This window comes from Chanos chanos, chromosome 7, assembly GCF_902362185.1.
Source record: "Chanos chanos chromosome 7, fChaCha1.1, whole genome shotgun sequence".
Classification (NCBI taxonomy): domain Eukaryota; kingdom Metazoa; phylum Chordata; class Actinopteri; order Gonorynchiformes; family Chanidae; genus Chanos; species Chanos chanos.
The window spans coordinates 13,514,691-13,578,324 of record NC_044501.1 but is presented as its reverse complement, the minus strand read 5'-3'; the positions used below and the strand labels follow the sequence as shown (position 1 = coordinate 13,578,324).

Here is a 63,634-nt window from a genome sequence, read left to right as displayed (position 1 = left end):
TATTATGTATATATGCACAATACATTTCTCCACAGTCCCCCAGCAAGGCCTTGGATTCAACTGAGCAGATCCTGTGTACTTTCTCCATAATGAGATACAGACATGTAACAAATGAACACACACGCACACACGTGCACGCGCACACACACACACACACACACACACACACAAAGTCTAAACCAAATGTCAAAAGATGTGAACCTTAACGTCTGTCCAAGGACTTGTACTGAACTGACTGATGGGAAAGCGTGAGAGAGGGAGAAAAAGAAAAAAAAAAAAAGGAGAGAGAGAGATTAAGACAAAGGACCTGGACACAGAGCGCTAACATTGTTTTCCTTTGGATTTTTTTTTTTTGGTCAGTATAAACTAATCAGCATTCCTACTTTTTTTTTTTTTTTTTACCATAACTTACACTTTATCATTTTTTTTTTACCACTTTTTATTTATTTCTTTTTTTATAGCAAATATGCATCACATCACTACATTCAATAATAAAGCACAACCTTTAACATATAAAAAAAAAACATTTTAGTATAATATATTACGAGCTGTATTTATAGAATGACTATAGTAATTACAAAAAAAAAAAAAAATCAATTCCAAAATTAATACAACATTTCAGTAACATCTTAGGTCCTTGGTGAAGTCTAAAAACAAAACGAAACGAAACAAAACAAAAGTTTCTTTTAAGGCAACACAGAGTTACCCCGAAGTGAAAACCACATGCAAGCGGATAGACCTCAGCACGGACCTTGTAAGAGTCATCCACTCATTTGCAGATATAAAAAGGCATTTGCTTTGGCAAGTCATAACAAAAGAAACAATCAAACTGGAGAATACCCTTAAAAAGTAGTACTAGTAGTAATAGTAGTAGTAGTAGTAGTAGTAATAATCGTAGTAGTACTAGAAATAGCAGTAGTTGCAACTGTTAATTGCTATAATGCTGTCTGAAATCACAAAAAAAAAAAAGTTCATTAAAGCTCTGCTAGAACCCCCTTGTTTTCCTCAAACTGTGCAGCAGTTTTGCATCGAGAAAGCTCTATAATATGAAATGCTGCTGAGGTATTTCTACAAAAATATTTGTTGTTGATATAAAGTACGAGGATACGCCAAAAGAGAACCAAGCATCTTGTCTAATCACATCTAGGATTTGACTTGAATGACACACAGGACTAAAGAAGACTTGACACTGGTCAGTCTGTTTTGTCCTCCCCAGCCAACGACCACGGTTAGAAACAGTGAGTGTGTTCACACAAACGACACTTTCTCTCTCTCTCACTCAAACACACACACACACACACATCACTGACACTGCCAAAAACAAACAGACTCCAGTAGTTAGGAAAAAAGAAAAATAAAAGGAAAAGAAAAGAAGAGTGGCCATACTTTAGTTGGCTGGTGAACCGAAATCTCTCATAATGACTTAGCATCTACAGAATGGGGGGGGGGGGGGGGGGGGGGGGGGGGGCGTACGATATGTTACACAAATGTCCTAACTTAAATGAGCAAAATTCCCAAATATCTCTACAATGGGCATCGGGTCTTTGGAATGAGATCAGCGGTCTTTGGAATGGCCAATTACACATTGCTTCATTTGCTTCTTCGACTCCTCAGGGAAACATTAAGATCTATCCCATTCTGAGCCACAGCCATGACATACAATAGCAGAAGGTGCCGGGTACGTCTTCATCAAAGCTTTCGAAACACCTATCGACCCTGCGGCGGTCGACGGCGAGAACGACGGCGCTTTGCATTTAAGCGTTACTTGTTTTTTTTTTTTTGGTTTTAGACAAAGAGTGCGGCTTGTCAAATCAAGTCGTGATTGCAAACAAACCCTTTCTATAAAAAAAAGAAAAAAAAAAAAAGAAGAAACTCCCTGTAAGCAGCATTGTTCTGTTCTGCTCTCTCACCGCAGCAGTTACCGTGAGCTCCACATTCACTGGGACAGCTCCCTCTTCTCACTGACCACGGCCGCGCGAGACAACGCTGACCAATCCAGCAGTGCCCGGTCACAACGGAGGAGTCTCGCATTGGATGTTAATCCTGTTATCAAACCTATTATTGATTTTGTCGCTCATGGTTCAAAGTTCAACTGTTTTAGGTTCAGCGGGTACCAGCAGGACCGGCCGGTACCCGTGCCAATCCTATCTCGCGTATTCCAAACGCAAATATCCCCAGCCCCAGCGCTGACCCGGTCACTGCAGAATTGTCACGCTGTTAACTTGAAATATTTTTTATCATACTCAGACCGGTGAGGCTTAACTAGCTGTGATAATTGTGTCTTCTAGTTTTGATATGCAAATTCATTAAAGCTTAACTGTCATTCCTACTCAGACAGTGTAGTCTGTGGTCGTCTTTAAGTCAATAAATTACTGCGCCGAGGAGAGGGAAAACAAAAACATAAAACAGTATTCCAGACAAGGTTAGACAGACCAAAAGACCACTTGCATCGTTCACGGAGAGACACTGCTTTGAACCAGAGTCTCAGGTCATTTATTACTAGATTTAAAGCCTTCTAACCGTAGTAATAAAGTGATAGGAGTTAGAGCAATAACGTTTAAAAGAGTCTGCAAAGTCATCTGCCAGGAAACAACAAAACGAGAAAAATATACATTTTTGCTTCGCATTAAAATCTTTTTAAATGAAAGCACAAATATTTTTTTTTTTTTTTGAAATGATTTCAGATATAAATTTTATATATTCAGATAGTTTTGATATAATCTGCTAAGGCCTGTTCAACAGTTCCTCACAAAAAAAACAAAAAACAAATTGAAACCCCTCATACAAACTGAAATAAAGATTTTTTTTGTGTGTGTGTGTGTGTGTGTGTAATATCTAAAGAGTCCCATTCACCATTACTATTTCTGTGTTATTTAAAAAAAGGTCAGAGGTGAGAAAAACAGTGACCCCTGGCTCAAGGATAAATAAGAGTAGAAGAATGTTTTTTCTTTCATTTTTTTCAGGTGATAGCAGAAGGATTAGATGATGACAAGGGAGAAAAAGACTTGTTACCATGGACTCACTGCACTTTTGAGGCCACAGCGATTGGCTTTGTGGGCAGGGATGCGGTGGCAACAGTGCTCTGGTTGGTGTCAGAGGTCATCTGCAGGTTGAGGGCCCCGCCGGTTGTCCCCCCTGCTGTCACCAGACTGACAGGGTTGCTGGTGAACAGAGACAGGTTTTGAGGGTTGAGGAAAAGGGGCGTGGTTACGAGGCTAGGGGCGGAGCCTCCCCCGCTGGCGTTGGCGAACAGAATGTTCCCGTTTCCCTCCAGGGACGTGATGGGCAATGTTCCAGTTGATGCAAGAGCTGAAGAGGAAACGGATGGAAAAAAAACCCCAAAAACAAACAAAGTACAGACAATTAACAAATCATTGACAAATTTTCACATTCAACTGTCAGCCAATTACTGATAGAGTCTTTTCTTGCAAGTGGTATTTAAAGAAAATTTCTGGCTTGTTTAAAATTTATTTGTCAGACAATTAATGATTTGCAGTAGAATTACTGTAGTGTGCCTGTGCACAAACACACCTTGAATGGTGGCAAGTGTGGTGGTGTTCATTAATGCAGGATTCAGCGTGTTGCCCAGGCCTCCAGGAGTCAGACTGAACAGAGCCCCCCTGCAGAGAGAGACATACGGCATGGCTGACGTCAAAACCCCCTCACACGTCACACACATCACACACACACACACACACACACACACACACACACACACACACACACACACACACACCCCCCCCCAGGGCAGAGCCTCAGAACTCATGCTTACATCAGCTCATTCATCTTCACGTGTTTTAATCTGATAATAACAGTCAAATAAAGCAGACGGAGAGTCTTGATGAAAAAACAGTTTCACTCGTAACATTCACAAGCTGACACATACAGCCTTGTATAGTAATATAACCACTACAGTTACGCCAAGAATAATTTTCTCTCTCATTGACACACAGACACACACACAGACACAGACGGACACAGACACAGACGGACACAGACACAGACGGACACAGACACAGACGGACACAGACACAGACGGACACAGACACAGACAGACACAGACACAGACAGACACAGACACAGACAGACACAGACACAGACACAGACAGACACAGACACACTGTTAGAGGCCTTACCCCTGAGTGAACTGTGAGGGTGCTATGATGCCAGGGTTGATGCCTGCCGCGGCAGCCACGGCCGCCAGGTTGGCACCGGTGGGCATCTGAGTAGTGCCCAGGCCTGCTCCACTCACCACGACCTGCCCTGTGCCTGCTGTCAGCCCTGTGACGGAGGTGGCCTGTGCGTCTGCAGTGCCGTTAGACTGCGTCGCTGCCGTGGCCGAGGGACTGAGCGATGGAGAGGTCACGGTGGGGGCGGGTGTGGCGAGGGCGGGCGCCATGGAGATGACCGATGCCGTGTTAGATGTGACTGCACCCTGAGTCGTGCCTACAGTTCAAATAAACAACACGGAGCACAAATGCAGTTCTCAGTAACTGCCGGGTTAACGGTATCAGAAACTGCCTCTCTGAGAGAAAGACAGACACACACACACAGACACACCCTATTCCAAAAACCAGGGCCTGAGGGCTGCTATCAACAGAAAGGGATCAATCTTCAAACTATTCACAACTATGCTTTACGGAGTAGAACTGGTGAAAAGGGTCCACATTAAGAAACTAAAAACTAAAGAGATAAAGAAAAGCAGCTCTTTAATCCCAAATTAAGTCTGACTTTGACTGATGTGTTTATCTCTCGCTCCAACCCAAAGCATAAAAATCCTCTCCACCGCCCATCACTTACTGGTCAAAGTGAGACTGGGAACTGTGGTGCTGCTGAGAGGCAGGACAGGGTTTACCGTCAGGGTGGTGGGGTTGCTATTGGTCACTAGACTCTGTGTGCTGGACACCTAAAAAGGCAAAGGACAACAAGGGGAAAGTGCCATTAAGACAGGGGAGGAGAATGGAAAGAATACATTAAGGAAGATCCCACAGTGGAGCGTGAAAACTGCACTGCATTTTAAAGGGACAGAATTACTTTAACATACTGGGAGACTACACAAGAAAACGAGAATACATAATGAATGGAGAGAATAGAGTAAAAATAACACAATTAATATTAGAACAGGCTAGCTGACAGCACGGAGCGGGGACGGTACCATTGTCGCAGGGGGGTTAAAAATGGCTTTGATGGGGTTGGTGATGGAGCTGCTGGGTGGGTTGATTCTTTTCTCCTTCTGACGACGGTTGCAGAACCAGACACGCACCACTTCCTTTTCCATGTTGAGCTGATCAGCGATCAGTGTGATCTCCTCTGAAGTGGGCTTCTGGCTCTTCTTAAAACAAGCATAAACAGAGAACTCTCCCCATGAGCACACACACACCACTCCACAGAACCTAAAGTCTCAATCAGATGAACCAGCACTGCTAGGTATGTGGTCACCAGTTACCACAGAGCCAATCATGGTCCACTAAATTCAGACTCTAAAAAAGTGAGACTGCATAGTCCTCTTAAGAGAAACCGGGCAAGATGGGTTATAAATAACAAGCGAGACCAAAGTCTTTAAACAAGAAATGATCAGTTTTGGGGAAAAGCTGACAGAGCCCACAAATTATTACGCTGTGACAGTTTCCCACTATTTCCTTATGAACACTTAATGTGATGACTCATGTCAAACCTCCATTTAACGGTAAAACATATGTGCCCCATGGCTGTGTGTGTGTGTGTGTGTGTGGACATCACAGACCTCGAGGAAACTCTTCTCTAAGGCCACGCGGATGTTAGTCTCGATGCTGGTCCTCTTCTTCCGACGCCGACTCTCACTACACAGGCCAGGGGAAGACAAGCCGCCGGGACTCGACACGGCTGAGTCTGACGTCATATTCTCTACACACACACACACACACACACACACACGTATCTGAGCATATAAATGAGTAAACACACACTCTGTGCACTCTGAAGACTTTGTTTTAGCTTGCTGGGAATCAGAATTTGTCAACAACAGGCCAAATCAAGAGGACACTCTAAATCTTGGAGTGTCTTGGAGGATAAAACCTGTTTGAGAGAACTCATGGAGGAGAAGAGAGGGACTCTGCACTGGCCATGAAACTTAAGGGGACTTTGTCCAAATGAGCTTAGGTCAGTTCTGACAGTACAGTTCTCCTGTGTTAGTCTGAAGCCACGTGTCATTTGCGTATACTCGTGAAGGCAGGGTGGAAGCTCAGGGAACAACTTGTTCTGTGGTATTACAGAGACCTGACATGCCCTGACTGACCTGTAAACGGGCACAACTGACAATTACGCCCCGGTCACAAGAGCACAAGGGACCACAATCATTCAACAAGAAAGGAGCCAAATTTGTGGTAAATGTGAATCATACAATGTTTCCAATTGCATCCTGTGTTTTTCCCAGAGGTTTCCTGTTAACTGCTGTTCTATGATGTTGTTATAACCTACAGTAATGGGCACTTAAAGGAATCAAAGCACTGCATGACTAAGCGTACATGGAATACGTTGTTTGAGAATTACATGCAAAATTAAAATCATGGCAAGTGTATTCAAAAGGTTGCTGAGAAAATGACTGTCAGCAGGAATACAAACATGAAGTGCCACAGTCATTCACACTATGAAACAGCAATTTCTGTTTGAAAAGCTCCAGGAATAGCAAAACAACCCCCCCCCCCCCCTCCACAAATCACGAGCCCCTGCTCACTTATTGTAATTCTCATGAATCAATCTAGCCTTGAATTTTTTTCAGAAGTTCGAATGAGTTCAGACAAATTTGTAACAATCTCACTGGCCGCAGGCCGCAGCGTCCGCAGCTTTTCACAAAAGGCTGACGAAAATGAAAACACGGTCACACGCCGGGCACCAGGAGCCGGCCTGAATGTGCCGTGACTAATGTGACTGCAATCACGGTAGGATTCTTAAATAGTTTGCAGTAACTAGTCATAAGGCAGAAGCGTAGGGTGAGAACAGACCGGCATCGTTGAGCCATTTCTCCAGCAGGGGTTTGAGCTTGCACATGTTCTTGAAGCTCAGGTTCAAGGCCTCGAAGCGTGAGATGGTGGTCTGGCTGAAGTCGTTGCCGTAGAGTTTGCCCATTGCCATGCCAACGTCACCCTGGAAAACACGACGGGGGCAGAGACGCGTGAGGTCGGCCCGAGATGTGGCGGGAAACGCGCTATAAAATGTCTGACAAAGTTAAGTCTCCACTTTTGGTCTAAAAAAAAAAACCAACAACATTAGACTTTGGCACAAGTCAAACATTGCCATGGTCTTGCAAAACACGCTGTTGAACAGTTGTCCTGGCACATCATTCCTCTGGATCAGTCCTCTCTCTTCCTTACTTTTTCCCCTCCGTTAGTGTTATTCCCACACCCCCACTTCCACGCAGGTCTGTGACAGTATCCCAGCAAAGTCAAGTTTGGTCATCGGCTTGCTCAAGTGCGTGTGTGTGTGTGTGTACCTGAGTAAACCCAAATCGGACACACATCTGTGTGTGTCTAACTGAGGGCAGGTCTAGCCCTAAATTTGTGTGTGTAAAGTCTGATCCTTCTCTGCCTGAGAGCGTGTGTGAGTTTTGTGTACGTGTGTGTGTGTGTGTGTGTGTGTGTGTGTGTGCGCACCTGAGTAAAGCCCAGCTTGATTCTCCTCTGTTTAAAGGTCTTGGCGAACTGCTCCAGCTCCTCCAGGTCGCTGGGCTCCTCCACACAGGGGGGCTCGATGCGCTTTGGTGTGGTCTGGTTCAGAGGGAGCGCCTGCACGGGCACAGCTGACAACGCCCGTGTTGGCGTCGCCGCCTGAGAGAGAAATCGAGAGGGGAGAGGCGAGAGCCCGTAAATGACAGCGTCACTCACTGACACCTGTGTCTTACCGGTGAAGAAAAAGATCGCGTTTACTGATGAGACAAACTACCGAAGGTATGTGAAGTGTGATGCTGGGCAGCGGGTGAGCTGCGGTCCCCTGTACTGACCTGTGTGGAGAGGGTGCTGCTGGGTGCAGTCTGTAGGAGGTTGGCTTGGCTTTGAGGTAGCTGTGTCAGAAGATTCTGGGCTTGCAGGAAGCCTGCTGGATAGGTGGGGGTGGGGAAGGGGGGGGGGCGGCAAAGAGTCGGGAGGATTTTGAGTTTTTCTTTGCTCAGAGTGAGCATTGCTCTATAAGATGACACAGAGAGGAGCAGCACGTACCGCCCTGGCCTTGTGGGGTGGGGGAGAGGATGAACTGCGTCGGCTGCAGCTGCGTCGTGATGGGGTGGCCTGGTTGCAACAGCACAAACTGCTGCAGGTTCAAATTCTGTGGTTGCAGCTGCTGGATGTAACCCCACAGACACACAGAGAGAAAAACAGACACGACAAATATTACTGCATACAAACGTAGGTACGTAGCTGCACCCAGACCTATGCTGTGTTTGCTCTATAAAACAGGTATCTATATGGGTTAGAGCATGAATACGGACTAACACAGCACACAGTGGTGTGTCGTGTTAAGATAAATGCAAAGAGCTGACAGGGTGAGAGGAGTGCAGGAATGGACTCTTACAGGTGCGATCTGGATTGGCTGGGGCAGGGGGATCTGCGTGATGGGCGTGGCCGCGGAGGCGGAGATGGCGGCTCCAGTGGTGCCGTTCTGTGGAGCGGCTGACTGCTGCACGGCTGCGGCCAGGAGTTGAGCCTGGGCCTGGGCCTGCTGCAACAATAACTGCTGCTGCGCTGGAGTCAGAGTCAACTACACGCGCGCGCACACACACGCACACACACACACACACACATGCACGCACGCAAAGAGAGAGAGAGAGAGAGAAATGTAATTAGAAAGCAAGAAGGCTAAAAGAGGTAAAGCAGAACTGAGGGGGGGGGGGGGGGGGTGTTGTGAAAGAGAGAGAAGGAGAGAGAGAAAAGGAAGAAAAAACAAGCGGAACAGAACAGCAGTAAAAGACAAATACAAGTACAGTGGCAAAATGAAGGAGCACAGGAGAGAGTTAGAGTAACGCACTGAAGTTATGTTAAGGGTGGGGAAAAAAAAAGAAAAGAGAGTTAAATAAAAAGAAGAGAGTTAGAGTAACGCACTGAAGTAATGTTAAGGGTGGGGGAAAAAAAAGAAAAGAGAGTTAAATAAAAAGAAGAGAGTTAGAGTAACGCACTGAAGTAATGTTAAGGGTGGGGGAAAAAAAAGAAAAGAGAGTTAAATAAAAAGAAGAGAGTTAGAGTAACGCACTGAAGTTAAGGGTGGGGAAAAAAATGAAAAGAGAGTTAAATAAAAAGAAGAGAGTTAGAGTAATGCACTGAAGTTATGTTAAGGGTGGGGAAAAAAATGAAAAGAGAGTTAAATAAAAAGAAGAGAGTTAGAGTAACGCACTGAAGTTATGTTAAGGGTGGGGAAAAAAATGAAAAGAGAGTTAAATAAATGATGGTGGAGGTGTAAAGACAGAGAAGTGCCACTGAAAAAAAAAAAACAACTTTTCCACCCAAGAAAAAAAAAAAAAAAAAAAAAAAAAGATCTAGAAAAAAAATATACATATTCATGTAAAAAAAACAAACAAAAACATATTGCTTGCTAATGAAATCCTGATCAGATTTACTCCAAGCGAAAAACAGAGATGCGTATTTCCTGCTGTAAACTGAAGGAATTCTGTACATGAAGGGGAGAGGACGAGCCCCTTGTTAGGTAAAAGCTGATTACGCAGTTTGAATAAATTCTGCATAAATCTGCATATTTTCCACCACCTGTTTCCAAGCACTGCTGAGCGCTTTAATTAACATACCACACTGATTGCCCGTGCTTGTTTCCAGGCGATAACGAGTGCCAAAGCATTTTTTTTTTCTCCAATAAAACCGCTTTGCCTTGGCTCCAGGGTGAAGGAATCTTCACCATGGTAACACAGGACAAACTGGTCAAACCAGAGTTTAGTTTCCTTGTTCTCAAAAAAAAAAAAAAAAGGGCGCTAATTTCTTGGGGGAGGATTGTCAAAGTGAGTTGGAGGGGACTGTCTTTTTCCACGGCAACACTAAGCATGAGTGAATGTAAACGTTGGGTAAATGAGGGAACGAGTGGATGGTTTACCTGTTGGAGCAAAGCTTGTGTCTGGAGATTGGTGACTGGATTTGTAGCCTGCCCATTCTGTTTCTGTAAGTCCAGTCCGTTTGTCTGGGCGCCTACTGGGAGAAGAGGCGCTCAGTGCACCGATGATCCAAAAAAAAAAAACCAGTAGCCTTACGCTGAATATTTGTATTTCTTCACACTGAGGAAGATGAATGGACTTACCCTTGACACCGTGCGTTCCATTCTCCATGGTACTTTTATTAGATTCTGCTGGCTTGTTCACAGAATCTGTAAGAGAGTGTGGGGGCATAGCAGAATGTTCTCTGTCATAACCGAATGTTCCCAGTATTGAGATAACGGTGAAGACATATGCATATGTTCACACACCCCTTGCATAATGGTATGCTTACGTGTACCTTTTAAACATATGTACCATGTATGGAAGTCTCATCAGAATGTACATTTCTCTATCTTGTGCATTATTCCATGTAAGGCATAATGACCCCACTCTCAGATATGGGTTAAAGGTGTTTGTTATCCATGGCAGACAAGGTCAAAGGCCTTTGTGGAGCATGGGTATATCTTTGCACGAGAAATTGTTTTCTTTAGTCAGTAACATCATGACTCAGTCTGGGTGACATCGTGTGCACAGCGTGCAGGAGAGTCTCCTCTCTGCTCCTGTTTCAGCTGTATCATCACTGAACTCCAATAAAGAAGACTACTACTGAAAACCATCCCTATGCCCGTTTACTATTCTTAACATTAAAATGTCAATGCCCAACAAGAATAAAGACATATTAAAAATCATAATACTAATGGCACAGGTAAGATCAGTGGCAAGAAACCTGAATATTCTCCCTGCCCATTTAAAAACACACTGTACTGTTTTTCTCACTTAACTCAACTCTGTCTGTGACTACTTGTAGTATTGCTCGACTGTGGTATAAATGGTTATTGGTCTTAAATTTGACCCAGCATTCAGGCCACTGAGGGTGTATTTTTATCAATCCACTTCCTCTCTACTTTGTACTGAGCTGCATGTCCTAGTTTTGACCTTTTGCTCATACAACACCAACTTTTCTCTGGAGGTTTCTGACAGCTTGTTTGTACAGGAAATAGGTATTTTATATTTAACCCTCCTGGGATCCAGATCCACAAATGTTTTCTGCTAAACTCTGGTATAATTAGCTGCATCAGCCTATCGTTAAGCCAGACATTTACCATTCAAACAAGGCAAAACAGCAAAGCTGTTAAACATCCAGGGAAGAAAAGCATCTTCCCAGTTTACATGAACCCTGCTGACTCCAGCTGGGCAGCTGGCACTCTTGAGATGGCTACGATGCTTTTCGCACATGGGCTGTAATGCAGCCTAAAGAAATGACAAAACATAGGCTATGCATATGCGTACGATTCCTTATGATTATGCTAAACAGATGTAAATTGGAGTGCTAGGAGACTTTTTGTACGAGAGATCAAGATGAGTTTTGTGAATCAAACAATAGGTTTCCAGATAATACATCTGCACTTATGGGACAAGGTACACAGTGAAACAAAACAATCCTACAAATCAAAAATGATTTCAACAATCTTACACATGAGCTCTAAATATACCAAATGTGATTGTATGAATAAGAGCATGTTCTGATGTCAAGCAGATCCATCGCAACTGATCTTTAGTGCAAAAGAAAACAAGTTCACAAACACACAGGCGCTGTGTCTAAAGACAGAGTGCAGATGAAACAGTGCTCACCTGATACAGGAGAGTCCATGACCTTCTAACGTAGCCCATAGGCTGCCAGGGAAAACTCTTCCCCAGAAACACCTACGATCTCCCAAATCAACCTCCAGGAAATGAGAGGTACCATATACTAGAGCAGGCTTTAATCCCGTGTGACACACTCAGGATAACGATACTCTGAAGTCAAATAAAGCTCAGTCGTCAACTGCCGCCTTACACGGTGAAGGTGACAGTAACCGTGACTGGTAGGAAGAAAAGTTACTTCCCTTTGCCAGCCAAAAAAATACAAAGAAAAGACTGCAGCTGAAAGTGTAGCATCTATAATGAAACGTAATCAGTATTCAGCTGATTAAAACCGTATGCAAATCTTGCATCCCCGTTGCTCGTTAGCAGAGCATGGCTTTGAAGTTCTGCGAGCAATTCATTTCACACAGACCTCTGAAAGCTCTCTGCATAATTCAAAAATTTCATAAATATTTATCAGCTCATTAGCATATTAATTGGATAGCTTTTAGTGTGTGTGTGTGCGCACGTGTGTGTGTGTCTGTGTGTGTGTGTGTGTGTGGGGGGGTGCATATTGCAGGCACAACAGCAAGGGAAAAGTGAAACAAGTCCAATTACCAGCCGTGTGTGACTGTCTTAATTAGGCAGTGAGGGGGAAAAACCTTACCAGCATGGTCTCTCAACCTCTGACAGTGATGGTGAAATGTGTTAACTAGCACCAAACGCGGCAAAGCCAGTGCTAACTGGGTTAAGCTTCATAATGACAACCATACAATTCACCTTCAATTAACTTCCAGTCAAATTCGCAAGAGGAAAGCAAACACACAAGTTCCTAAGACGACCTAGAAGCCTTCAAACATGCAGCCAGGCAAATAAGGACCAGACTATAATCCTACGAAAACTTAGATATCTGAACGCCATCACTCAGATGTGTGTGTGTGTATTGGCATTCGTAGCCCAATTTCAAGTCCAAAAATACATTATAGTAAATTACGGCTATTCATCTTCACAGACTTACGAAAACATTGCAAAACTGACCAAAAACAAAACAATACGCGGGAAGGCATTTGTGAAATGTTTACATAGCGCAATTTACCCGCAATTACATGACAGACGACTAGAACATCCAGGACAGAGGTTTTGACTCCTCAGAAGGTGCACACAGGGGTAGGAGTATGGTACGAGCTATTCAATTTTACCTAGCTGTTCTCGCACATTGAACAAACCTCCATGTGTGAAAACACAAGAAGCAACAAGTCCAGCGGAGCACGCTGTACATGTCTGTTACCACCCTACCATTAACGGGACGGTTTACAGATCAAGATAACATGTACAGCACCTCCCCTCTGACACTACATTAGAGTGAAAACCTCTGCTCAAAAGACAGATTGACTGTTTTGACTGGTTTGTTAGTCATGGTTTAACTGCCTGAGGCGGTAACAGTTAGAAGACAGGAAAATCCCCAGACAGTAGTCATGACGACTAAAGGAGGAGGTAGACTGCACTTAACATACGACAGGCGATACAATACTTTTTAAATGGTCGTTGAATTATGATTCAAAATGAAAACTACTTGAACTGGAGATCTACTGGTCAGTCTTAAAATGGGTTAGACTTGCTTAGAATTCTACATGGATCTTCAGGACTGAATATTTTAAAACTGTCTTTGACACGCAACTTATGTTGTAATAAAAATATAAATCAAATACTTTGAGGAAACTCAGTCACAACACACTTCCTGGAACAGACGTTACATTGGGTGTAAGTGTGTGCATGTGCATACATACCAACATACACTCACACACAAACACACACTAAGTTCAAAGGCTTGAGATGGATAAAAGGGCTACATTTACCCAGCAGGGAAGTGCTTTTTTAACTACACAAGCCCATAATGCCAAAACCGGGCCTCAAGCATGACTCACTTGACTGGTCTAAAATCAGACTGAAATAAAGGTCTAACCAGGATCTGCAGTGGTGCATGGCATAAGACAGAGAGGGAGTTGTAGTAAGACTGGCACAGAAGAGTGATCAAAGTGGTAGTAATAGTCATAATAATAATAAAAACCCTCTGCAACCAACTCTAATGTCTTTCCCTAAAACAGTTGCTATGACTACAGTTCTTCAGAGGGAGGGAAAAGTTTGAGCCAAGAGAGCTTTGTAGTTGAAAGAGGAGAAAACGGAGGTGAGGAAAACATATTTACATTTTGCTGCTGCAAGGGCTCATGAAACCTAACTGACACACAATGCATTATGCAAATGTTTTAATTAATAGAATTTTAAATTAGCAATTAATTAGTCTTTCATGCTATTGAAAGCCTGGCTGCATAATTTAAAGCAGATAAGTGAGAGACAGGGGCATTGCACATGAGGAACATGGTTGGGGGAAAAAAAAAAATTAGTATTCAAATAACAGAGATGTTAAAACTCATATATGCAAAACATTCTACACTTTGGTTTAGAAGAGCAAGAAGCCTGAAAAGCAGTTAGACTCTTTTCTAAACTGATATTTGGTTTAGATAAATTTTCATTAAACCTAGGGAGGTGGTCTTATCAAAACACATTTGACATCTAACATTCGTCATTTTTTAATTGCCTATGGGAGAAACATTTCCACCGCATGTTTGTTTAACACTTGGCTGCTTATTAAAAATTCCAGCAGTGCTTTAAAACATGTTATTGTTCTCAAGTCAGTCTTATCACTTTCCTTCTCTGGACCCATGATAAAAGAAACTGACTTAAAGTCAGCTTAGTGAGACACTGGCACTCAGATTCACTGGCTGTACACTCATCACGGCGAGCTGGACTGTGTTCAAAATGCTGCACACGTTTTCACAATCTAGCCGAAATTCGGCCTTCCTCGGTTTTACATTCCACCCCGTATTGATCTGGCAAAGAACGGACACCCCAACAGACGAATATTACCTCAGAGTAAAGGTTGGCATAACAAAAACAGTGCTGTTCTGACTTTTTCATGCTTGGTGTGCTGTGCAGGTTTATTGAGGATAACTTCTGGAGCTTACACTGTTTCATATAAAACATGGCAATAAAAGGCTTATTTGACCTCTTGTATGCTATAAGGAATATGCTGCTCTTCACATCATATAAAAACTGGACAGACTGAAGTTGTAAAGTGTTTAACTTCTAAGAGGCCAGTCCAAGACAGGTTGACGGTGAACAGAACAATGAGTGGGGTTCAGCAGCATAATGTCCGCAGGACTAATCCTATCCCATAATAACCAGGTTGCTGGGCTCTAAGTCTGTGTGAGGAGACTGGGGTATTTCCAGATTAAAATGACTTTTCACTTCTGTCTCATTAATGTTGAGAGACACTCGTGCCAAACAAAAGGTTAGCTGGTGGTTGCCCTGACAAATAGTAGCTGAGGCCTAGTGTAACATTGGAAACCAAAGCACAACCGTGGCAGAGGAATCACAGCTAAAGGCTTTCCAAATACTTCAGCTACTTTTTTTTACAGTTTCCCCAAATACATAAACATAACCTCTCAAAGCTTGCAGACACTTTACTCTAATTAGATGAAAGTTTCAAATTCACAACACTCCCATCTAACCTAAGGTATTTATTATTCATGAGTCTTACAACTCTAATAATGAATATTCATTATGAGATTTGCATATTTGACATGATAAATAAACATTTTTGCTGTAATTCTCCTTCGGAGAAACTATTCACAAAAACAAAAGGGTCACATTTCCCTCCAACTAATATGTTCAGCCTTAGCCAATAAAAAGATTTTGAATATAATTATATTTCCTGTCATCTTAATACTGCCTTTCTTGGTGAAGCAGAGAAAACAAACTGACTCTCATTCAAAGTGTCCTTTTAGAGTCAAGGATATTAGGTTACTTGTATAGTATAAAATTGCTACAATGCTTGGCATAAGCTGTCAATCAGGAAAAAAGTGCACTTTTTTTAATCAGCTCAGGGCCAAGAAATACAAAAACATTTAAAAACAAGGCCATTATTGAGGATGGTTATTAGATGGTTCTGGTCCTGATTAAGGGAATAAGTAGTCTCTGGAAATTTATGTTGGTGCCAGTGGTACTTTTAATTTCAGCAACAGCACACACTTCTGTCCTTTACACACTATTCTCACCAAACTATGAGTTTGTGCCGTAGAACCTGAAACCATGTCCCATGCAGATATCTGAAAATATGTTTATCCACATCTCGCAGATGTTGCCAAGGGCTGGAAACTAAAGTGTCACCCACTGTTATAACTGACTTCAAATCAAGGGCTCTAATGGAGTGGAGTAGCTCTCCGACATATATTATTAAATATACGTTCAAAAGGGGTGCCACTTTAATTGATGATGAAAAATCGCTTTCATTTAACAGACTTAATATTGGCAGCTAGTGATTTATGAATGATAGTCGGGAGTAATTTCCGAAACATACTGAAGTCGAATTATTGTGCTGAATTTGAAAGAGAAAATCAGAGTAATTTTGCCCCGTCAGTCATAAAACAGAATGAATCCCAGTAGAAGCGTACTTGCAGTCGTATGCTAAGTGCCTTAACAACTCCTTCTTGTCTCACATGCTCAGTGCAAACTTGCGGCCGGTGGCATGGGCCAACAACTCCCACCGTACAAACGGTTTCATTACAATGCTGTGTTGTTGGCTAAGGTTGGTCCCGTCGTCTTACTGACATCGTTCTTTTCTCCTAAAAAGTAATTAAGTATGAGCCAACTGAACGCGCAGTCCGGCGAGACACGAACGGGCACGAAGTTTTCCAACAAGCACTGAGTACAATAATGACGAACAACTAAACTTGCTAGTTAGCTTGTCCGATGTTCACCGACAAGAATTTGCAGCAATAAGGAGACCACAAAGCTGCTCACTTAGCCACCTAGCATTGGCAGACTAGTTGTTGTTTAGCTACTTCTAAGACTGGAATATGTTCGCAAATTGACCGCTTGCCGATTTCACTATCATTTTCCTGTTTACTAATAAAATATGCTAAGTTATTTAGGATATATGAATATGTAATGTGCATATACGCCCTATTCAAGAGGGAACCGCTTTGTATATTCTTAAATACAGCCGCCCCGTTCTCGCGTTGAAGTGAGCAATGTTGTTCTTTAACGTTACTTATTGTTCTACGTTTTATTCCATGTTTTAATAATGCATTGAAACGTATTATTATTTTTTCTCCCTCCTCCATCATTTAAAAGTACTCCATTGAAAAAGTGGGTTTGAATATGAATATGTAAAATGCTGCAATGATTACCTGCTCTCTCATCTTGACTCGTTGATCCTCCATCCGCCATTTTGAATATTTAGCGACTGAAAACCCAGCCCCGATTTTTAAGAGAACTGAAAGAGAGGCCACACACCTCCCACCGTGCTCGTGAATCAGCCTTACAATATGTTCTAAGGAATGCATCTCGACTGCTGAAACAGAAACGAAGTAGCGTAATTACTTTCGCCAAAGGACAATACAGGCTGAATTTGTACTGCCAACGACATTTAATTCCTTTTTACGGTGTTAACTAATTTATGTGAGTTTTGTTTATATTTACAAGGCACGCCGTCCCTTCTAAATTTGTCTATAGTGAAGATCAACCATGAAGTGATCACTGTCATATAAATTTGATCGACCGACAAGTTCAGGAGCTATTGAGTGTTATCAACTATGCTATAAGGTGACTGTATGGCTTTTACTGAATGTAAAGAAATCTTGTTGATATGCAGCAAGTGGAGAAAAAAAGGGAATAATATGACATGTTGTGGTATTTTATGTAAGAGAGACCGATGTAAAATTGTACTGTATGAGAGGTTGTAGAATAATTACTGTAAGAGGACATTCATTTGAAAAGAATTTATTTGCTTTATGAAATTAGAGTACACTGCTGTAAACAAAGTAAGCAATGTAAGTGGTGTTTAATGACATTTTTCGAAGTTTCTGAAAGTAACAGCGAAAAACAAAACAAAACAAAACAACAAAACCCAGTCTTGCATGCCCCTGGTCATCTTATCTATCCCTAAAGCCCTTCAGTTCATATTTTCACTGAAAAGATAAACAGAGTGCACACTATATCTGTGGAAACTGTAAGTCACCCTGTTAGTGTTAAGGTTAAGTTTGTAGTGTGACTGCAGCAAATTCTAGTCAGTGGGCTGAGGTGAATTTTAAGAGTCATATCTTTTGTGTGACTTTGACTCCTCTTGCTTCCTCCATGCAGCAATGACATCATCTTCCTCAAATTCTTCCTCTACACGTGCTCTTGACTTCTGCCTTATCCGACTGATGAAAGCAGACACGTCTTCTTCGTCCTTGTTGTCTTGCCTGGTTTGGCTTCTCCCCTCCATCTCATTATCCTCATATCGGGAATACTGAGTAAACTTCCGTTTTGCAGAGTACTCCTGGTAGTTGCTTTCCTCATCTCCTTCTTCTCTACCATACGACCTTCCAGTTCTATTGCTGCTAAGTTCTGAAAAGCCATTGAAAGAGGCTTCTGCTCCCAGAGGTGAACGTCTTGATCGATATTGGGGTTCTGGGCTTGCATCCCTACTTGAGTCAGCGTCAAGGTCAGCACGGTACCTAGAGGAAAATCTCCTTGCACTGATATAATCCTCCTCTTCACTTTCCTCTGCATTCAGGGATGTTCTTCGACTGTTAAAATCATACTCAGAAGATTCTTGAGGAGGGCTGTACGTTGTCCTGGGGACTCGAGGTTCAGTTGTATCTTCATCATAAGATCCAGGCTTGCTAGAGGGTGGTCTTACATTTCTAAGCCATTCATCAATGCTGCTGTTAGTGTTACGTGCTGAAGCCGGCAGGTTGAGTCTTCCTGAAAGACCAAAATCTCTTTGGAATTTTGGGCGTTCATTAGTATTTGTGCTTGAAGAATTGATGGGGTTGTGTCCTTTTGATGCAGTTTCTGATTTCCCTAAACCGCTCTCACCCTCGTCGTCTTCTTCATCCTCCTCCTTTTTCTTCTTCTTGAAGAGGGTGCTGCGTTTGTTGTCCTCTGTAATCTTTTTCATTTTGTAAGCATCCATTTTATCCTTCATCCCTGACTTTATTTCTTTGTCAATGGAGTTGAGTTTGTCCAGGTTTACCTGATCTTCGAAGAGGCTGTACAAGGGGACACTGGTTGTCGTGATTTTGCTCTTGCGTGAGCCAAGGCCAGAGATTCCAGAGAGGTTTGACGCACGTCCTGCAGAGAGCACAGACTCAGCTCTGCCACGAGACAGAGAACTGGAGTATGATGATCCACTCAGCACTGAGACCTTATCGTCCTCCAGGTTTCGCCCAGGGCCAATGCTCGACCCACCACCAAAGCTAAACACAGAGCCTGCTTTTGATGGAGGCAAGCTCCTTGCCATCATCATCTCTTCTTGCTTCTGCATAAGAGTCTCTGAAACCACATTGGCAATCCAGTTCTGGATGTTTGCTATGTTCACCATAGGCTCTCCGTTGGGACCTTGTAGAGGAGGTACAGGTATCTCAGGGAGCTGTGGTGTACCTGGAGGCTGTGACCGCAGACTCCGGGCTTGAGACATGACAAATGACCGACCGCTCAACATGGACATGTTGTCATCACTAGCAACACTTGGTGCGGGGAAAGCTCCAGCACAGAAGGCAGAGAGCGGGATGCTACCACTGAGTGCGCTCTCTGTTTCCCAGCCACACACCGATTGGCTCTCCTCCAGAGTTTTCTTTGAGCGTTCCAGGACTTCCTCACGTCGCTGTCTCCGCCGGATCGTGGCAGAGTCTTCTCCCCGACTCAGTTCGACAATCTCATCCTTATTCTCCTCGCCACCGAATTTCTTTTGCTGTTTCAGTTTCCAGCTTTGATAGGCTGTTAAATTCACATCCTCTAAGGCTGGAGTAGGTGTCTCAGCCTCACCCTCCTTCTGCTCCCTGTTACCCTTCTCCCCCTCTGCTTCTTTCTTGTTCCAGCCAAACTGGATCCTCTTAATCTTCCATCGTTCTAAAGGGGTGAGTTTTTCTTTGTTTTTTGAGCAGAAATTGTACATGGAAGTGGAATCTGAGAGTATGCTTTCTAGCTCATCATCTATCTTCTTTGCGCTTGCCTCGCTATTTGTATCATCGTCGTTTTCCTTGCGACGGTATCGTGCAGCAGCTTGTTCTTCGATTTCTTTGAGACGCTGTTTCCACAGGTCACTATAGCTACTGCAACTCGCTGTAGACATGGAATCCGAGGGAGCACGCCGTGGGCGACGCTTCAGCCGTTCCTTTACCATCCTCACATCCTCACTAGTCACGCTCTCCAGATCCTCAGGTCGCCGTGGCTGCTTACCATCGTCTTGAAGTGATTCGTTGCCGTCTTCATCGCACATCAGCTGAGCCTCCCACCAGTCTTCATTCTGGTACTTCTCGTTGCGCTTCTGCCACTCCCGGATCATGCTATCCACATCATCTTCATCCTCATCCTCTCCTCTTTTCCCAGGCAGAGCAGGGTCTTCTGCAGTTATCCTTTGGTCAGGTCCATTTGGACCACCTATAATGCCTGCTTTCAGTGCAGCAGCTGCAGCAGAAGAGGCCACACTACTTAATACACTGGCACTGTCCTCCTCCTCCTCTACCATGATAGAATTCGCCTTAACTCCAAGCATGCTCTCCTCCTCCTCCTGGAGGAGGCGGGTGTCGATCACAGAGCACTGGCTAAGAGTCTCATCATCGTCCTCATCACGCTCCTCCATAAGGGTCTCATTGAGTTCCCTCAGCTGCTTCAGAAAGCCCTCATTGGGGTTTATGGGACGCTTCTTCCTAATTTCCATCAATGCCTCCATAATGGACATGTTATGGAAGATCATAAGGTAGGCGGCAACCAACACTGCTGAGCGACTCACACCCATCATGGAATCTACCAAAACCTTGCCTGTGTGAAGAAACACAGACATAGAGGCATCAGTTCATAATGAATGTATTCTTTTGATCTTCATTCATGGCATTACGGCATTTATCTTATTATGCTGTATGTTTAATGCTGATGTGAAAACTCATATCGTATCAATTTTATGTTGTAATCCTGCTGGAACAATGATCTAAAAGACATTGTAGAAATCATGCGCCTTATATAATAACAAAACATTACCTCATTTTGACTATAATGTTATTGGTGTCGTTTGTAGACCACCTTTACAAACCAGTTAGTAAGAATGGAATTATTCTTTTGTTTTCTTTGCCAGTGGGAGAAGCTGATCTCAGAATGTTAGTTTCTGTGCATCTGAAAGGGTTTTCCAGTCACTCGCAATGGCCTCTACATTTTCTGTGTTTGGTCTGCACATGATTCAGAGCATGAGTACCTTTGTCTTAGTCTCTGAGGTTTCACCACCACTGCATCACAAACAACCTCTCTCACTAGATGAGTCCTCAAGTACACTCGGTTGAGGGGGCAAACTGTGCTTAATTTTAGATTCACTTCAGTCGATTCAGTCGATGAGTTCAGTCAATTATGATCATCGCACTTTCTATATTCCAAATATATCTCCTCTCCTTGTGGACTTTCCCCTCACACAAATCTTCTTAAAATGTGTGTAGGTATAAGTGGCCTTTATTGAGCTGTTGTCAGCTTGCTTTCACTCATTCAGTCCATATTTAGAGCCTCACTCATGAAGGAGAGGAGATGAGGAGTGGTTGCTATTTTAGAGTTTTGAAATGGGGTATCTGTGTATTCTCATTAACTACTAAACACTCAGTGCATTTCCACCGAAACTCTTGTCTAAATGTGTCACTGACTAAATGAGTGATCATTCATCTCAAATAAAAATATAGTATATGTATTGGATGTGGTAAAACTATAATTTAGGTCATCTCAATGTAGAGTAAATTTTTGACGCTGCCTTATCTAATTGAACCATGTTTGGCAGTCCAGTGATTCTTCTTCATAAGATTTGAGTAGCATATTCATTTTAATGTCAACAAACTGTGTCTTGGGCTCTTGTGTGTTGCAGCAGAAGTACAAAATTTCCATACACAGAGAGTGAGTTTGACCAAGATGTCCTGCCCTCTTTTCCAACTCGCACTCACCCTTATGAGTCAGCAAAGCCTCATCCAAAAATTCGGCGGCTGTACGGAAGTGGGGTGAAATGTCAGCTTCGGGGAAGTCATCCACCTCTATGCCCATATATGTGATGTTCATGCCGGCGTAGAACACTTCGCCTGTGTAAACACCAGTCCCATGGGCAGCATTGAGGACGTGAGTGATACCAAGACGTTTCAGACGACCTTTGTTCACAGCCACTGACCTGCAGGACGATGGTCAAGAGATGGGATGCGTGAATTCTGCTCTTTCTTATTTTATGAGCCTTTCTAAGTTATTTTAGTATTTTATTCCTCTTTTTGTTTTGCCTGTAATCATCAGAAGATTTTGTAATTGAGTGTTGGCCCTTGGAATAAAATAGATGCCATCATGGCTAGGGGGAGCTTAAGATTTTTGAAAGATTTCAAGTTCTATTTAATATTTGACAGCTAATTAATCTTTGATCAGTTCAGCATCTGCTGAGTATCTGAGCTATCCAGAGCGTTAAATTATCTGAAGTACCTTCAGGAAGTAAAATCCTCACAATACACGTACATCAGAATCTAAGACCCCCATACAGGGATGTAATATAGTTTTACTCCAAAATAATTTACCCTAAAATAATTACCATTAAAGCTCAGGCAAACTAAAAACATGCAAATGAACACATCTTCAGAATATCTAAACTATAAGTGCTGGATTGTACTAGACATCAATATACCACATTTCTCTATTGAGCTCCAGGGCTTGTATAGATATTATTGTGACAACACCTACAGTCAGATTGAGGGACTCACTGCTCTCCAATGAAGATGTTGGGCCAAACTTCATCTACTGGGTTAAAAGGGGCCTCCAAGCGATCCTGGATCAGAGCTCTCTGGATATCCAGCACACAAGGTGTGTTGTAGGGGCTGCGGTCATCAATCATGTCCTTGACACGATTGTACAGGTCCTCAACCATGAGCTGCTCAGCAGATTCCAGCATGCTCTCTGGGGTGGGTGGTATTCTCACCTCTTTGGGCTTAAGCTCTGAGGGAAAGGAAAGAGCCGAAAAAAGACTGAGCCTGGCGACAGTTTTTACAATGGCGACAGTTTTTAAATTTATAGAGCATTTAAAATGATCTTTCTGCGTTTAGCCTGTGACAGAGGATGGTCTTCATACATTTCACTACTTTGGATTTTTATTGAAACAATAAAGGTTTACATCCCGGTCAGTTGAAAAATGCTATAAACTATCACCGCTAACCATAATATTAAAATCTTCTGTTTATGTTCACTATGCCACCATAATCTGCATACCTTTCAATATATTAAGAGTTCAAAATAGTAATTTAGATATTGTTTCAGCCCAGACTCACGATGGAAGCCTTTAAATGAGCCTTTAAAACTTTTAAATCACCTTCTCACCTTCATTGATGATCTGTTTAGCAGCAATTGCTGAAGAGAGGTGTATTGGCTCCATGAGGATGCTCTCAGCATCTGACCCTGAGATCATGGAGAACCTGTCGGAGATGGTGGAGAACCTGTCGGAGATGGTGGAGAAGCGATCCGACAGGGTGGAGTATCTGAAGTGGGAGGGTGGGGGGAGTGAAGACAAAGGATCATTGGGTAATACTGAAGGCAGTGCAGTCGATAGTGTGTGTAATGGTAAAGACAGTCTTGGGTGAGGTGACATCACAGTACATGTTTAGTGACATCGTTGTCCGTTTTAATCTGTTTTTATTTTTTAGGAAATGATGTGTAAAGGAGAGAGGTCAGCATCAAAATCTACAATATTTTACTGTGAAAGGACATTCATAGAGATGATTGGAAGTGACATGTGGATCCAGTCCTGAATGGCTGAAGATGCGCTCCTTTTGCCCCAAACTCTTAATTAGAAGCTGATTTTCACATGGGAAACAAGTGTGTTCGCTCGCCAGCTACCGACCGTAGTAGTTATTTCAAGAAAGGACTGAATTTGGGTAACCCTGATCTAAACTTCCAGGGATTTCTTACAACATGTTGACAGCAGTGTCATAAATATGTCAAAACATGCCATAATAAGTGGAGGCAAGGAGACACTTTGGAGACAAGCCAATCAAAACATTCACCTGCTGGGAGAAGGGCATCGTAGATAGTGGGACTGGATATTTTTCACAGCTGAGGCTTCATCTTCATCAGGGACCTGCTGGTCACCCTCTGTGTTGTTGTCAGTAGGGGATGCCATTGGCTAACCTGGCCTCTTAATCTAAATGTTAGAAGGATTTGTCCAAATTCATTAATAAAACAAACAAACAAACAAACAAACAAACCCCACTATTTAATGCACAGATATGGAGGCACAGACATATAATGTTTATAAAGACATACTTAACAGGGCACAAGACATTGATTTCATGTGTATCTAACTGATCCACAATAGACCTGAATCCATGGCAACAAACTATAATGTATATCTTATCTTAAATTTCAGATACACTGTAAAGCAATATGGTATTATCAGTCTGCATTGCCAACAATAACAACATGTTTTACATTGAGCTATTTAAGTATTTAAAGAATTTAAAAACACTTTTTGATATATTATGAGATTACAAAATAATCAACGTTCATGTTACACTGTGTTGCTTTAAAAATTGCAATGAAGTTGCTTTATTAATAGCTGAGAGGCCGACCAGGAGAGAAATCCAAATATCAACCTTAAATGAAGTGACTGATTTTCACAACCACAGAGCAAACATAATTAGAAAATATACTTTACTGAAGCATGTAAAGAGTATATTTGGGTGTCCTAGATAATTCAACAATCCATCAGCGTGTGAGGTGCCTCCGGGTTTGAGAAGAAACCCACACGAACATGGTGTAAACATTTGCCACCATTTTAAATCTGTCAGCATCTCCTTAAAGGAATTCATTCAACAATTTGCAATTTCTATCAGATGTAGACCTCTAAACAAATGTAAACATCCATCTCTCTGCCAGAAGACAAAATCACAAATCTGTGTCTGTGTGTGACTTTGTGTGTGTTTGAGAGTCTGCTCCCTCACACGTCTATGCGTCTATATATAGCATCAAGGACAGCTGTTAGGACCCTTCTGGAGTGGGAAAGCGACAGACCCGAGAGAAAAAGAGGTGCTATGATAGAGAAGAAAACTCCAGCTTCACATCTCAAACTCATCACTGATACTTCTATACAGCTCTATTGACTTCGATAAGTTAGAGAATATTCAAGAAAAAAAAAGTCCTCCCTTACCGTAGTCGATAGTTGTTTGTCACACAGGCCAGGACACTGGCGTTTAGAAAGAGAGAGAGAGAGAGAGACAGCAGCTGAGACAAGGTCCTAAAGTTAGAGTGTCCCAATCATGCTGATGACTGACAGATCCCCCTCAGTCCCACCTCTGACACCAGAAACCACAGTGACATCACAAGGGTGAGCAGGACCCATGGGACAGTACTTTAGCTGTCAAAAGCCTTTTTTTTTCATGCATGGTAACGAATAGAGAATCATGTCCTCAATTTGGGACTGTGCTCTAATTCCAATGTTTATTGTAATATTATTTAGATGATATTATATTATTTATGTGATATTATATTATCTATATGATATTAGTCAACTTTTTTAGCCTTGTCGTTACTTCCATTTTAAAGAAAAACTGGCTCATAGAACAAGTCATTCCGATGACCTTAATTAGTTCATGAGACAGAATGCGTGTGTAGAATGCCTATGTTTAAGTTACATGCACTGTCTTTGACCCTTTGTGTTTGTTGTTGTTGTGTGCATGTGTGTGGGGGGTGGGGGTCATTTGGTCATTAGAAATAGGTTATCTCAGCTAACAATGTGGCCTGGTTCTATTTATAGGATGGAATGTGTTCAGTCACTAGACCTGAATTACTATTCAACATGCTAAAACTCTGGTAGGAGTGTTTCTCTCTCTCTCTCTTTCTCCTTCTTTCTTTTCATCCCTATCTTCACAGACGTGTTTTTACAGTGAAACAACGGTCCAATATCCCCAATACTGATAACCTCTTATGCTAATGTTTGCTTCCCACATTAGCTGGGCACACGGAGACATTATCTCCACAAGACACTGCCCACAGTAGATTAGTTAAATGCCATGAATTCATAAACCTGACGTTTAGTACTAGCCAACTGCTTTATCAGCAGCAATAAGAAAACACAATTCCCTGCGTCTAATTAAATTTATAATGGCTTTTGTCCCTCATTTAAAACAGAGCACCAAGGGCCAATTTAATTTGTTCATTATTTAACCTGCTGGGACTAATTACGCTGAAATAATTGCAGTGTTTTTGTCTCGTTTACTGAGACTGTTCACACTGACATCCATAGAAAAGGAATTAATATGAATAAATATGAAAGAAGAACTCTGTAGAATTTTAAGCTTACCTCCATGGAGCATACGTGTGTGTGAATACACATTAAAAATCATACCTCTGGGTAGACCAACATGTAATCACGTGCTAAGTTGTATTTTTTGTGCATGGTTAAACTTAAATTCAAGGAATAATGATAACTGTATGAAACACGGACTGTCTGTATAACCATTTACATATGACTAGTATGATAGAAAAGGTGTTCTTTAAATGAGACTGTGTTCATAAGCAGATGTTAAACGCATAACATGTTTCATTTTTCAGGTTAATTTGAGACTCAACTGAGAAACATTATAACTATATGCTTATAAGCCAATGTTCATCTGCCTGTTGAGTTTTTTTGAGAACAGTTGTGTTATGATGAATGCTGACATCTGGTGGTGATAATACTTCATAACACATACTTGTCCATCATGAACTCTTCTTAAACCATTTCACACAAAACTATTTATATATCAAAACATGTCGAGCACTGTGTGTATGTGTGTGTGTTTGTTTCAGAGAAAAGGTCTTTTTGAGTCTGGTCCGCAGGCCTGCTGGCTTTATTCACTACATGGGAAAGTGCGTCAAGCAGGTGACAAAGCTTAGAACAGGGGACATAACTCACCCCTACAGACTCCAATGTACAAAAACAGTTTACGTTCAGATATTTATGTACCCGTCTTCACAAGACCAGCTGTGTGTTTGTGTCCATGTTGCAAAAATATGTGACACATGACAAACATATAATCACATCTTTAACTGTATTATCTCATTTGTACACTTCAAATTTCTGTCTGTTATTTGTATATAAAATATTTTATGTGTGCGTGTGTGTGTGTGTGTGTGAACATTTGTGAAGACAGGAGAAGCCCACACAATTAAGGCACAGACATCTCTAAGCAGCACAACAGAGTAATACAACGATGTCACAGAGAAACACTGCACAAAATCTTAAAAGACAGAACAAGTTTTACCATATAGAGTAGACAGAGAGAGAGAGAGAACAAAGTTTATATTGACACAACAATCTACAATTTCAAAACGTGCCCACAGGCACAGTATACAAATAACACAGTGCTTCAGTCTCTCTCTTAACACACACACACACACACACACACACACACACACACACATACACACACACACACACACACACACACACACACACACACACACACACACACACAGAGTATTCTCCCACCAGGTTGTGGTAGTTACACTGAAGTAACTAGTACTTCTTTAAGACACTATCTATCAAGAGATCCCATGGTACTGGCCCTCAGCCAATTCAAAACAAAACAAAAGAAAATAAAAACAACAAAACTGCTTTTTTTCCTCCGCACTCATGATAGTTTTGTAAGTCCTCAGCTATGTGGGCTAAACTGTAAAGAATGCTTCAATATTCATGGTATAACGGGTCATAACAATTCATATCACAGTTTTGAGGCTGTGTGATTACAATTAGATTTGACAACACATGTCTCATGACATTCTCAGATTCATTCTAAGACAATATATTAAAAAACCAAACATTTAAATGTTACAACTCTGTGAAATCATGGACATGGACAATTTTTAAGACTGGATTGTTTTTTTTTATGTAAAAAGAGTCTATATGTTAAGTCTCATCAAAAGACAACCAAAATTTGTCTCTGCTTAAAAAACAGCCATCAGTTAACTGTCAGCAAGTCACTGAACCACAAATCCGTTTGTATTTTCTTTGAAAATTTCAACGAACTCTGCTGAACGATGAATCTAAATATTTGGAGGATTCTGTCACTAGGGGGCGCTACCTGTGCAACATTCCTCGTCTCTTTCAATTCTTTCATTACACTGGAAGCATTCTGGCTGCATTCCAGTTGTACGGGTCACGGACTTTTCAGCACAGACTAAGAGTTATTTGCAAGATTTCTGTGTTATCTCATTACAAGTGTGTCTCATCTTTTGACAAAACAGGCAAAAAAAAAAAAAGAAAAGAAAAGAAGAAAAAGAAAAAAAAATCGTCGAAGTTGTGCAGTTTCTGAAGAGGTGCTGTAACACAGTCGCGGCAGCTATAAACAATCAACGTGTGAGAACGACAGAGTGCTCTCAGCTCAAACGAGGCGCTGGCCAACAATGCCTCTTGTCACACTTTTGCTAACCAACCACTAGCAAAAAGAAATAGTGTTCCAAGTAGCCGCTGTAAACGCCAAGCCCATTACAGACCACTAATGTCTTCTTAGCAAATAATTGGACATTCTCTTCTCGATTCTTGTAGACTGTGCGCCATCTTAGCAATTTGGCTAAATTAAATGCGTCCAAATCAATACGTATAAGCTGTATCAGAAAGCATTAACATCTTGCTCATTTAGGCTAATAATCTACACAGCCACTGTATTAATTCATATGCTGCCACAAGGGAATGCTAGCACCTGCTCTACTGCACACTTGGAAATAACCAGCGCTTCAAGAGACAATCAAGTATGATAGTTAAAATAAACTTTACTGCATTGTCATCAACATCATTGTATGCTCACCACTTGCATTCTGAAATTACTGTTCACTGTAGCACTAAGTTTGAGAGCCACAGTGGTTTTTATTTAGTGTGCTGCACTGCCTCAGTCTACTTGAGTCAAAGGTCCAACGCTCCGACACCTCTTGAGTGGCTCTAAGTGCTTTTTGCTTTTCATGAGGTACAACCAGACTTACTGCATATGAGATGCCTCCAAGAATTTCTGTTCATAACATGACATAAACAAAGGTTTGAAATTAAACGAAAGCTGGAAAAGATCACAGTAAGGTCACAGTGAGTGGGTGCGGTTAAAGTTTTTTTTTTTCTTTTTTTTTTTGAATGTCACTCAAGGATATCACCTAAATCGCTGAGAGAGAGAGGATTGTACACATAAAAAGTCTTCTTTTCATTGTCATACAGCATTTTTTTTTAGAGCTGACTTCTATATTCTGTGCTGTAGGACTGCGTTGTTTTCATTTATTTATTTATTTTTTTACCCCCACACTAGCTTGGTCACTCCTGTAATGGTAGAAGTGAGTGGATTATTAGGAGTCATCACCATGTATGTCAGCAGTCTTGTCCTTAAATCTTAGTTTTTGACACTTGAACAGCTTTCCCCAAAATGTTGTAATAACATTTCCCCAACATTTGGGATGAGTCAGTTTTACTGTCATTTGGCAACGAGGGAGGTGGGGCAAAGAGAAGAGAGGTTTGTTCCATCACGAGGGTCAGCCTGCACCTTAGGTTTACACAAACAGATTAACAATCTGTGTTGGGTTTAGAGAAGATGTAAAATGGAACAAACTAACTGAGAATCCTTGAGTTCAGTGACGTTCATCTTCACTATTAGGCATATTGTTCATCTAGAGTGCATACCACATGTGTATGATGTTTTGTGTGGGCTGTGGGTGAAGGATAAGTGTGTGTGTGTGTGTGTGTGTGTGTGTGCATGTATAGATTTGTCTGTGAAGAGAGGAGTGGACATGAAGGTTAAGGTATTGTGTAAATGTACTCTGAGTGTGTGCCTGTCCTTGCATGCCCATAAACTCCTTTGTGTATGTGTGTGTGTGTATGTGTGTGTGTGTGTGTGTGTTGTATTGTGTATGTAAAATGCTTAGTTTCTGTCTGTTGACTGAGGCAGCAAAGGCACAGCAAATTCACTCTGTTCTGTGTCTGCCTCCACTGGACTAACCAGGTATCCATTGGCCAATGTCTCTGCCTGTTTCTCCAGGAAAGCTGCCAATTGGCTGCTTTTCTCCGATCCCTCCTCAAGATCGTCCTTGAGTTGAGCACTGGGGGAGTTTTTTAGCAAGTCTGGGAGGCAGGGGACCAGATGCACTGTCCCGCTTGGAGCCACCCCGTTCACACAGGTATAGAAATCCTGGGGGTTGGGCGGTACCGAGCTGGAAGCGGGGGTGGAGTTTAGAATCATGCTGTAGTCCATGCCGGGGAAAGACACCATTTCAGGTTGGCCTGGGTTAGCGGCTGGCCACACCCATGTTGGGTTCTGTGTGGGAAGGTCCACCTCTAAGGGCCTGTCAGAATAAGGGGCTGGGCCTTCATCATAGACAGCAGGTCCTTGGCAGTAAGGGGCAGACGTGTCGTTGGTCTGCAGGAGCTGCTGGGCCTCGGGAAAGGCAGCTCGCTGTGTGATGGGAGTGGTTTTGCCCTCCTGGTCACTCTGGTGGCTGAGGGGTGTGCATTGTGGGAATGTGTCCTCATCCAGACTGACCTGAGTCCAGGACTCCTCACAGTACTGTGGAGGCCTATAGCCGTGGAAGGAGGACAAGTGCCTATTGATCTCATCTATCTTCCCCTTCTGTAGAAGAGGGAAGAGGAGAGAGAGAGAGAGAGAGAGAGAGAGTGGGGGGGGGAGGGGTGCAGAAAAACAGGTGTCAGAAAAGTAAATGAGAATTTGATATGATATATATTTATGTTAAACAAAATGTTAGTTAGATGTACTGGTTGTTCTGAGGAGCAGGTTAATGGTAATGGTAAATACACTACGATGCTGGTGTTGAACATGTCTGAGGAGTGTGTGCTGGATTTAGCAGACATAAAAGCCTTTACCTTCAAAAGTAAGGGATCGATTCCTCTTATCAGCGGTTTGGGGATGGGGGGTAGAAGGAACGCTTTAATCCTGAGGAGACACGGGAAATGAAAGAACCCTTCAGTGAGTTTTGCTCATACTGGTATACACACACACACACACATGTGCCTCAAACATAGAATGTCATGCTATTTCAGTTAGAAGGCAGGAATGTTTAGGGCTCCAATGAGTGTGGACTGTGTCATTAGGGAAATGAGGTTTCTTTTGCTTAGTCCATCAAAGTTAATAGGCCAGAATACCTCATTTTCACTCAGCAATTCACTGAGATAGGTAAGCCCACAAAAGAAAAAAAAAAACCCCAGACCATCAAAGGGTTGTTTGATCAATAATCTAAGCATGTTTTATAAGATAAAAGGTATATAGCATTATCAGCTGTAGTCATTAGAAGAATGCCAAAGGCTTTTGATGTGCATGTCAGTGATCCTTGATGAAAACATTTGTTACTATAGCGACAGGTCCTATTACATCAGGCATTTCACATTTTTGATTGTCACCATGCTAAATGGTCTCCTACACATGGTAATTATGTGTCTGTTCCAGGTCTTATTCACCTGTGTGCTTTCAAGAAACTAATTCAAATCCACCATCTCTCAGCCATCCAACAATTCAGTGCAAAATTCAGTTAACTCCATGTGCTCACAAATAATTTCCCCATGTTCCCGTGTTGGTCTCAGTGTTTGTCTAAACTGTGAGGGTGTCAGTCGGTTTGAAGACGTCCGTTTGCGTTGACATGACAGATATGTGTGATTGATGTGTAAGAGTTGATGTGCCGTGTTCATGTCTGTGCACGTGTGTTTTGCTGCTGCGGACCTTTTGCCCTGGGGAGTGACCCCGAATCCGATGATCAAGAAGGTCATGATTCCCACACCTGTCACCAGGATCAGAGCCAGCAGACGGGCTGTTCAATGAGGAGAGAGAGAGAGAGAGAGAGAGAGAGAGAGAGAGAAAACAGTGTTACCATAGCAGCTATCAGTCACATCTCAAATGGGCCTCATCATCATTACCGCCCAGTGAATTCATTTATGTACATTCATCCTGACAATCATTACAGCTGTTTTTCTTGCTATTTTTGGACATTATGTTGCTTCATTAAAGGACTCGTAAACTATACAGATACTGACACGATGACTGAGGGTGGGATACTCTCTCACGTTTCAGAGAGCACTCCTACCGCTCAACTCCAGAACATCTGACATGAAAAACTCAGCAGTAGTGAGCAGTGCAACTCCAGGGACCAATCAGTGAGAATGGCAACAGGGTCAGTGGTACAGCTGACGTATGGCTCGCCATATGTCATACAAACAATAAACTCATGTGGTAAAGGACACTATTAGTGCTGCAGAGTACAAACTGTGCAATAAGTTATTTTCTGCGAATGCTTGATTCAGGTTCTGCTCTAAAAAGTCTGCTCTAATCCATTCCTATTCAATAAAAGCCGCAACAAGGACACAAAGTCACTGCAGTGCTTAAATCAGTGTCAGAATGAAGTGAATATTAGTCAAGCTTGACACAATGGGTTTTTGGTGGTGTGACAAAGGATGGACAGTTTTTCAGACTGAGCCTTGTGTCTGTATGTATCTGAGTGTTTGTGTGGATAAGTGCTTTGGATGCAGAGTTGAAGTGTAGATGTGCACGTGAGGGTGTTTTTTTTACGGATGTCAGCGTGTATATGTGAGTCTGAGTGTTTGGATGTGTGCGTGCGTGTGTGTGTGTGTGTGTGTACATGTGCATGTGCATATGTGTGTATGTGAGTGCATGTGCGTGTGTGTGCATGCGTGCGTGTTTAAGGGTAACTTGACATGCCTGGACTGGGGCTTTGTCTGGGTGGGACAGTGAGGAGCAGTGGAGAACTCCATTTACTCCAGATGTTGTTGTTTTTGGAGCGGCAGCGCACCATGACCTCATAGGTCCCCGCAGGCAGGTCCAGTAGCTCCAGATGTGGCTCCCGTAGCAGGCCTTTCACCTGATGGGAAGGTTAAAGGCATGTTACTGGAGCAGACCCTGCTTGCCTACTGATCTCACAGCAGCGATGATGGTGAGCTTGTGGTAATGAAGGTTTTCCTTTGCTGAAATTCAAATCCTGTTTTCAGCGATCACTAATCTTATTTTTATTATTAGTCAAACACAGTATACGCGGTTTCAGTGAGGTTCTCATTCTTTTTGTTTTGATCTCCATATTAAACATAAATGATATCACTAAATACACAAATAAATAAACATCTCAATAAACATATTAAAAACATCAGTGACTGCCACTCAAAGCACAAACTCATCACATGTGGAAACAAATGATCAAATGTGTACATTCATACAAAGTGTAGATGGGTACACACCTACACACACACACACACACCTACACACACACACACACCTTCCAGTTGTTGGACTCAGACACCTGTCTGAAGCGGAGCTCATACACTAGGGTGATCCAGCCTATGTTGACTTCAGATGCGATGGGGTACTGCCAGGATACCAGCACAGTGCGTCCTGATTCGTCATCACTCATGTTCATTAGCATATAGGTAAGATTGAAGGGCGGGTCAATCTCAACTGTGAACAGAACGACAGAGACACACAACAGGAAATATCAGATGATGCATTACGACATTATCAACAAAGCCAAAACTTTTGCTAAGAACTGTGCCAAAACATCAAAAATAAAGGAAAAGCAATGGTGATGTTTGGTAACGAAAAGGTGGCAATGTCAAAGGTCAAAAGTGCTGTCTGTGGAGGTGAGGAGGAAGGATCAGCAGACAGAATTCTCAGATTTTGACAAAGCATTCTGGAGGTAACCAACCACCTTTGGAAAACGTAGCTTGTGCCACTGCTCTCTTTATATGAACTTGGAGAATGTCTGCAAAGTTGCACACCAGTGAAGGTAACAGGTATAATATCCTGTTTCATAATTTTCTTTCAGTTGGAGAATTGCCTACACTTAACCACGTCAAGGCAGCCTTTCCATTAACTTGAATAGTTTGAGCGTGAATGGCTAGTCTCCGCATGTGTATGCCTTTTTAATTCAGAGAAACAGGGAAGATGTTTAATGACTCATCATGTTTCCATGCAACAGTTATTTCAGCGTTATTTGTGTTGTTACAGACTATGACAAATCTAGGCCAGAGGCAGAAAACATTGTTCTTGGAAAAGCCAAAGTGTTTTTTTTTTGTTTACCTCAGCTTTACACCTGAGCCAGTTCATCAAGATCCCGAGGAACACTTGAATCTTGGAATCAGGTGTGTCACGCAAGTGTAGGAAAATAATCTAGAAACTTCAGAATCTCTCAAGTTGTTCTCAACATGAGCTGCCTACTTGTGGAACAGGCTCCATTCCAAAGATGTGATCGAATGAGTTTATTTAGGAGTGATTTTGGAGCCTGTCCTTGAACATAGCACAGTTGAAGTGAGGAGTGAAGGGCCACGCCAGGCAAACAGGAAGAGCTGAGACTGATACGCCAGACAAATGGGAACTGACCGGACTACCAGGAGACGCACGGGGAAAAGACAAGGATTCGTATAAACAGGAAGCAGCGGGATAGACTTAGGACACACAGAACAGAATGGAATGCTGTCAAAAGAAGTGATGAGACACAGGAGACCATCAAAAAACTATGCGTGCGTGCGCACGCTCACGCGCACTTGTGTTTTTTTTTTACAGTGACGTACACTGTTACCCACCTATGTCAGCCACGTCAAGACAGTGTTCCTTTGAGGTGAAGACGCCTCGTTGGCTCCTGGCCGTCACATTCATGCAGTACACCTCCCAGATGACCGTGTGAGCCTTATCAAAGTAACAGCTATTTGGCCCGCCGGTCATGTAGTCCGGACACTGTTTAACAGGCCCTTTACTGGTACAACAAAAAAACAGAGCACAGGATGGTTATTTCGCTGTTCACAACTAGCACAACAGGTTAATGTTCTAATTCTGATGTGGGTACATTGAATGGGTCTGGGGTTATAACATTGGTAAGTAGTTGAAATGTCTTGTTGTAACTTTGGACACTTCCGTATCTGTTTTTGGGAAGCTATCATGGAAGGCATATCCATTAATTCAATTAATGTATTATTCAATGAGTTCAACTCTCATGTGTTAAAAGTAACCTAACCACTATTCACTACCATAACGGTGTTAGACAGTGTGGCATATATACATTCTGTTAAGATAAATAAATAAATAAAACAACAGCTTTGCTTTCTCCACTAAACTCTTTCATATGCATTCAGATATATGTAAACTAGGTCTATGTTATAAACCATGCACAAGCCCCGGCCTTTTGTTCTCATTGGATGACAGCATTGTCACTGACTCTTAATGCTTCTGTTCTGATTGGATGGAGAACAACTGGCTGCTTAACAAAACAGAATAGGTGGTTTTGTGCCATTGCCCACTGAGCGAAGCTGGAGGTTCAAATCTGTAACCGCTGTGACTAAATTGCGGCAGTTGGAATCTCATGGTGACTCCTGTCATTAGAGTGACAGTCCACCATAGGAAAAACAGTTGCACGTTTTATAGATGCTATGAAGCTGTCATTAGCTAAGTGTAGGGACTTTTCTGAGCATCATCCAGTGAGCTTAGCATTTCTGTTCAGATTTAGTGGTGTTAAAACTTGTCTGTGGCCATCACTTCAATAGGCTACGGTGGGCCATCGCTTTAACAACATTAGCCAACCAGTTTCGAAAACTGGTCTTACCCAATGGTGTATGTGAGGCTGTAGGTCACGTCATTCCTATGGGAACTGTTGTCAAGGGGATGCCACCAGCACGTAAAGGTCTCCATGCTTGGCGATCTGCAGTAGTGAATGTACGGCCTGCCGGCGTCCAAGAAATCGACCGGACTGCCCACTGCTGAAGACCGGTTGACGAAATTATTTTGACAGTTCATCAATCAATCAAATAAACAGTTAATGCACAAAAATCCTTTAGAATTACATTGCCTTGTTCTTCCTGTACCAAAAGGGTGTGTTTGAAATATTCACTCAGAAATAATATCTGCTCAGAGATAATATCACAATATACCATTGTGACTATTGTGAAGGCCTGTTTTTCATGCTATTTTGTCAGTTACTCACATTTAACATAGAAGGCAGTTCTTTAGCATGTGTTTTAAATGTGTTTTTGTCATGTGTTTTAAATTAGTATATAGCTTAGGTCTACTCTCCTAAGTGGTTATTGCTTTCATTTTATTACCTTTGTACATATTACTTTATGAATTATTATGAAATCATACATAGTTCCTGTACCTTTGATCTAGTGTAGGTGCTCTTTCAGTCTCCTAGTTGTGACATATAAACTAATGCTAACAACAATGTTAAGTTCTGTTGAGACAATACATTTCTGCTTAAAAGTGACTACTCTAAACATAGTAACTACTCTAAACCCTAAAGGAGCCAATCAGCAGCTGCTCGATGTGCATATTTTCAAAGTGAACAGAAAAAGTCATAGCTTTTGTTATACTCTTATGTTTTCGTATGACCAAAATCCAGACGTGTTTTTGTCATGGCCGTCTTTCAAACTCCGAGGGAAGTCCACCCCTTTGTCACACTGTAAGTTAACTAGGCCATTTGTTGATACCTCACACGTTTTTAAATCAACTTTTCTCTCAAGATGATGTTGATTTACCAAACCATTAACAGTGGTGGAAACCCTCTTTAAATATTTTTTTAAATGCTAATTTAAGAATAAACATGGGTAACACATAGGTCCATATAATGAGAATAAACACACACACACACACACACACACACACGCACAGTTGAGAGGCCCTGTTACTCAGAGCTCCACGGTGCTGGCCCTCACTGGTGTGTCTTATGACTGGCGTTCAGAGGAAGCATAGGAAATTGAATTGGACCCAAAATCAAACAGACGACAACCTCGTGAGAGGGATTGCGCCTCCCACAGCGACGCATGTTCTTCCTGCTTCATTCTCCTTATTTTGTCTTTTTCTACCTCACCACTGGTCTGAGATCTGCTCACTTAAATCTTTACCACTGCCTGTGAGGCATTAAGACTGATCCTAAAACAGCAGTTAGGACTGTGTTGCTTTCTGATTTTGTAACAGCCCCCTGATCAGAGTCAGGGCCTCACCTCCCTGCCTCCTGCCTTATTGGTAGATAGTAGTCATTTTTGCATAACAAACCTCTATTCCCCTAAAACATATAATTAAATGTCAGCCCTCTAAGCTCCAATTTTGTTTTTATAGCACAAATTCTGTGACTGTGTATATTATACTGCTGCTTTAATATGAGAAATTAACCAATGTTTCAGTCATTAGAGGTTTCCCTACAGGGAGCGTTTTTTTTTTTGTTTTTTATTGCTGTTGTTTTGTTTTTGTTTTTTTACTGTGGCCGTGATAACGTACACATGGGAGGTATAATCTGCTAAAGGACTGTAAAGAGATCCAACAGCGTTTCCACACGCTAAGCACTGAAAGCGCTTTACATGTTTTCTCCATTATTTCATGTATAGAGAGAGAAAATAATACATCCATCCATTAACTTTAGTGTCTTTTAAAGACCCACAATACAAAAAAAGAGAGAAAAGAGTGCTAACATGAATGCTTTTTTTTGTGTTTGTTTGTCTGTCAAGGTAGCTGCTGGTATATATATTGATTTATCTATCTATCTTTTTGTCCATCCTTTCAAACAACCCACCTCACTAAAGAATAGACAGGATGATGAAACAGTTTCATGGTGTGTCTTTGAAAGGCACGAAGGCACAAACACAGAAACTGAAGCACACACACACACATGCAGCTGACAACAGAACCCTTGGTAACTTTTGTCAAGCATAACAATTTCTCAGCCAGTGTCTTTCGATCACCACGGTAACTGGCGGAGCATCCTCATTTGACACTCCTCTCACCTGTACAGGAAGTGGGGCAAACGATGGGGAGTGATTACATATAGATCCTTTTCTAAACTTCACTTTATACTACAAGTCCCCTATTACAGAGCAACGCCAACAAAATGACACGCGTCATCTGCAGAATAAAAACGACCAGTGAGTAACTGTTCCTTATCTGATGCGCTTTTTAATGACATGAACCTTATTTTTGCCTTCACTGGCTGATACCGCACTGGGAATTTTTAAAAAAAAATTTTTTATTGTCAAACCCCATTATTCCTCAAAAACATCCTCTGTCAGTTGAGCTTTAAGGTCACCTGTATTTTGCTTTGAAATGCAACATCGCCCGTAAGCCAAATGCCAGACTTCTTGCACAGACACGCTATCAGCAGAAAACAAAGGAGCATGTGACACGTCCCCGCGTGGCTGAGACGTAGGCAGGGGTCACGTCTGAGAAGCTTGTTATGAAAATCTATCTCAGTCTACACGTGAACATCTCTTTGAACCTTTGTTTGTGTGGACGCCTGCATTTTGTGTGTGTGTGTGTGTGTGTATGTGTGTGAGAGAGACAGATACCTGGACTAAGACTTTGTCTGGGTGGGACAGTGAGGAGCAGTGGAGAACTCCATTTACTCCAGATGTTGTTGTCTTTGGAGCGGCAGCGCACCATGACCTCATAGGTCCCTGCAGGCAGGTCCAGTAGCTCCAGATGAGGCTCTTGCAACAGGCTTTTCACCTATGGAGTGGATCGTGGGGAGCCACACACATGTCACCATAGGAGCAGACACATTATGTCTCTGGCTACTGATCTAGGATCAGCTTCAGTAATAAGGGTGATTTAGCTGATTCTGGTCCTACTGCTTTGGACAATTCATCTCCCCTTCACGTGGTTGACCTGATATGGCTTTAACTCCATCTTTTTACTGTACTAGGTGGAAGGCACAGAAACACTGGGGGGAGACTGACATTTACTGACACACATAAACACCTACCCTCCAGTTGTTGGACCCGTAGACCTCTCTGAAGCGGAGCTCGTGAACAAGGGTGTTCGGACCAGGCTGGACATCAGAGGCCAGGGGGTGTTGCCAGGACACCAGAGCCTTATGAACCGCCTTATCTTCATTCACAGTCATCAGCTTATAGGTCAGGTTGAAGGGCGGCTCTATCTCCACTGTGAGCAGAGAGAGCAACAGAACATCAGAGACAGGACACAGGAAACCTTTTTTTTCTCAGTAAACATAAATAAAAGGAGACAACTGAACACAAGATTTTCATTTTAGTAACCACTTATTTAGACAACTGTGGAAAAAAAGTGGTACAACACATCAGGAACCTGTTGAATTGAAAAACTAAACAAAACAAAAAATGAACAGATATGTTTGATGTTGCATTAACAATGTAACAGGTACTCACTCAGCTGTACTACTGTGCTTGTAATTTGCTTAAATATAATATCCACAAACTCTTTGTTTCTTCCTGAAGGCAGCCATCTACTGTCCACTCAACCCAATTAAGACAGACCGAGGTGTTTCTTTAATACCCGACAAATTAGGGGTGGTCTTAAATGTAAAAATATTAATAGTTTAGTATACATCTCAAATAGTTTTTATCAGTTAATTTGAATGTAGGATTATATTTCCAGAATTTAATTTGGGCCTCATACAGAACAGACATTTTTTTTTGTATGGTTCGCGAGCCTTCAGTTGTCATGCCAACAGGTTCAGTCCCTTACTTATGACACGTGGACTAATGCTAATAACAATGTTAAGCTGTTTTAAGGCAACACATTCTTGCTGGGGAAGGGGCCCGGCTTGAAAGGGGTCATGAACTCAAACGTGTAGGCTTCCACACAAAAACAGCCTGATGACTGCTGCTGAATATTCATACTTGTGAGCAAGAAACCAAACAATCTAAGATTGTGTTTTATATATTTTCAAAATCCATATGTGTTTTTGTCAAGGTCTGAGTACAGCTAAACAACCCAAATCCAGTGCTAACAAACTATCAGGTGTTGCACACAAATAGACCCTATATTTTGAACAACTTCAACTCACATACTGTGGTTATAGCTTACTAAGCACTATAAATCACTATCACGCTAACTATAAAACAAGGACATATACACATATACACTAAGACTCTTACACACCTACACAAACACTCTCAAAGATGTACACACACATACACACACACAGACATACACATACACACACACACACGGAATCGTGGCAGCCTGTAGCTAAGAGCTTCACAGTGCTGGCCCTCATTGGTGTGTCTTATGACTGGTGTTCAGAGGAAGTGTAGGAAATTGAATTGGACCCAAAATCAAACAGAGGCAAACCTCGTGAGAGGGATTATGTCTCCCGCAGCGACATGCTGGAGACACAAACAAACAGCAACGCTTTATCCCTCTTTTCTCACCTTATTTTCCCTTTTTTCCCCCCCACTGCTGATCTAGGGTCCATGTTACCACATCAAAACCAGTGCGGGGAGTGCGTGCAAACTGATTCCAGACCAGTGACTCCATCCAAGTTGCTGTTAGCTATGATACCAACGCTGCACTAAAGTCCTGACCAGTAACAGAGCCTTGTCCCATTACTGTTATCTTACTGGCAATGACGTCACAGTGTTTACGCAACAGTTTTCTCTCATCAGCTATTTTGGTTACTTATCAGCTCTACTGGCCACAAAACTGTTTTTATTGCAAAAACACTATAAACCTTTGAATGATATTGCAGCTGTCACAGAAGTAATTAACCTGTGCTACAGCAGTTATAAAGGTTTCCCTCCTAACAGTTTTATATTCCTGTGATTGTGAGGTATAATCTGCAGAGGGACTGTACAGTGTTTCAACATATTAAGCATATAAAGCGCTTTACTTGTTTGCTCAATAATTCATGTATGGAGAAACCAAACAGTACATCCATACATCTAGCTAAGACCAAAAAGAAAAAACAAAACAAAAAGAAGAAGAACACTAACGTAAAAAAAATGTCCACGCCCCTATCTGTCTATTAATTTATTACACATTCCTGGACATAAAATCTAATCCCCCAAACCATCAAAAACATAATAATAATAATAATAATAATAATAATAATAATAATAATAATAATAAATATGGTCCAGCTATTAGTGAGAAGTTGTGTAATGAGATTACTTTTGAAACAGTTTGGTTTATTAGTTCAGAAAACACGTTCCTATTTGAAGCCATTTAAAAGGAGATCTCACATTAAACACATCAAACAGACCTTAAATTCTTTCAAACAGTGTAAACATGCTTTGGGGCCACAAGTCCCCCTGGCCGTGGGAAAGATGTTAGTGTCACCGTTACTTGTGTGTTCCTTGTGTGTGGGACTCTGTGTGTCTGTTCTGCCCTTCTCCCCACTCGTTGGTGTTTTATATCTCATGTTCAGTTTAATGTTTTATGTTTGTTTTTTCTGATGGGAGATGTCAGGATGGGAAGAGACGGTTCAGATAGTATTTACAGGAAGTCTTTCTCTGCCCCTGTAGCCGGTGACGTGCAGCATACCCATTCGCTTTGCACCACACGAACACAGCTGAAACACTGCCCATTTCTGAAAGAGGGCAACATCTTCCCCCATACTCATGAATTTGGCAGCAGAATAGTGTCTGGTGGATAAGAAACGCTGCGATCTTTGAGCCCTCTTATCTAAATCCCTGAAAAAAAAGGAAGAAATCGGCGGTTCTGTGATGACTCCCAGACTGAATGAGATTATAATATTGGTTGCATATCCCTCAGATTCGGCCAGATTCTGAAGTGAACAAAGCTGTTATGACAGAGTTGGGCCCTTGACAGTTGAAAATGATGCCAGCTGCTCGATGTTGTTCCCCAGCCGTTTTGAGTGCGCTCGGGAGTTTCAGCAGGACAGCCCTGTCTGCTCGTAACTAAACGTGACAGCCGCACCTCAGAGGCTCGGTTGCCGCGCCAAACCTCGGCCAAACGGTTCAGGACCACCTTCGAGGGACAGCTCGGACGAGATAACGACGGTAACGCCAGGGATGCGCGGCCGGCTGTTTGCTCGTGAGCGCGCCTGCAGCTCATTGAAAACCCCGTACGTGACAGGATAAAAGCATGGGTCTGGGGAAAGGAGGAAGAGTGAGTGTGCTGTGGTACTGCTCAACGACACATCTCTGCCCTCTTCCCTACACTCTGCTGAGGCGCCGCCGGAGACGACGCCTGCCAGCCAAATTGAGCAGAAGAGGGAGAGTGCGGAGGCCAGCTCAGGGCGCGAGTCTCTTCCCAGTTCCTCGGCCTCTTGCCTGGAAGTGCCCGCCAGCAGCTGAAACTGTTGCAGAGCTGTTCCAGGAGGGAACTGCTAGTTGCTGGTTGGACCAAAGGAGAGATACTCGTCAGCTGAGCAGGAGACCTGGGGTCCAAGCCCATCCCATGTGTCCTGAAGCTGGTCACGTTGCCCACCCCTCTGCTGATCTGGCATCCACCCCTAAGGACCCGGATGCTCTCCAGACTGCCCCTGCACAGAGCAGCCTCCATGACAAGCACCCCCTTGTGTTGGCACCGTTGCCCCATTACCTTGGACACATATGTTGTTCTCGTTCTCTGTGTTAAAATAAAGTGCCCCTTGTGGGCTTGAAATAGCTACCTAAACCCACACCTCCTTTCCACTACACGACACCACAAAATTCTCATTCAAGTTGTTAATTATTAGTTCATGGGCTGCACAATGGAAACGATCTGGAAATGAATGGCCCAGGCAGAACTAAGGTTATACTAGGATAACAATCATCAGATGCTGCAGGAAGTGACACGCTTAGGGCGTTTTGTGAGTAAAAAAACCAAACAAACGGCCTTAGATGACAGGAAGCATCCCCCCCCGCCACTCCAGTTTGAGGTAACTCAGGGTCTTTCTGGGACTTGTCTACGAGTACAGGACATTTATCTCTGGATTTGCAGTTGCGGAAGCTCCTCCTCACTATGTAGCTAAGAAAGAGCAACATTGTCAGCGAGGACCAGAAAAACAAAAAGTATTTGATAAACTCAACAAAGCCTTGCAATGCAGTGCTCGATCCAAAATGGCAGTTAATCCTAAATATGGATTCTGGTTATTTCAAACTTTCTTATTTTCTCCATACCAGAAGCACCAGAGGGAGAACAGGTTGTTTCATCTTTAGCGAGCAGTCGTGTGATTGTTGTATAACCTAGCTGGGAGGTAGTGACACTTCACTCTGTAATCTTTACTTTTTTACTCTGCGCTGCTTACACCGGTTTCTTTCTTTTCAAAGATCAGGTAGCCCATTTAATCAAATCTTCCAGTTCAATCAGACATCCACCACAGAAGATGGGATAGCCACAAAAATGTGGATTGGCTATCACGACACATTCACCTCTTATCAGGACACCGGTAGTTCATCACCTCCCCTCAAAATAGAGGCCTGCGGGTGAAGCTGAGAAGGTAGTGTCTCTTGACTCAGAGTCCAAAGCGCTCATCCTGAATTCCCGCCCGCCGGTCGAAACAGGGCCGTTGAAAAGACGTCAAGCAAAGGGCTGGATGTCCACAGTGAGGGTCTGTATGCCCATGACGGCTGGGCTCAGTCTTCATTCACGGAAGCTGAGCACATGTTGAACGACAAACTATGGTTCGCCAAGGTGATGTGCGAAGCGATAACAAAAACACGATACATGCACCACGAGGGGTGAACGGTTGTTGAAAAGACAGATAACCCGGCAAACAGAAACCACTGACATGTCAGCACCTGAGGGAATAATGAGCCTACAACTAATCCTGTATCATTCAGTTAACTCTGTGCATACATACAACGTAAAGCCATGGATGCCCGACCTCTTTTGATTCGTCTGGTAAATACCAAGTTGCAGCGTAATGTGAGAGATCCCGGGTTGCATCACTACATCCCTTGGTCTGGGTGAAAATCTTTGAACTTGAACATATCTGCCCCTTGATACACCCGCCGCTCTGTTGGGCCTGGGTGACAGACAACAGCTGTAGGATAGTGGCAAAGCCATTCACATCTTTATCGGGGCACACAGGCTGGAGTTCTTCAAAGGCAGGCCCACCGTGGCATATGCAATTACTATTCAGAAGGGGCAACTGATCTGGGTGTACAGACCCAAACTAAAAAAGGGGCAGCAACCAATACATTTTGTTTTATCATTTTGTTTTAATGTGGATCTCAAAAAGAGAGCAACATGTAAGCTTTATTTATTTATTTACTATTTTCAGCTCAGCGACACCCTCGAATCCATTGCTTTCAGCTATAAAATTGCAGGAAAATAAAATCATATTGAAACCATCAAGGTCTATGGCAATGCTATAATGAAGCGTCACATTTGAGGCACTGAGATATTTCCCTGCACAGCAGTCTAACCATCACACTCTTCGATGTGTCTCATTTTAATAGGTTCTTCTCAGTAATTGTTGGCATTTGCTATATGAACCACAGTGAAACACATTCATTGTCTGGTCCTCTCTGTTCAGACGGAGTGGCTATGCGGCTGGCATAATGAAATGGTTTTGTCTTGCTAACCAATATTACATAAATGACATAATCTGTCAGCTTTTAGAAGAAATCTCTGAGCTCTCATATGATATCACTGCAACAAAACAACATCCAGCAGTAGACCACTGTTGAACAGTATTGATCTTTCTGAATGTCCAGCCTATAATAATCTTACTCTAATTTGCTAGGTCAACTGGATAATCTCAGAAGCAAGTTTGGTAACTAACGATGTTACATAACGGCAGATAATCTGTCAAGTGGGTAAACAGGTCTTGAAATATTTAAACGTGTAATGAACTAAATAGTAACATCAAGTCACAAGTACAAATAAAATGATTAACCAAACAGGTTTCCTGTGATTCCAAAAGTCATAAATACTGTATTACTTCTATTTGATTTTCCTTTTTCACTCAATTCATTTCGCTTGCCCAGTGATGATGAATGATCATTAAAGTACTTAAATCAGAGTACTTAATTTAATTAAATACAGATTATTTAATCCTCTTTCTTAATCTCCATTAATAACGATCCGTGATTCTTAGAGCACTGTCAACAAAATAAAAGTTATCATTTTTGTAAAAGAAACACACTCAAAGAGAAACTTTTCTGTTTAAGGACACAGACCTTACTTCTGTAGATTCTAATCACTGACTGATCCTGCATGGTGGAAAATCTTGTAATATCATCCCTAATTATCCCTTATAAACATTCTCTTTCAGTTTGGGTCTCAGGCCACCTTATTTTGCTTTTAAATTTAAAATTGATTGTAAGCCAAAATTCCGGCCTCTGTGAACAGATGTGCTATCAACAGAAAACAAAGGGGCATGTGAGCTGTTCCTAAGTGGCTAAGACTTCTTCACAGAAAAACGTTCTCCGTGAAGGACTCTTACTAAGAAGAGCTTGGGCGGGGCTCATGTCTGAGAAGCTTGTTACACAAGCTCAATGTGACGCATAAAGACAGTTGATAAGCAAAAAGCTTTATCTCCATACATGCAGGGGCACTAGACAATGCCACAGGATGTGATCATATATAACACATTTGTTTGTGTGTGTGTGTGTGTGTGTGTGTGTGTGTGAGTGTGTGTGCTGGAATGCATACGTGTGTGGATGTGTACACAGACTCTGTATGGCTCTGTGTATGTAGAATGAAGAAGTATGTATGTATGTATGAAGAAGTGTACATGTGTGTACATGTGTGCACATATGTGTCACTGAGTGTACATGTGTGTGTCTGTGTCTTTATGAGAGTGTTTACACACAGCCCAGAGGGCTTGGGTGGGTACAGATTGCACAGGAGAGATTACAGTGGTGCTACTAACATCTGAAAAAGGAAGATGTTGTGCCACCCAAAAAGACAAGAGCCAAAACTTCAGAGTAGACAATGGTTTATAACAACAAAAATAACTCAGACGTCAGAAGTACAGCTGAGCTAAAACTGAGCCTAAACAAAATGTGACAATTGTAATAGTTCTTCTTCTCATATCCTACAGTGCAACAGTACCAGATGTGAGGTCACTGTACCAGACAAGGGTAATTAGGCGCAGTTTTGGGGATGATGTTTGACTCTGTTCCTTCTCTTTGTCCGATTTAGGATCACAGATAGAGATTAGCCATCACCCAAGTAACAGAGCTGATCAGGGAGCACACGCTGGGCTAGATCACGACAAGCGTGTATTCCTTACTGCCCTTCCAACTCCATCACTCTGGACCAATGAGACAGCACCTCAGAATCAGTCACAGAATAGCACAAAAGTTAGCCGAATGAGACCTTTGAATGTTGTACCAAAATATATAACCCCATTGGTCCATGGGCAAAAAACTGAGAGAAACTGTAAAACAACAAGAAAAAAAGACAAAAAACCCCCCAAAAAACCGATGCTGATGCACACTAACATAAGAATTTGTTGTGTAAAAAAGGACAAGCTCATTGTGCTGTTTATTGTACTGCTCAGTGCACTGCTTATTTCCTGATAATAAAGGTGTGTCTTAACTTACTTGAGGATATGATTGTTAAAGGTAAAGCATTTGTCATATCTGGCCTTCTTATTGGTTACAGGAAAGCAATAGCAAACCAGTGGCATTCACTGAATGAAAACAGAAGTCTTATTTTACAGGCTTGCAATAATGGTTCTTGTAGTACTTGCTCATGGTTGTGGTTGACTTTGAAAAAAAATACTGGCCAGGCGACATGTAAGGGAAAAAACCCAAGAAACAACATCTTCCCCTTCATAAAACAATATAGCGCTGGTATTAACTAGCTTTCATTGACTTCATACTTCCCTGGGGTAGTTCTTCCATAAATTGTAGCGATAACATTAATTCTAGAATTGAAAGAAGGACAATTTCTCAAAGAACCTCTCTACACCACTATAATCTTGGGGCATATTTAGTCTTGGAGAGGCTAGTACAATAATATCAAGTAGACCAATTAAGACTCGGTGTCTCCCCTTCTTTCACGGTCTGTTTTGTGTTTTTCAATCCCCGTATAACTGTGCGGGTGACTATAAATTGACTTTGCTTAACTTAAGCACTGTTCTTACAACCTGCTCCCTATAAACGTCAAATTATCCTTTATCTTGAAAACGCTGAAACCGACAACACATGCAGCATTAGGCTTCTCTTGCATTTGTGATACATAATTCAACACCAATGGTAAGCCTCAGCATTATTTATTTACTAAACAAGAGATACGGCCAGGAGCATCGTTGCAACTGACAGAGGTACCCACACAAAAAATGCAAATGCTTTCAACACCCCACAACCTAAATAGGAACATGCTGCAGTTCAGGAGTTACAACCTCATCATATGCTTGTTTATGTGTTATAGATATATTCAGTGGACTACCCATAGTGTGTGTGTGTGTGTGTGTGTGTGTTTTTAAATACACACAATTTTGCAAATAAAACACACAGGACACATTATACGTTTCTCTCTTAGCACTAAAAAAAATCATTCTTAACTCACTCCTTCTCATTCTTGCAAAAAACCCCCAAAAAACCCTATATCTGCCTTTATCAGGTAATAAGGTTTTTTATGGTAGGGTCTATTTCCTTTTGGTTGTATTTTGACCTAAAATAAACTATAACCCTTAACAATATACGAGCTAAGTTCAGTCGGAGAAGAATCCCATTCACTGTTACGTAATCCTCTTTAGATTTACGTGGAAAAAGGGATAGTGCAAAAACGTACACATTTGCTTATGCTTACATTGCATTGGTTTTTAAAAGTGATTGTAGATTCCAATCCACAATGTCTAATCCAGGGATTTCATTTGATTCATGTCCAGCAATGGTGTGGTAAAGGCTGTTTCATGCATCTTTCGTTTTGATTTGTTTGCCCTCGAGGGATGATCTGTAGTCTGACAGAACCACCAGTGGTCTGTCTAGCACCCCTCCCAATTCATTGATGAGAAGGTCGTTGATATAAACAAATTCTTCTCATTTTATGATGGTATGGTCATGAGGTTACCATTGCTTGGACGTAGGTTACTGAACGCTAAGAAGCTCAATGTCTCCGGTCCAGATATGTTTGTGCATCCTGACCTTTACGTGAAACTGAGCCAACAAGACAACATTGTCTGTGTTGATAATGAATGAGAAAACTGAGTTTAGTCAGGACACTGTTCTTTTTAGTGGCATCAAGCCAATACTGATGTGGACTGCTCCTGTGTTAGTCCACCTCTAAAAAAGTCTGATCTCACTGAGAGCTTCCACATTCACTAAATTTAGTTCACACACACACACACGTACACACCCACACACACACACACACAGATACACACATAGTATTTTTCTCTATTCCATTCCAAATTCCAAAAGCATCTAGAACAATACCACACACACAAGCACGCACGCACACAGGCATACACGCAAATACATGGACAATCGCACACACACTCACCAAGGACACACATACTTTCACCCACTCAGTTCCTTCCAGGTATGAATAAAGACTTTTCCCTGGTTTAAAGCCGAACTTACAATAGACTGACACACCTCTGTGCTGTGTGTGTTTGGGGTCCTGAGGGACTGCGTTGCTGCACAACCAGCACAGGGAAAGGACTGGCAGCCACAGCATCACTCTGCTCTCACAGTGCTGCCGACACTGAAAAACACAAACAAAAACGTCACCAGCTTAGACATTTACTTCTTCATTCACATTCAATCAAAATGCAATTTGAGCAAAAAAAGCTCAAAGTTGGTGCTAACCTTACTTCAGCAAGAAAGACTTTGAGGAAACAAAGCGTTATAACACACAGTTGCATATTTTACGAATAAGTAGCTGTTTTTGTTTTTGGATATTTGTTAAAAAAAAAAAAAAACCTACAAGAAAAATGAGAGGTGTTGGTACATATGGTTACATGTTTTCACTTCCTTTAAACATTAACCATCCAGTGCCTCAGATGTTCATACGCACATTAAAAAACAACACCCGTGGGTCATCGCTTTAATCTGAAACTGAGCGAAACATTCTCAAATAAGCATGCGAATACGCTGGGTACACCATTTACATCATTTACTGCTAAGAGGGGACAACAGGCAAATCCAAAATTAGATTTGTCAAATGTCATGGTCACTATATATGGATGGAATAGAGAGATAGGGAGAGGGAGAGAGAGAGAGAGAGAGAGAGAGAGAGAGAGAGAGAGAGAGAGTGAACTAAGTTGGGGTGGGTCTGATAGATCCCTTTTAATGTGGTGCTCCATCATCCAGAGTCATGGGACAGATCACAGGATGTGCTTGTCTGTTCAATTCCCTCTGGGCAGAGTGATACACACACACACACACACACACACACACACACACACACACACACGCACGCACGCACACACGCGCGCGCACTCTCCCATCCATTCCAACACAGTCCCACAAGTGACTGTTCCTTTAAAAATTAGGCCTCGCGTTCATAACCATTCCCATGACAAAGGAATCTACAGCTTAATGCTAATACAAGCATGACCACGCAAAGTATGACACACAGGATTACAAAGAGCTAGAGTGTGTGTAGAGCCATTATGTGAGTCAAGTGCCCCCCCCCCCTCCCCCATCACTCAAGACACTAAGGACCACAGATTTGCCTTGCCTGAGGATGGAGAGGGACATCTGATTAATCTGTCTTAGGTTCCATCTGTGTGTGTGCGTGTGTGTGCATATGTGTGCGTGTGCTTGTGTCTATTTCTGTATCTGCAAGCAAGGGACATTTCTATGCCAAAATATGAATTCTCATATTTGCACACAAGCGAACACTTCATTTTTTCTTTTTTTTTTACTTGTTTTACACACATTCATTATGGGGCTTGTATAAACAAAATACGGTCATTGCGTCTGCAAAAACGAGCACACACTTCAGTGAGGGCTACGGCCCAGTAGCTGTGTTTGTGGAAGGCATTTTAGGCAGGTGACCTCCTGGAGTCAGGCTTCACAGAGCAAGCCTCATGGAAGTTGCAGTCCGAGACTTAGCGCCGGGCTCAGCAATACTATCCTAAGCTTACAGAACTAATCCCCGCCACTGTACATTTACTCAGTTGCACTGGACCCAGGGAATTTTCGTCTTTCACACACACACACACACACACACACACACACACACACACACACACACACACACACACACAAAGGCAACACGCAAAGATCATGTCACGGAAGCATACTGTTTGGTATTAGTAGTTGTTAATTACAGTGGCAAAGGATGGTCCGTTCTTGGCTACGTGCACCGCACCCTTGGAAAGCTATTTATGGAAAGGGTTAACAAAAGCATTATGACCAAAAAGTCTCACGCTTAAGGCTCGGTCTGAATGGCACACGAAAATATTTCAGAGAACCCCCTCAACAAAGAGGACATGCTCACACATGCAAAACCTAACTTGCACAGAGACCAAGTTACGTCGAGTTTGACCTGGATTCAGGCTGTTGCGGGCTAAGACCGAACCGCGCATATGTTCTAGCATACTGTAGCGGTGAACGTGGGCATTGGTGGCTTGGAGCAGTTGGTGTCTTTATGAGACAATACTTTTCCAAACGTCCCAAGCGGCTTAAGAGCTTAAAAAGAACAGTAAGAATGACAAGCGATTGGAACTCATAACCCTCCTCCCCTCCATTGTCATCGGCCCATGCTGACACGGCAGATAATCTCTGCTTGGTCCTATTAGTTTGGAGGAGATTAAATGGACTGAACAATAAAGGAAGGGGAACTCTGAACCCCAAAGAGCCTCACGAGTCCCGGGCCTCCGTCGGCCCGAGTCCGCATCCCGCGTCTCCCTCCCGCCCCGGTAATCTCTGCCGTCACCCCCCCCCCCCCAACCGGCGTTCCCACCGTCTTTTTGCCCGTGAGAGATTACGGATGAGCTGTGGCTCTGTGCTGTTCCATTATTAAGCTGGGCTCCCAAAGCTCTCACACAGGCTGCCTAAGATGCAGCAACAGGCAGCTGCCTGTGTCCAGTCGCTATCACAGGACAGTGGGCGGACGTTCGCCGAAACCGTGATGACCCTGATCCCAAATAAAGTAACCGACTACAGTAACTTCAACCCCAGCCTTAATGTAGACATCTAACTGGGACCAAAGTTGTAAAAGGAGGGATTTTTTTTTTTTTTTTTAAAAAGGGGTGGGATCATAATTATCCACAGATGCTTTGCACATCAAAAAACACCTTTTGTTTATGAAAGGTCTTCATAGTGGATTAAGACACAGTAACAGATATTTGAAATGGGCTGTTTTATTTTTTTTTCTTCACATTTATAGAAACATGTAAAGAAAAAGGGGCATTAGACTGTTTGAGGGGCACACAGATTGCTGTAAAGACAACAGAGTAAGTAAAAAGGAGCCGCCATGCCTTAACTATGATTTCCTGAAGGAGTTACAGGGTTGTCTAAAAAGGAAATTATCTTACTTTGGACATGTAGTCATGAAATTTGACATGAAAATATCCACTGGTGTGGACAAGTTAAACACATTGGAAGCTATATGCAGGAAGGTGACGTCTAGCCTGATGAAGGAGAAAAAGATGAAGAAGAAGATGAAGAAGAAGAAGAAGAAGAAGAAGAAGAAGAGGAAGAGAAACACAGGCAATTGAATCACTAATGGTTGAAACTATCGAATGCTCGGTCAACAAACCATCATTGAACCATCATGTGTTCATTAAAACCACTCTGAATGGACTAAACTGTGGAAAAGAATCAAATTCCAGCTAACTGTAGCTCTTAGACATTCGCCTGCTCCCATTTCATCATGGCTGACAATCCCCTCATCCTCAAATCACACCAACACTCATCTCCTCCAAATCTCTTGTGCTGATGTGCCCTAAATATGATTTCTATCCATTAATGGAACTTGGTTTGGTACTCTGACATCAGCCGTGAGGATTCCGTGGACCTTGGCAGTTATGTTGCTGAACTCCATTTGTTTACAGTCAAAGAATATGCCAAGGGCATGATCATCTACTGATGACTCTAATCTCAGCCCTTCTCCTTCAAAAACCTCTCTAAAATTGAGGAACCTCACACGTAAATCTAATGGGTTGCTCATCTGATGACGTGCTAAAATGTTCTACTCTGGCACGTTGGTTCATTTTGATTTTTTTTCACATGCTGTCCCTACAGCTCTATTCTTGAATACAGTTGGCTTCATCAGATCACACCGAGATGCACAACCACCACAGGCATGTTATCTTAAACTGTTACGCACTGTTGGCGTGTTGAGAGTTGCACGCAGTACTGCTGAGTCAGCAAAACGTATTCACCGCTCGTATTGCGATCACTGCTTTATCGCCCAGTTTACGTATTCGCATGCACACTTTGACCCCCAGCTGTTTAAAACCCTGATGTTCCATATGGTATCTCAACCTTTGCAACAGAAACACGTGGGCTATCTAATCTATAGCTTTGCGTTTATTACGCTGCAGCATTTATTTAATGATTATAAGGTGCTTATTCCATGCAGTTTAGTGAACTACGCTCTGTAATCTAACCTATGCAAAATTACAGTGATTGTGCTCCCTATGTTTTTGTTGTATTAGACTTGCCATAGCTACTGTACATTAACCTCACGTCACTTTCAAGAATCTGTGTCTTGCAAATGGAAGAGATGTGTGTTGCATTCATTGTGTTTTAGCATAGCAGCGAAAGCAAATGTGCTGTACTTTTTTTTTTTTTTATATACTTTGTTCATCAGAGCAAAAATAAAAGGGTCGGACTGAAAGATCATCATCGTGACACATGTGACACTCACATGGAGCAAGTAAGGACAACAGCCATACTCTTGGGCTTTATCCAAGCTTATCTTATTTAGACAAGCAACAAGCTGTTGAGATGTGCCAGGTCAGATTAAATCAACTCCTCCATATTAGTTGACCCCAGACTTCTGGCCCTCTAATATGCATGCACAACCTGTGTTTGCTTTTGGCAAACATTTTGGCAATTTGAAGACAACACTGCGGCGCTCAAAGCCCTCATGGTTTTCAAGGGGAAAAAAAAGAAAAGGAAAAAGGAAAAAAGTAGAATATGGAGCTGTACGTAGAATGAAAAGCTTTAAATCATATGGCGAAACATATAAGTGGTTCGCAATAACGCTGTGACATGTCAAAGTGAGGATTAAGTTGACATTCCGCCAGTGCCAAACCCGAAATCCATGTTTATCCCATTAGAAATAATTATGCCTGTCCATAAGCGTCTGCACACACATATACTCCCACTGCAGTTCCACTCCATGCCTCTCAGGCTGAAGATCCACTCTCAGCATCGCTATTTACCACTTAAGGCCATGTGTCTCGTTAAATCATAACAGTGAATGGAAAGTACTGGAGGCATATTGGTATGGGGGTTCTTTTGTCTATGGGTTGCCCTTAGTTGACATTATTTTCACTTTAAGCAATGCGCAAATTGAAGGTCTGGCTCTAATGCATATTCTTAGCTCCAAATCCACTTTATGCTTAATTGTCTTTTGGAGTGCATGTTACTAAGACAACCTCTGACATGGGGAACTCAGCAAAGGAAAGCCACTGTCTGCTGAGGTTTAATTCAATGAGAATGCATACTAACATATTCAGATGAGTAAAAGTAGGGTATTCACAAAAATCTGACATAGCGGCAGCACACTGAGCCAATCTTCCGCCCACACCATAAATACAAACCATTTTCAGCATAGACACAGCAGGACACATTCATCGGTTCCAAGCTGAAGCGTCCTACAGAATGTAGTTTGAGCAACACTAAGTGTAGAGTTGGGTGGGCCTGCATGAACAGACTGATAAAGGTGGATAGAATATATACTTTTCAGATAGATAACCAGCTCAAGATAGCTGACACCATATTATATATCTATTAATATTCAAACTTAGCTAGATAGACAGATAGATTTAAAATCATATAAAACTTAGGTATGCAATGGATATGTAAAAACAAGTAAAATCCATGAAGCTGTCCAATATAAACGGTTACATATCAGTAACAATATTTATCACCTCTCTTATCACCTCTCTTGTCGCCTAAAGGAACAGAATCTCTGCCATGTGCCAGAGGAGAGTCATTAGAGTGTGCAGAAGGCACGTGAATTCCTTCCCTGCCCCTCCTTCTGTTCCTCCTGTTCACACTTTCTCCCTGTCAGCCTCTGTTGAGGCATGGAGTTCAAAGTTCCTCAAGTCATTATATCCGTCAGGGACTGCTATCACCTGTCACACATCACGCAAACGGATGACATAAATGATTGGTTTTTTCTTTTACATTCCTAACGGCGCTGGAAGCCAAATGGATAACCAGGGCAGGTTAAGCCACTGCTGCCTCGTAGACTGTTCCCTAGTCTCTATTCATTGGAGAATTCAGAGTGGGAGGATAGGTCTTCGTATTCCGAAAGACTACGATGATATAACAAATGTTCCTTAATGTAAATTCTTTTAAACTTTTTCTATATAAGAAAATCAATGTGTGCTGAAGAATCGTTCATATATTTTATACCGCCACTATTCTTATCGCTATCTCTTTATTGGCCGGGGGAAAGTCACAGACACGTTGTGGGCAGCATACAGAGGCATACACTACTGCAGGGAGTGAGTCTGCGTTGTATTTAAAGGCTCGTGTTTCTTGTGTACGTTCTGATGTTTATCCATTTGATTATGTTCATCAGAGTCCAGGCATGCTTCAGATGCTAATGTGTTTCTTCCTTTGTTTGCATAGGGCCTACAGTGAACATGGATTGACATGAGATTGTTGCATAAGCGCTGTGTTTGCTTGAGTAAGATGAACATGCCTGCATGTGCAGTGTATGCCTATGCCACATGGAATGGCAAGGTCACGTGTGTCTTTTGAATTTTGAACTTGGTTAGAAAAGACATTAATAGAAAGCACCAATGCAACACATACACACACACACACACACACACACACACACACATATGTATATATAAAGGAGACTCCAAATGCAATTTCACTTAAAATGTTTTTTACCATTCCATTTTCACCATTCCATTCCATTATTATCTGAATATCTTCTTTATTACGTTGTTGAAAACAATGACATTTAAAGATATCTAAAGCCATCATGTCAACTGAAACAGCCAGCATGCATGTTTATGATAACATTACAGGGTCTGAACTGTGTAACTGTCAACCACTGTCTGATCTTTGAGACTAAAAGATAGTACACTGAGTATAGCGGAGCCTTTCTTAACAACAATGCAGCCACTTCCTCTAAACTAGGGTCTTTTTCTGTTGTCGTTTAACTATCTAACTCTCACAAACACTCATGTCTCATATATGGTAAGGGTGATGAATGCACAGGTATCCAGCTACTGATTGACAAAACCGGCTTTCGATGCAACTACACATACACAACTCCTGTAATGAACACAAAAATAATTTCACTTCCCCTGCCCCCATCTCTCTCTCTCTCATCTTATCTGTGCGCTGTTCCTGAGGCAAGGGCTTTGGTATAAAGGGTCGTCAGAGACATTGGTATGATACAGACAACGTTCTCCTCTGAGAAACCAGTCCTGTGTCAACATTTAGAAAAGAGGAAATAAAACAAATCCTGCCACAGTCTGTTGGGCGTCCCAGACCACACTGACGCTGGCATTTTCGGGAGGAGCAGCTGCGGGGACGCAGATGACAGAAAGTGAATGAGCGAAAGAGCGAATGAGGCGGGGGGGGGGGGGAAGCCAGGGGAAGTGTGGGGAGCATGTGGACCAGGGAAACGCCGTGGCATATGGTCTTACTCCGGGAGGATGAGGAGCGACTGAAGAAGCTCCAGGGGGCTTAAGAGCAGAACCAGATTTTAGGGACTTTTTTTTTTTTTTTCGCAACCTCAACCAAAGCTCATCGGTGACAAACCACCTCAGGAACTGTTGGCTGTAAGAATAGTGACCCCCGTGCTAACACGGACTGCTGTAATGGGTTCCTAGGCTGCAATGTCCAATGAGAGCCTTCTGATGTTACTACGGCAACCACTGATGTCAGGAGACACACAAGCAAGCATTTCCAGGTCTCAGCTAGCATGGTCAAGGGTGAATTCACAGCAGTTAGGGCTAAATCCGTCGATGAAATAACAGAGCTAAAAATCAATAGTTTGTGCCTGGATTTCACAGCGCAGTGAGGCATGAGGAAATAGCAGCAGACAGTGAAACATCCCCATCAGGGTTGGTACAGGGCACTGAACCATTAATTAATCAAATGCACACTAACACAAACGCACAGACACACACGCACACACATGCACACAAATTGACAAATACTGATATTTCAGCAAATGCACAAACCTTTCAGTAAGCAAGTGCTGATACAAGCACACACACACTTTTATGAAATGCTTTAATGCTGCAGAGTGCAAATAAGTCCCTTGTCAATACAGACTCCAATGTAAATGCATTTATAGAAATGCTTACAGAAAGGAAGTCATAGTCTCTCTCCCATAAAATTGTAGAATTATTCATACATCAAAACATGCAAACTAAGCCAAAATAAACAAAAGCTGTCCATGTACTTAGTGTTAATTAATTTAACATCCTAGAAATCATTTAAATAACTATTACTAAGCAACGTATAGTTAAGTAACTATATGGTACTATTTCTACCATTTGTAAAAAGTGAACCAGAACCAAGAACCAGAACACCAGGGTAAACATTTTCATCTATTGCTCTTTCTCACCTTCTCTCGATCACATAAACAAACATAACCTCCATTTATAGATGGACATTAAGATACCCACATGAGTTAAGAGTAAGTGGCTTTTTGTTGACACTTAATTGCCCTGTATTCTGTGGCTGCCTCTGTGCACGGTCTCTACCATTAATTGGACACAGACTAATTACAACTAGAAAAACACTGGCCTGATTAAAGGCCAGTGCCTGCAACAATGTGTGATTGAAAACATCTTGCGTGTGAAGCAAGGTAACCTCAAAAGCCTTGTGAAAATGCAACAGTAATTGTTCTACTGAGAGGAAATGTGTTTACTTTCTGTTTTCTGATGTGTATCACTGATTGGTGGAGCCTGAAGACTTGAAAATATTGTGTGCAAAGCTTTACAGTGCATTAGAGGAGATATATATCTAAATATATCTACACACACACACACACACACACAAATATATATATATATATGTATATATATATATATATATATATATATATATATATATATATATATATATATATGATTTTTGTTAATGCTCACATTCATTCACACCAGCACATACCAGTAAGTGTTTATGATGGAACTATGTCACAAAGATTTATTCAAAATGACTGCTATTTCGAATGGAAGCCGTTTTGAGGAACACAGGAGGATAGAAGAACTAAGAACACAGAGCATGTTCACCGCATAAACAAATGTCTCATATGAATTGAACATTTAATGAAAATATAATATAGGACATGTGTGGTAAAATAGTCCCACTTTTGTTTTAGGCGACCTACTCTTCAAGTGGTAATGACCTTAATTCCTTGTTTTTAGACATTGCTTACCGTTGTTCAGCTCAATTTAACGATTCCTGTTGTAAGCACTTCATTTGACTTTGATTTTGTTTAAAGGAACGGTGTATAACAGCCCAGCTGCTTAACTTAATCGTCATCAATCTTTGGCTTTGCGAATAGCCAATTTAGTGGGTTACGCACCCTCCACATAACCAAGTCGGCGAATTCAGGCTACTGAGTGTTAGTAAAATTAAAATGTTGCAGTTCACAGCATTCGGCGTCCAATTTTCCTAACAGTAACCGTGTATTCAGTTGCGTATTGTGTGTGCGTGTGTGTAATGGGGGATTGCTGGGGTGTCTGTTATTTTGCACTATTCTTGATCGTTCCCAGTTCCTTTCCTTCGACTCTGTCTGAGAACAGGAAAACGGCCCCTCGAAATCTCCCTCCCAACTGCCAAGACCGATTGCTCTATGATAAGTGTTATCACACAGCTGGGGGAAAGTTCGTTTCGCGGCCAACTCACAATTAACCGTGGCTTCTTCAGAAAAGGAGGATGCCGCCACACGGCAACAGCACCCCAGGCAGTGATTCGGCATGCCGACGGAAAGAGATGGGAAAATCAATTTGCGGGGAAAGGACAGAACGGGCCAGTGACTCAAGCCCGGAACATTCACTTACCATTTACCTACAGGCGGATTCAGGCGGACACGACATCAACAAAACATCACAGAGGGGAGAACAGATTATTACACCTTTGAACTGCTCGTGCAGATCTCACAAAACTCATTTAACATGTCATTCAGAAGAATTCCTTGTCAAATGTAGAAACGGGGATTCCTTTTACCCCCCCCCCCCCCCCAAACCATTAAAGCCATTTTTTAAGTTCCCATCGTAATGGTGGCTGCCAAAAGGGGTCAGACTGGTTCTCTCTGTATTTTCAGCTGGTCAGCACAAGTGATAGGAAAGCGTCTAGCTTTTATTGTGTTTTGTTTTGTTTTAACGAGAGATAAACCAAAACAATCTGAAGATGTGTAGAATTAATTTTTAGACTTATCAAAAGCGTGCAGCTAATGTATAAGTATATAAGATCTATAACGGTTTTCAGCTGTAAGATTCTATAGGATTTCTTTCGTAGTGTTAATTTAGATCACGAAGAACAATAAATAAACCAAAAGAATTCACAAAGCTTTACGGTCAGTAATTTCATGAAGGTTCACCATAAATGCATCAGGTGTACAATCTTTAACTTTGGTTAAAATAAGCATCCTGTAGGCTTGTCTCCATCAAAATGTATTGTGAATTACTTTTGCCCATCAAATCACAACATAAGCTGACCAGATAAGTGTATTCTTGCGACGCGGCTACATGTTTCATGTGTGCAGTTTGTTACAAGTGTGCCTGGAGTGTCCACAAATTTAGCTGTAACAGGCACTGGGAGCACGCAGTCTCGGTGTCCCCTATCGTGTTTTCACGCTCCATGTCCTCAGAGGACAGAGACGATCGTCAACTGTTCATTTTACTTGATTTCATCTTATGGAGATTATCGCTTTCGCCGCAAGAACAAATCCGGGATTTCACATTAGATTTATTTGAGATTACACTGGAGTTCTGGTTTGTTGCACTCCGCTCACCAAAGAATTATTTCCCACAAGCGAAAACCGGGAAGGGGAGAGGAGGGAGGTCCTAACCTCTGCGCTCATGAAACTGCCAAACTGCCACTTCGTGCGCCCCATGAACCTCTGATGACGGAAGGTCCATCCCTGAAGTCTAGTGTTAATGTAGGCCATCATTAACAACGGAACTTATATCAGTACTGTGTTAGAATGTTTTCTGTGAACGTTGTGATGAACAAAGTAATGTAAACTGTCATTTCAACGGGATAGTGTTAAGATCCACTCATATAAGTTTTCAGCACAGCAAAAAACAAACAAATCACGCTCACGAGCGTGTCCGGTGCACCAGCTAGACACAGAGCAATTAAAAAAACATGGCACGTGGCAGTAAACCTTAATACATTCCTATAAAACGGGGTAATCCCATGATATAAATGCATGCTTCAAGTGCAACTTTAAGTTCGGCACACTTGTACTTAAGTGTCATCAAAAAGCTACTAAAATTCTCTCGTTTCTTAGTGATAAAAGGAGTCCTTACCCGACAATGAGTTTAATGTAGATTCTATTTGCTTCCCACTGGAACCTTTTCAATCTTCTTGTCGACTTCTTTCCAAACTATATGCCAACCTTGTTTATCACGTGGATTTGTATGTGACGCCGTAGGAAATGTCAATTTGAATTCTAGGAAAAAGTCCTCAAGAACACAACACCGCAGTCTAAAAGCGACGTACAGCTGAATGATAAAAGCGACGTTTGCTATTGGTGGCAACGGTGCGCTAGCACTGAACTAAAAATGTATTAGAAATGTTATGGAACGGAGTCCGAGTATATCTCCTTATGGACATGATCTGTAACGCGGTTGCCAGCATCTGTGAATGCGCGACTCTGTTCTAACGCTTCTAAAGGCGATTTGTCTCGCTCCACCTGACTTTGCGTCATGGTATTGGTTGCAAAGCATCTAGTGCGCACACGCCACTTGCTGCCCATCGCCGCGCGGATTTGTCGCTGTTTCACGAATACATGCGTTGAAAGTGAACATGTAGTGTTGTTGAACCTATCACGAAAAATAAGTAAAAAGGCAAAACTGTTTTTCATCTACTGTAATGCAACTGTTAGTAGTCGTAACACACTCTTAAACGTTGAAAGACGGTGTTTCAAGTGTAATCGCGGTAAAATGACACTAGGAATCATGTAAGGGCTTTTAAATGAAGATGGTTTGTTCATCGGAGCTTGTCGGCGGTAAGTGTGTATAACCACACTTTCAATAAGAATAGTCAGTTCACAACAAAGCACAAATTATGTTTCCATAGAATTACTCAAAACTGTTTAGATTTTGAGTTGTGATAACATTTCTTCCAAATACACACCTTAATAATATAGTGTAGACTGCGCAACTATCGGTTTTAATCAAACATAAATGTACACAAATCATGGTTTTATGTGTCACATGTCAAACGTAAATTCAGCCTTATCTCTGCAACATGCAGCTGGTGTGGATGTCTATGACTGAAGCCCTAAATCAAAATGTTCATCACAAATGATGAAGAATTATTTGGTATTTCTACCGCTGAAGAGAAATGTAGCATTCACATGCTTTCTTTATATTATTCCAGATGAACTGATAATGAGGAATGAGGTAAACACTGGCTTTTCCTCAAAACTTTCTCATGTGCTTTGACAATGGTAGTCTCCAGGAATGCATCTGACCAAATAACAGGCACCATAACAAGTTGTTTAGAGTTAAGCCCAAGTATTAAATTTGCATGCATTGAACTAAGAACTTACTCTCTTACGAGCACTACTCTAGGGGAAAAAGAAGATTAATGCTGCAAATCAGATTTGCTATTACAATGTTGAACTTAAATGAACTCAACTCAGTTCCATCGCAGCAATTTAGGGCATTTAAGGAATAAAAATCGTGAATGTAACAAGATACAAAGTAAAGAATGATTTATCGTTCATGTTGAAGTAAAATCATGAAGAAATGGAGCGACAGTTGGGATGGACTGATGTCTTCATTCATTTAAACATCTGTGCTCACAATTTAATAACTCAGCTATTGCTTCAAAACACGCTGGTCTTTTATTACAGGGGACTGATGCCCCTTCATCAAAAAGTCAGTCAGTTGGCAAATCAATGATAATCTATGACTGTGACTGATAACAAAGCAAACAGACAAATGCTTAACTTCCACTGGCTCTGACCTGTTCTGTGTATTTAAACATACTCTATTATTAACCTGCCAGTGTGACTTATTGACTAATGACATCTGCACTCGGGACATAACGAACAAATGGACCTTTTTATTTCTCTTCCACTTTTCATTCCTACTCCATCTTCCCTCACATTGTTTTTTTTTCACATTCAGTGACTTGCACTTTCTGCTCATTACTGAAAATGGTGCTGCTATTTAAATATCATTGTAAATGATGAGGCTGTGACAAAAAGAGCCTAATCAGGAGTCATCTTTAAAATCCTCTGACACTGTAAATATAGATCAACACTGCACATGTGAAATCCAAAATGTAACACTGACAGAGTGAAATCTAACATTTTCAGAGTGTATATATGGGGACCACCACAAAAGTGTTAATTTAACACTTCCATTAGTGTTACAACACTAACACTGTGTTAAAACGTAACACTGTAAGAGTTAAACAGTAACACCAACTTATAGTATTTTCACACCAGATGGTTGTTAATTCATGCTTTAAAAATCAACTCCAACAGTGTTGCTCTTTAACCTCGAGCCAGTGTTGAAGTGACACTAATGTAGTGATGAAGGCTCTTTTATATTACTCCATGAGAATAAGAGGGTTCCTTGTATTTCACTCCATTAGAGTCATATATGGTGTCTACTAGTGTAGTGTCATCATTGCATTACTACATATTATTTGTAATGTCATTATAAGCCCTTGTAAAGTGTATGTGTTGCTTACAAAACTTTGAACCATTTGACATTAAACTAAAAAAATCAAAACAAAACCAACAAAAACACTAAGATGTACTTCACTTGTTTATTAAACAAGGGAGCATTCCCAGTTTCAGCTCATTACTAAATGCAACAATCAGTCACAACATAAAAGACCGAATCACAGCATATGACATTTGTGGGTCAAAGTTTGTGATGCTGCAAATCATCTCTTAACAATATACAAATGATCAAGTTCTTATACCTGAAAAGCATGCAGGTGCTCAACATAAACAGTCTCCATCTCCATCAGAGTAAAATGTATCTCGTCTTTTCTTTGGACTATTGCCATAATTTTACTGAACAATGATATTTCATCATCCACATGAACACAAACAACCAATCCACAGTGACACTCAACCCCATCACATCTTACCCATACAGTAGAAGATACAGTACTGGACTTGTAAAGCTGCTAATGTTCGCAGACCAATTCATCATAATCCAATTCATGCCTCCTTGGCATGCAATGAGCTTTTTATCCATGAACTATGTCAGGGTTTCTGCATGAACTTGTTTTCTCGATTATGCCCCTGCTGGTCATGTCTGATTTTGGTTGCCATTGGTTTGTGTTCTTCTTTGGTCATGTGCTTTTGTTTATTTTGGCTTTCCATGTGCTCTGGCCCCACCCCTCATTTGTGTCACTGTGCTCACCTTTTAGCTCACTGTATCTGTATTAGTCTGTTTAACTAAACCCTGCCTGTTCAAGCCTCTGTTTGTCAGTTCGTACCGCTGTGCTCAGTGTGTTGTTCTAGCCATGCTGTAACTCTGATACTGCCTGTTTTTTGACTCAGCTTTTTGTTTGTTGGATTTTGATTCTTTTGCCCACCTGCCTTGCTCTGTATCTATTTTTTAACCTTTTGCCTGTCCCTGAATTTTGCCATTGATTTCTGTTTGGATTGTTTGCCTGTCTCTGACTGCTTTTTCTGTTATGACCTCTGCTTGTATTTTGGATTCTGCTCTTTGTCAAGTGTATTGAAAGACTTTTGTGTGCCACAATAAATCTCCCAAGATCATGCATTTGCTGGTCTGCATCTGAGTCCAAAGTTTATCCTGACAGACTATGTAGAAACTGTTGATGGTTTGCCTGCTGGTTCCCGAAGCTAGCAGATATGGCCACCGACGTTCATCCGCATCTAAATGCTGATCAACACTCTGGCATGACTGGGATGAACAAAGGAGAAAGGACTGTAATCAAGTACTCCTGTTCAAAACAATACATTCAGTTCAGTGACAATATTTTGTGAAATACATACACAGTGGAATGACAACACAACTTGTGAAAAGCTAACAGGTGGTCCACGACTTGACTTGCATTGATCTTATTAGTTCTCTCAGCTGGCTGAGGTGACAGGATATTTGGCGGGGTGGGGGGGGTTAATTAATGAACTACTGAACCAAATAATTCTATAGACTCAACTGTCTTGCACAAAAAAATATACTGGACAGTTTCACAATAAATGAATGTCCAGAATTAACAAGGTTATTTCATACAATGGTAACCTCCATTTTTCGAATGTAAAAAACAAGTTGCAAGTTGCAAGTTACCTCGCACCGGAGGAACTTTTCCATAGTTATTAGAGCTGCTGGAGAAAGTACCCCCTTTTTCGCGCGTTCGCCCCGCAGGAACTTAGAATGCCGTTTTGAGGGGCTTTTTTTTGTAGCTCCTACTTCAGGGTAGGTACTTTGGCAGTGCAATAGGAACCTTGACATAGGTATAGGTGTAGGTGATTACAACCGCCATTTTTAAAAATCCATGTAAAATATCAAGTCTTAGAACGTCTTAAACTTAGTTTTTGATATTCAGGTCAGGCCTAAAAATGTCTTAAAATATCTGAAATTGTTGAAGGGGAGGCATTAAATTTGATCTGGTGCAGAATGAACAAGCGTGTATTTTTTTGTTCAGTTTTTATTTTACCGGTATTTTATATCCCACCAAAATGGCCATTTTGGTGGGATATAACCTCCAATACCTATTTGTTTGTACGTTAAAGAGGTAGCGTACACTCTGCTTCAGTAGGTGCTTGTGTGTCCGCTTGTGTGGCTGTGATCCGCATTTTAACCTAAAAG

General features: G+C 41.9%; 2 protein-coding genes across 3 annotated transcripts; both read right to left on the bottom strand.

The window, feature by feature from the left end:
* Nucleotides 1–2,898: 2,898 nt before the first annotated feature.
* On the bottom strand, nt 2,899–17,071 carry pou2f1a (POU class 2 homeobox 1a). Of its 2 annotated transcripts, XM_030780034.1 has the most exons (14): nt 17,032–17,071; nt 10,264–10,329; nt 10,063–10,154; nt 8,542–8,700; nt 8,190–8,310; nt 7,976–8,067; nt 7,629–7,802; nt 6,981–7,122; nt 5,744–5,883; nt 5,151–5,332; nt 4,801–4,874; nt 4,137–4,446; nt 3,532–3,620; nt 2,899–3,309 (listed from the first exon to the last, which is right to left on the bottom strand). In XM_030780034.1, the coding sequence occupies exons 1-14, from the start codon at nt 17,069–17,071 to the stop codon at nt 3,020–3,022; spliced, it is 1,971 nt and encodes a 656-aa protein (XP_030635894.1). In that variant the 3' UTR covers nt 2,899–3,019. The 2 variants fall into 2 exon arrangements, with proteins under 2 accessions (XP_030635894.1, XP_030635893.1); XM_030780033.1 differs by lacking the exon at nt 17,032–17,071 and having other exon boundaries at nt 4,801–4,906; nt 5,156–5,329; nt 8,542–8,727; nt 10,063–10,157; nt 10,264–10,326.
* Nucleotides 17,072–17,930: 859 nt separating this feature from the next.
* dusp27 (dual specificity phosphatase 27) lies at nt 17,931–23,999 on the bottom strand. Its single transcript, XM_030778985.1, has 5 exons — nt 23,884–23,999; nt 23,201–23,358; nt 22,591–22,822; nt 21,802–22,019; nt 17,931–20,650 (listed from the first exon to the last, which is right to left on the bottom strand). Exons 1-5 carry the CDS (start codon nt 23,997–23,999, stop codon nt 17,931–17,933), a joined length of 3,444 nt encoding a protein of 1,147 aa, XP_030634845.1.
* Between the last annotated feature and the right edge of the window lie 39,635 nt (nt 24,000–63,634).

Coding starts and splice junctions, on each gene's coding strand:
- dusp27 (XM_030778985.1), bottom strand. CDS start 23,999: ATGGCATCCCCTACTGACAACAACACAGAGGGTGACCAGCAGGTCCCT. Junction 23,359..23,883: donor CGATGCCCTTCTCCCAGCAG/GTGAATGTTTTG, acceptor CTCCCACTTCAG/ATACTCCACCCTGTCGGATC. Junction 22,823..23,200: donor TAAACAGATCATCAATGAAG/GTGAGAAGGTGA, acceptor CCTTTCCCTCAG/AGCTTAAGCCCAAAGAGGTG.
- pou2f1a (XM_030780034.1), bottom strand. CDS start 17,071: ATGGCGGATGGAGGATCAACGAGTCAAGATGAGAGAGCAG. Junction 7,123..7,628: donor TCAAGCTGGGCTTTACTCAG/GTGCGCACACAC, acceptor CGTGTTTTCCAG/GGTGACGTTGGCATGGCAAT. Junction 5,884..6,980: donor GAAATGGCTCAACGATGCCG/GTCTGTTCTCAC, acceptor GTGTGTGTGTAG/AGAATATGACGTCAGACTCA.